Source organism: Theropithecus gelada, chromosome 3, assembly GCF_003255815.1.
Source record: "Theropithecus gelada isolate Dixy chromosome 3, Tgel_1.0, whole genome shotgun sequence".
Taxonomy (NCBI): Eukaryota; Metazoa; Chordata; class Mammalia; order Primates; family Cercopithecidae; genus Theropithecus; species Theropithecus gelada.
Window position 1 is genome coordinate 46,858,511 of NC_037670.1, and position 72,089 is coordinate 46,930,599.

The window sequence follows — 72,089 nt, forward strand, 5'->3', positions numbered from 1 at the left end:
AGAAATTGAAGCCCAAATTTAATCGGTCTTTTTAAAATCATTTTTAAGAGGCTTTAATCCCAAATTGAAATCTTACTTTGCTATCTCCTTTTGTGCTATGATCTGAACTGAAAAACTAATATTTGTATCTTGCCCAGTTTTTCTAATTCTATTTATTATGTTATTCAGCATTTTTTTCTGTAAATAATTACCCATTTGGAATGCCAATTATTAAGTTTTTCCTCTTTCATAGTGCCCATATTGGTGGTTTGTTTGTTTTACGTGTATTACTTCTTTGCCAACAAAATTAGCATCTCCTAATTGGGAAAGCAACTTTTAAACATAATGTTGAGCCACAAGATCTACAAAGGTACAAGATATGTTATAACGGCTCCATTAACTATTTCAGCCAAGACTGATGGTTATAATGTATAAAATGCTCTAATTTCCCAGAAGTAAAATTAACACTAAACACTAAGCTATTGCCTACCTTAGCTCTGCATTACTGGTAGCCAATTTATTCCACCTGTCATATGATGAGTTACAATTACTTAAGAGGCTGGCATTCCACAATGAGAATACGAAATATCCACCAATATTCAAGACAGAATAACAGGCACATAATCTTATGAATGTGCTACAGTTCTCGAAAATTCTGAAAAAAAAAACCAGTGATAAATGTAGTGAGATATGTTAGTAATGATGTAATGATATACTATAAGGTTTTTACGGTTTAAAAATTCCTAAGAATAAGAAAATAAAACATAAAATATAATTATGCTAACAAATTAAATAATAGCACAGATCTGTCAAAAACTCTAATCCCAAGGCACCATTTGGTCATTTCACACGTAGGTTTATTTCACGTTTTGCGTATGTATGTGTTCTGCTGGTGTGTGTGCCACATATTCATGGGCTGGTTGGGGAGGGTAGTGGAAGTAAAAACCTTTGTTTTATTTGAAGATTGATATTTAAGAGTCTACAGAAAGCATGGTATGTGTTTTTCAATGAAAATAACACTTTCCTTGGAAATACTACAGAACTATTTTATTGACAATACATTTTATTTGCATTTGGGAAATAAGAAAAATTGTATCATCCGCTTTGACTCATTGCTTTGGGTGTTCTACTCACCTATGGTGCAAAACTCAAATGATTCCTAAAGACCATTTACTCACCAAAAGTAAGAATCATGCCTTTTTGTGCCTACAACTGTATTTCCAACATGTAGCAGGGTTCTTAAATAGCATTCAATAAATATTTTATTTAGTCAAAAACAGAACACTGAATGTATGAAACACCTTATTTTAAATAATTTTACACAAATATTCATTGTATGTCATTGTATGTGTATAAAGCATCAATAAAAATAAATATTTTTCATATCACTCAGATTTCTGCAAATTTGTAACAGTGGAGAATGAGGACTTTGGGACTTTCGTGCCTCATAGATTTGACTTCCAATTCTTTTTCTGGAACTGAGAAAACATCAGCTCCTTAAATGTCTGGGTTTATCCTTATCTGACAAAAAGAGACTAAATCCTTTTCAAAAAGCTCGTGACAGGATTGGCGTGTATCATACAGGGTTTACGAAAGCCTGTCAAATGATAGATACCATTTTCCCATGTTATTATCGTTCATATTCATGCTGATATTTTAAATAAAAGGTCTGGCATTTCAGATTTTTGACAACAATAACTGACAAAATTAGTACAAAATTTGTTTTTCAAACAGAATTTTTTAAAAACTGGGATAGATTTTAGAACATTATTTGGTCCAAACTCATGTATGTAAATAGGCAATGGGTAAACCAGCTATAAAAATAAATCCTTTTGAAGATATGCAGATAGACAGACACTATGCTGCTTTTTCCTTGTTCAAAAATGACTCCCTACATTTCAAATCCCCTAATTGGTTATATACTGTCAGAGAGCACAAGTAAGCAGTCATTGTACTCAAAACAACAGTAGTAATAATGGTAATAATTTGAAGAGAATAATGAGTTTATTATTTTTTGTCCTACTATTGGAAAATTCCAAATTGAATTTACCCTCTGCTAACTGATAATGTTATGCTTCCCCTTTATATTATGAATTTGATGATGGAAATGGTTCAATCTCATCTCAGGTTTTCAATCACTTGATTTCCCTTAATAAGAATCAAATTATAAGGGTAATGGCTTTTGCTAATTTCAGTGTTTTTTGGCAGAGTGACACTACCTCTGTTATAATCCAAAAGTTCAGTTAGGATCCTACGAATTGCTTTTCGAGAGAACGGTTGTGCATAATGCCAAAATCCACCCCAAAATAAATGCATATCTCATTTAAAAAATACTTTTTTGGTTTGGATGTTTTTGAATGATAACGATAACACAACCTTTTCATTTATTTCCTTTTATTTAGTCCACATAGTGACTATGACATAATGAGACCTTTTCTTTAAAATTACCATTATCTGCATAAGATTATCTAAATCCTTCCAGCTCTTCTAGATCAATGAAATTACAACTTCAAATCTACATGAAAGTCATATCCTTTACTTTCCTTTCTCCCCTTATTATTATATATTCTTGAGAGTCTACTATATAGCAGAAGTGCTCCAACACACATAAGAAATCTCCCTGACACCAAAGCATTGGAACCTAATGGAGCTACCACAACTGAAGGCACCATTTCTAAGTGTTTTGTAGAACTGTAAATTCCCTAAAAAACCTTAAAGCTTCCAAATCTGATTTATGTGAACAAAAAAAGAGAGATGATCATTAATTTCTGCTTATATTCTATTACTGCCATAATATACAGACAGTTCAGGGAGCTTCACGTATTCATGTAAAAATAGTTGATAATAAGATAGAAGGAATCTGAGACAGTAGATGTCTTTATGGTGATGAGCCACATGCCTGCTCTGGTTGACCTATCTTCCTCCTCAAGACATTATGGGAAAGAGAAGTAAATTTCTATCTCGCTTGATCCACTCTATGTGAGTGTCTTGTTACCTCTGTTTCAGGCTATATGAGTGTGCTTCTAATTCTTGATACTGAAAACTTTTCAGCCAATGAAATTTTCATCTCTACTTCCACCACCCAACTGCTGGATTATAGTCTTTGTAGATCTAATGGCATTTGTCCCTTCTTCACCTGGAAAATTCCTATGTAAACTTCAAATATTACATCCTGTTAGAAATCTTGCCCAACTCAACCAGAGTTTTTCACACAATCCATTGAGTTCCCCAAGGACCAGTTATTTGAGAAACAACTGGTCCTTGGGAAGTTGCAAAACAAATTTAAGAGATATAGTTTCAGAAAGGTTGAGAAGGATACTTTTTTTTGTTTTTTGAGATGGAGTCTCACCCTGTCGCCCAGGCTGGAGTACAGTGGTGTGATCTTGGCTCACCGCAACCTCCACCTCTCGGTTCAAGCGATTCTCCTGCCCCAGCCTCCCAAGTAGCTCGTATTACAAGTGTGTGCCACCACATCAGGCTAATTTTTGTATTTTTAGTAGAGACAGGGCTTCACCATGTTAGTCAGGCTGGTCTCGAAGAGGAGGACACACTTTTTAGATTACATAATTAAGAGAGACCTTGTGCTATAAGAGAAAGGAGACTGACAATAATTAAAAAGTCAGCATATTATAAGTTGTACTAGTTTGGAAAAAGCACAACTCTCTCCCTTGTTCCTTAATTTAGCTTTGTTGTTATGACACATAATATAAACTGCAGTATTCCATGTAAATTAAGCACAACCCAATTATTTACCTGAATAAAATAATTAAAGCCAAACAAAACGGAAAACATATTTGCCATCTAATCTCTCCATGTTGGATGTTTAGATTTCATGAGGTTGTCTTATAGAAGAAAGAATCAGAATAGTAAGACAAAAATAGTTCTAAGTTAAGAAAAAATGCCATTCTGTGAAGTTTATGAATTAACTTGGATAACGATTAGTTCCTCAAAAGAGGAAAGTTATATATAAACTAATAAGTCTTATATTACAGTAAGGCAAAACCAAAAGACAAACGAGCGAACAATAATAAGCAAAAAGCAACAATTTTGAAAAAGTACACAGATATGGCCATCTTCTTAGAAATATATTTTATCCAATATTTCATTGACTATTGAAAGTTATACAAGAGTATTTGCATCAATCAGAATATGCTAAAAAAGAAAAGTCATGTCTTTAAAATAAATGATTTTCTTGGAAGAATAGAAAATAGTCAAAATTAAAAGCAGTTACCATGAGACTTTTTTTTCTGTGATAGAAAAAACATTAGGAAGGAAAGAAAATAATAAAGTCCAAAAACTGAGGATGAGATATCTAATTTCTTAACAGCTTAATTCAATTTGATCATGTTCACATTTAACAATTCATTGAACTCATGGAGTTTCAGCTTAGCGTCACGTATGTTGAAACTGCAAGAAGCCTTACAGGAAGCCCAAACATCTCCAAATTATGGAAGTGCATAGGCTGAAGAAGATGTGACTTCCTTATAAAACTCAACACTGCTTTTAAAAGATGTTACAATTAATGTAATCACTTACTTTCTATGTTCTCCTTATTAGGACCCGTGGGATATTCCTGTTCCTAATATCAAGAAACTAAGCATTCATATTCTTTGTGACTGGTTGATTTGTGGTCTGGAAGATATTCTAAACTTGTGTAATTTCACCAGAATTTCCTTTATTGCATTGGCTGCTAGAAATCTTGAAACAAAAATTATGATCTATTTATAGCAAGGGCATATAACATTATGTTATCTTTTTAGCCCCGTTGCTGGCACTTTTGTTTTGTTTTCAAGACCATTTTTCTTTCTTTTTACACTTTTATCTTTAATTACAGATCTTTCCCAATATCCTTTACCAAACAAGGGCAAGAGTGAATAAATGAATGAAAGAATACTCAATTTTAAATGGCACATCTGGGCCCAGAGTGCAAATATTCTGTCTCCAAAATAAGTGCTTGTGTCTTCTCTACATTATTTAGCATCTCTACTTAAAATTGGATACATTTCACTTTGCATCATTGAGAGTTGTAAGAATGACTTATCCTTTATCAAAAAAGAAAAAAAAAATGGTTTTGAGGAAAATTGCTTTCTAAATTCAGGCCCTTTTTAAAAATCAACAAGTGTCTACTATTGGTAATGAAGCATTCCATATATCTGTATGTCTATCTATCTATCTATCTATCTATCTATCTATCTATCTATCTATTGTTAAGATATTTTAAAGAAAACATTTAAAGGTACTAATACTATTTCAAATTTTATTTGGTAATTTTCACTCAACAAATCTTTCCAAAGACACACAATAAAAATAGAAAGAAAGAAAAAATAACTATTTCAGTCATTCTGAAATTTTTAGATAGCTAATCTCTGGCTATCTAAAAGTTTAGCACACCACGTAACAGCCCTCTAACAGAAAAGCAAGATAACATCATAGAGAAAAAAAAATAATCAACTTCTATGGCAGAATAAAAGTAAAATGTAAGGATTTTTTTTTTTTTGAAATAATTTGGGCTATGGATAGACCTGTCATAGACAACCACCTATTTTCGAAGCCCTTCTGAAGAATCCTTAATTGGTATAAGACCATAGCCAAGAACTGTGGTTAGTGTACTATACTCAAGTAATTAAACCATCCTCTAAAAGTTTTGAGGCCTCCTATTTAGAACTGAGCAAAAGAGAAGATTTTGTAATTTGATGAATGAATAACTAATGAGACTAGTTAACATTTTAGAGTGGTTTCTTTGTGTCAAGCCCTGCAGCAATTGCATTATCTCTAATCTTCTCAATCCTAAGAGGCAGTAATATAATTATTCTCACTTTTATAGATGAATAAACTGAGGTTTAGGAAGGCTTGTTTAAGGTCATAAAGCCAGTTAATTTTGGAAGTTAGTCTGCCTCCAAACACCACACTCTTAAGCCCTATCCTATATTGCCATCTGTGCTTATATATGGTAATATTCATAATGTGTGGCTAACATTTGATATTACTGGTATTAAAGTTCATTGATATTCTTAAAGACCTTCTTCAGGCTGAGCATGATGGCTCACGCCTGTAATCCCAGCACTTTGGGAGGCTGAGGCGAGCAGATCACCTGAGGTCAGGAGTTTGAGACCAGCCTAACCAACATAGTGAAATTCTATTTCTACTATAAATACAAAATTAGCTGGGTGTGGTGGCACATGCCTGTAATCCCAGCTACTTGGGAGGCTGAGGCAGTAGAATAGCTTGAACCTGGGAGGTGGAGGTTGCAGTGAGCTGAGATCGTACCATTGCACTCCAATCTGGGCAACAAGAGTGAAACTCTGCCTCAAAAACAAAAACAAACAAAAAAAAATTTAAAAACCTTGAAAGACTAGCCGTACAATGCTATATACAAGGAAACATTGATTAAAATATAAAATATTTATGCTGGAGTCCACTATTCAGTCTTTAATTTCAAATTAAGTAAATAAAAATATCCTACCAAATATAAGTTGTATAGGAAAAAGCAGTATCATTTAATTTTCTAAATAGGATGAAAATGAACAGAGGCTTCCAAGTCCACCTTTGCAAACCGTATCTAGTACATCTATATACCATATCTAGTATTACCCACACTTCACATATTTTTATATAAGCACTGCCAAGAGACTACAACATTTTTTAAAGGTGGTGGTAAAACTGCAAACTTTGGAAAGAAGAATTTTATTACCTATCCATAAAATTCAAGTTTACAAGAGAGTTGGAATATATTTATGCTATGGTAACTTGATCATGCATAAAAGGGGTGATACACTCAGTGACCCACATTACTTTAATTAAAAAACTGGTTGGGGTTACTTCAGGTTGGAGAAAAGCATAGAAATAGAAGTCACAAGGGAAGATTTATATTCTTGATAGTACCACTAACAGGAACTCTGCATAATATAAAGATTGTTTTATTTCCATGTCAGAAAGCAATCAATATAAACTAAATGTGAGATGTAAAATACTGTTATTAGAAGGAGGAAATTGTATTATTCATTCATAAAATTTCTTTCAGGGCTAACTCAGAAGTTCCTATTCAATGATTTCCACAAACTTATAAAATTTTATCTCAAATCAATGAATGCATGCAGCAATAGAAATTATTTTTCTTAAAATAGAAGTGAGGAGTCCCCCAGTGAGAACTATATTTTACAAATTATTACATGAAATATCATAGACTGAAGCCCGAGGGAAGGGAACGTTGACTAAGAGACTTGGATTGGGCACACTCTTGCAAATAATCGAAATGTTGTCTTCTAAAGCAAGAACCAAGCAAAATAAAGGAGGGAAAGAAAAGTGGAAATAGATTTAACTAGTGAAACAGAATTATTAAAATCAGAAAAATTACTCTATACCCAGATCCACTAATAGTCAAAACACCTTACACTAGGATAGTCAAAACACGTACACAAAATGTACATTTTGCACATTACATTCATTATTTGATTTTCATAACAACCTTCAGAACTGCAAAAGACAGATAATCTCACCTGCATTTTACAATTCAGAAACAGCCTCCAAAGAACTCAGATGGCCCCCTCACCTCAATGCAAATTTACTAATGGACAGAGGAGACCTTCAAACCTACAATTGCTATTTCAAGTCAAGAATGCTTCCCAAATCATACACTGTCTCATCAACACAGTCTAATGTTAAAGAGAGGAGAACTGGTTTTGGAAAATGAGATGTTAATCAACATTTTTCAGCCTGTGGTGTGTAATAATAAAGACTTATCTTCAAGAAACCTATGGCGGGTTCAAGAGAGTAAAAATATCTGATAAAAAAACAAAATGGAATATAGGTGAATATAAAATTTAATATTGTTCATAATTATAAGTTATGTCATAATAGACTATTAAAACAATTTAAGCAATTATTTTTTATTTAAGCTGTTGTGGATTAAGATCAAACCAGTTTCTTGCTTGCCTGTAATTAGAAAATAGACAATCCTGCATTGGAATTGATCCATTTCCTACACTTAAGTCAATTCCAACTTCAACAAACCCTTCTGTCCCATGTGGTAACATCCTATCACACGGCAGGAACTTTGCAAAGAACTGAGAACAAAAGGTAATACAAGAATTACCACTCTCATAAAGTACAGTCAATTGATTCTAAATTTTGTATATACCAGTTTAATAATAAATTTGTGGCGTGTTAACAAACCACAGAAAAGAACATTTTATCCAAACATTAGAGATGGCTATTTCCAAAAATATTTTTCACTTACTTCACCATTACTATTTCTAACGTGTATCTCATTCTATTCTTTCTTCCCAGATTTCACTTCAAAGTAATAATGTTGATTAGTTTTTCATTCATGAGCACTAGCTCTACCACTATTATTCTTTTTTTGTTTTCTTTTTTTTTTTTTTTTTTTTGAGATGGAGTCTCGCTCTGTCACCCAGGCTGCAGTGCAGTGGCCGGATCTCAGCTCCCTGCAAGCTCCGCCTCCCGGGTTCCCGCCATTCTCCTGCCTCAGCCTCCGGAGTAGCTGGGACTACAAGCACCCGCCACCACGCCTGGCTGATTTTTTGTATTTTTTTTAGTACAGATGGGGTTTCACCGTGTTAGCCAGGATGGTCTTGATCTCCTGACCTCATGATTCGCCCGCCTCGGCCTCCCAAAGTGCTGGGATTACAGGTGTGAGCCACCGCACCCGGCCCTCTACCACTATTATTCTACTGATTCTACTACTAATAATTCTATTATTACTGATTTTCTTTGATATTAGGCAATATTGATAACATAAAAACGGGGTGGAAACGATACCTACAATTACTTCCTTTGCGAGCACAAATACATACGGACCCTTCTGGGTGCTTTCCTTTTAAAATGAAATGGACCTACCCATTTTAGGTGTGACATCTACTTTCTAAAATTAAAAAAAAAAAAAACTATATAGATGTTTCAGAAAAGTTTGTAACTGTCACAGTTACAATGCAACTTGTTTAGTCCATCAATATAAACATACTTTTATTGGTCAAAAATCTCTGGATGGTAATATTTGTGAATTATTCTTAAAACCGTGCCTTACAACTTGGTAGAAAATTAAGCCAAAGCACAAGACAGAATGACCAAAACCACCAGATGTTTTCATAGAAGGCAGACACTGCTCTAATGAATTTCATCCCCATGGAAAATCCCACCCCATTTTATAAGGTTCATAATCTGTTCCCTGAAGGAATGGAAATATTGAGATTGCTGACCTAACAGGCAGCACATAACTCCACATTATGAAAACAATTTGTTCAATTATTGTTTCTTCGAAATACCATACTTTGTTAATAATAGGTTCTACCATGGTTTGTCTTTCTTAATTTTAAAAGTTATATTTCCTAAAATTGAAAAGATACTAAAAACGTTTAAAGAAGTAAACAAGGCACCCATATCATACATATTCTTACCATCTAGAGTTAACCATCAATAATATCTTAGCATATTTTTATTAGTATTCTTCCTTGCTTTTTCTACTAGGAGTCATGCTCACTGCAAAAAAACTCAAAAAATTATTTGCCCAGAAGTAAAAAGTACAGCAAAATATTTTTAAACACACAAAATGCTAACAAAGAAATAACTGGAATTGATATGAGGGGAAATTCATTTCAGGCATTTTTCTGTGTGTAGATATGGATGGATGGATGGATGGATGGATGGATGGATGGATGGATGGATGGTAAATGATATATTTATGAATATTTAATCATTATAAACACTGTTTTTAAAGTCTTAAATTTAATTTTTATAGATTAGAACAAAATAAAACTGAAGTAACACCAAAGACAGTGGTGAATTTCTAATATTTCTTTACCAACAAAGGTATGATTTCTTTAAATTTTCTTTTTGCTTAAGAAATTATTTAAAATATTAAGAATTTTTGTCATTTTCCATCTTAAAACTCTATATTACAGGGTATAATTCTGTAGGACCCTGTAAAATATGAAGACATTAGCAGTTTACATGTCCCTACCTCACCTCTTTGTACTTCCTAATTTTAAAATGAATATTCTTATACTTATCTTCTTTAGGTTTAAACTTCTGTACACCTCTGTTACAATATATTTTTTGTGTGTGAGACAGAGTCTCGCCCTTTGGCCCAGGCTGGAGTGCAGTGGCACAGTCTTGGCTCACTGCAAGCTCCGCCTCCTGGGTTCAGGCCATTCTCTTGCCTCAGCCTCCCGAGTAGCTGGGACTACAGGCTCCCGCCAACAGGCCCGGCTAATTTTTTTGTATTTTTGGTAGAGACGGGGTCTCACCGTGTCAGCCAGGATGGTCTCGATCTCCTGACCTCATGATCCACCCGTCTCGGCCTCCCAAAGTACTGGGATTACAGGCGTGAGCCACCGCACCCAGACCTCTGTTACAATATTACCCTTGATTGCTAAGTATTAATTTTATATTTAAATATTTGCAAAGCTTGCTATTTTTTTACTAGGCCTTTCTTTTTCTGCACTTTTTCTTTTGATTCAACTACTAATTGGCTTAATGTATTGTTACAATGATTTTAGAAACACTCTGGCACCACTACTATATATATATAGAGAGAGAGTAAATAGAATGTATTATCTATATGTGTGTGTAAATATATGTGTGTATATATATATGTGTGTGTGTATATATATTTTTATAATCATTTTAAAAGGAAACAAACTCCAAATACTAACACAAAGGAATGTGTTAAAATTGTGCTGTCAACTAATTTAAATTATGTAAATGCATTTTTACTAGCTAATTTCAAAATAATTTAACCAAAGGGAATTCTGTGTGGACAAAGAATTTCTAATTTGATTTCAAAATGTAGTTATATTAACAAACTATTTTTAAGAACAGCTTTGATAGCTATGCTGTATTGGTGTTGGAATTTTGTAATCTTCTACTCCTCTGAATTTAGAGAACACATGCAAAGTTACTATATCAAAATGATTTCTACTAATAGTACAGATTTGCTTTTTAATAGATGTGCTAACTCTCATGTTTGGAGGGTAAGAAAGGCAACACTAGAGACATGACTACTAGAATGATACACAAAAAAGCACAGATGGGTTTTTGCATTTGTCACAGTTGATTCAAGAAGTTCCTCATCTCAACAGACTGCTTTCTTCAAATCTTCAAATGCACCCCACAGTAACTTAACCCAGAACAGGTGACAGACCCTGCCCCAGCGAGAAACTATGTCCTTCAGTTGATTTAACTTACTTGCAAAGGCTGATGACGGCAACCTAATACTCATACATTAGACCCCAGGTTACCAAATAAGAAACGAATTAGCTGTGACTTAGCAAGATCCTCATTTAAATTTCACAGCTCTGATTTTAAAATTATGTATTCTGGTTCAAATGGTGTTACGGTTTTGACAAGCTATATGACACTCTCAGCTACTCGCCCAGCAACATGATAGTCACATTAAAGCTCAGGATGAAATAACATGTCTGACAAAATGGATAACCCGTGACAAAACAACTCACTGGGAAATGTCACATTGAGCTTATGAATCACCTATCATCAGACATGCTTGGTACCCAGGAGGCTAGTGGTATCACCAGAAGAACATTCGCAACCAGGAATAATTAGGTTTCTCTAGAAGCAGTTTTCAGAGTAAGCTTTCAGACTGTCACAATTAAAAGCAAGCTTATTATTAGATATGGTGGCCTCATAAAACATGCCCTACAGAGTAAAGAACTGTTTAAATATCATATAGAAGTAAAGGGTTTTGGAAGTTTTCAACATAATTAAAAAACCTGAAATTTACCTATCCTTGGAAGACAATAAATAATTGAAATCCCACATTCTGATCACTTAGAATATGGGGGTGGGGTAACACAACTGTTTACGGCTTTTTGTTCATAACTGGCATTGGCTCCCAAAGGAGAGAAGGCATTGGTTTCTGACACAAATGAAGGCAAAATCCACAAATCCAGCTTCACTTAATCCGTCCTCAAGATGTCGATAACAGAGACTGCTGCCACATGCAATCATATAATTTAGGGGTATGTGCTTAGCCACAGAGAAGCAAAGGTATGCACAAAAACTCCAAGGGCAGAGGAATGACAAAGAACTAGATCTTTGATGTGCTATAAGGAACTTGGTACAGGGAAAATTTACAAACATGTGAAGATACACACACATACAGTTTGATTTAATGTCCATTATTTCTTAACTGGCCACTATTTAGAAATCGGTCAATCTCCTAAGTATGTTGTAAATGACAGGTAGACCTGTCATTCCATACATGTTTTAATGCAGTTAGATTAAGAAAACAAGAACACATTAGTATAATCAAACTGTGAACATTAGCTTTATAATAAAGCAATCAGTAGTAAGGAAGAATCTAGGAAATTTGCTAATGATTATCTTCAAAAATGTTCCCCTACTGTCTACAGACATGGCCAGCAAAGATATTTAGAACGAAGCAAAGACAATTTCAATTAATTATTTCTAATTTTTTAAACAGACCAATGAAAGACAGTTAAGGTTAATTTAGTTAACATCCCATGAATTCAGGGCTGCAAAAAGCTAAGGTGGAATTTTTATGGAGGGTTTGCTTTCTAGTAAGAAATCCATTAAGGCTTATGAAGTTTGCCTATTTCTTTTAAATGGCATCCTAAAAGCAATTTTTTAAGAAATCATTTTTATCCAAATACAAGCACCTTCCAAAGGAGACTAGCTTGCTAAGAATTTACTTATTCATATCTGAAAATACTTTTCTGACAAAAATTCTTAAATTCAATTACCATAAATTTAATATCCTGATCACTTATGCTGGAGGATATTTGTTATAATGCTAACAGACAGTGTCCTGTGCACTTTTACTTAGCTTTCTTGCTTTTAAGGAATGTTTTCAGCTTAAATAGCAACTGTTAGCTTTAGAGATAAGTAATCATTCAAGACAGGACTGACAATTGATCCTATGGTTTATAGAAAAGGCTTTTACATGCCAAATCAGTGAATTCTTCAGTAAATTTTTTCCCCAGATTTTTACCTGTGTTGGTAAGAGACAAGGAAATGTGGCAACTGCATCAATATAAATTTGGTTTAATTTACTGACCAAGATACATTAAAAAGGTTTTCACTTACCTTGTGTAGCATTTCCATTTTGGTGTACTACCTCTTTCCCTCAAAATATCTCAGAAGATCACCTTTAGTAAATCAAAATGTATCCTTTTCTAGTCATACAATTTTACAATACAGATATTGAATGGACAAAGACAATAAAATCAACTAAATATGGCCATCTGGAGTTTGAGGCCAACCAAATAATGAAATAACTGTTAAATGTGTTAGTCTAGTCCTCTGAGTGGCATTTTCCCCCGTGTCATCATGCTAAGTACTAGGGGATGTACCCATCCCATAATTTAAGCCATCTAAGCCTGCAGGCAAAAAGTAGATAGAAAGCAAATGAAGTTTAAAATACAGAAAATTGATTAGAAATAGAATTGAATTAACACCTAGAAATTAGATTGCTTATTTAATTATTTCATTTAGTTTTCATTTTCCTTCAATTACTTTGCAATCTTTTGCAATAAATGAAGCCAAATCATAGAGAAAAAAAGTTTAAGCTTTCTCTTTAAAAAAATAAAATAACATTAGCCCATTGCATAAAGTAGAGATGTGAAAATATCTGGTAAACTATTAATTTTTTGTAGGACACCTGATTGAAGTTTGAAGAAGACCCAGTTAAATGAAAATGATTTTTTAATGACTGCATTTCTTCAATTTTCAATGTAAAGAAAATGCCAAATGAAAGAAAAAGAATGTTTTTGGGGCAAATGTATTTTAGAAAATCAATATCAACTGAGATGTAAAATGCTATTACAAATACTACTCTAATTCAGGCTATGGAAACTGATGTATTTAAATATGTCTTTGTATTGAAAATATAAACTAGAAAGTTTTAAATGTATGCAACTAGAGACAAACATATCTCATCTTGGGGAAAAGAGAAACAGTAAACAATATGGTAGAATTATCCCACAACACTGTTAAACAGTTGACAAATATTAGATCTGAAGTTACTGCCAGTGGACACTCTATTTTTATTGGTAGGCAATGCATCATTTGAGATCAGATGGAAAAAAAAATTGGGGGTATCTAATGATAAAAACTGTATAATCAAAACTTTTGTTTGCCCAGGACCAACACTTTGAGTTGAAAACATAGAGGAAAAGGTAGGCATTTGCTCTTAAGTCTACTATGTGTGTGTCTTGTCTATACATACAACTGTACATGTTAGTGTGGAGATTGGCCCAGGAGTCTCATGACTGAATATCAGGTAAACACGTACCTGATGTAGGAACTCATTGATGGCAAGGTCCTAAGTATAAAACCAGCCCCAAAATGTCTTCTGTCTTCAAGGGGGACTGAAATTCTCTTACCAGGGCATTTTATTATCTTAGAGAGGGGAATTGGATATTCAATGATTCTCTATCAAATACAAAATTCCTAGAAGAGAATTTTCCAAGCTACTGCCAGTGACCAATATTATAGTTGACTATTTGCCAATCTTTTTCCATCCTAGAATCCTGATAGACATGCCATGCCTCCATCAACAGTTTAACATCATTAATGAGTCTATCATTAACATTTCTCTATAGTAGAAATTCTCTGTACCATTACTATTATAAACTACACAACCTGTCCCCCAGATGACAATCACTGCCTTAACTGAAATGAATGCATGAGGTTTCTTTCCCATGGAAAACATTCAGAATAGGCTCCTGTGTAGCATGAAACAGGTGAGTTGGAGAAAAATAGCCCAATTTGTGGATATTACCAGTGAGTAATACAAGTATGTTGAATGAATTGGATTTGCTTTTTATGTGGTTCTGGATGATTTAATATTTTTATTTCTATGTGCATTTCTATTTATTCTCTGCACAAAAAAGGAGATATGTTTTGTATTCTATAATTTCTATAAGGTGGCATAATAAAAATCATAAACTAGCATACTTCAACAAGATACTTCGGGGAACTCAAAGGCGTTTTATTTAATATCATATTCCTAAGCAATATCCTGCAACAAAAGTTAATCGTCCTGTGTTATCCTATGTTTTCTCCCTAAATAGCTTCAGCGTGCTAAGAGAAATTACCCTAAATATTTTCAACATTTAAATATATTTCCTGAAACTTTTCCAAGTCAAATTTTATAATTTTTTTTTTTTTTTTTTTTTTCTGAGATGGGGTCTGGCACTGTCACCCAGGCTGGAGTGCAGTGGTGCGGTCTCGGCTCACTGCAAGCTCCGCCTCCCGGGTTCACGCCATTCTCTTGCCTCAGCCTCCAGAGTAGCTGGGACTACAGCTCCCGCCACCACGCCCGGCTAATTTTTTGTGTTTTTAGTAGAGACAGGATTTCACCGTATTAGCCAGGATGGTTTCGATCTCCTGACCTCATGATGCCCCCGCCTCGGCCTCCCAAAGTGCTGGGATTACAGGCGTGAGCCACCGCGCCCGGCCTATATGTTATAATTCTTAAATTTAACTATAAAAGTACAAATACCAGCAGAATATTTTAATAAATCCTTGCTAATTTAATTCAACAGAAATATTGTTTTATGACTAGAAGATTTTTGTAAACCGTGTCACTTTAAAATAAATAAATAAAATTTTTGTTTATATAAATAGAAATAAACGAGTGAGTGATTGGGTCACACACTCATTCATATGGCACCAGTTTTAAGGAAAGAAAACATCAAATCTTGAAGCCAGTTCAACTTCAAGAAGCTGTCTCCAAGGAATCTAAGAAAGTTCAATACCAGGATGAGACACAAAGAGTGAAATGTATTTCCCACAAAATCTTCAAACAAAGGGAAACAAATTCTGTTTATTCTACAGATAAACCATTACATTTGCAATGAAAGGCAATTGGCTAGTTTCCTTTTTTTCAAGCTATTTCTTTCGATGGAATTAATAAATTTGACATTTTAAGAGCAATAATTCATGACAACGTATCTATTGTATTAACACTCATGTTGGTGCCTATCATATCGGGGTAAACCTAAGTTTGAATCACAAAACTTTTCATTCTTAAGTCATTAATTGCCGTTAATAATATACCAGATAGATGTAAACTGAAGTACATATAACTTATTGCAATGGCAGTAAAAAAAATAGAAATGATTTGGTACCTAGTATGATTGGAAAAGAAATGACATTTTAAGAAATTATTTAGCATAGATGACATGCTGGACATACTTGTGAACAAGTATTCATTGGAATTTTATTGGAACTATTTATTTTGGCAAATGTCACACTCAAAATAAGTTACATGGTAGCACTAAAAAATAGAAACAGAAATACAGGAACTTTTTTCAATGAGGGATTTATTCATGTTTATAAAAATAAATGGAAGAATTAAAAAACAAATTCTCCACCACCAGTAACAAAAATAACACAGGATAAAGTCAAAAGTCTTTCTTTGCTGTTTTTTGCTGGGTTGATCTGGCTTAAATAAATTCATATTTTCTATTTTAAAGAGGGCTACCAACACAAAAATAAAGGGGAAAAAAACTTCTGTTTTTCATACCTCTCATAATTATTGTAGTTATGAGTCATTTCCCAAATTTAGCAAAAAATAGCAAAATAAAACAATACATTTCATAATATATGAATCAGTCTTCAAAATGATCTTTGATGACTTTACACAGTAGAAGGAAAAAGAAATGCTAATATAAGTGATCTATTTGATACTCTTACTGATAATTTTTAAGGTGGAGAGTAAATTGGTATCAATTTGCAGGAAAATCTTGTGATAAAGGTGGTACAGAGTATCTCCATTAGGTCTGTCAACCTGACAGTGAACCAGGGTAGCAGTGAAATACATATCCAGAGCTGTCCTAAAAGGGCTACACTATGGCAGCTGGGCAACTTGGCCTGCTTCTAAGAAAAGAGATGGGAGTGATAGAGTGATTACAAGGCAATCTACTCTCCAAGTAAACTTTAAGGGAATATGAAATGAAAATTATTTTCTTTTATTTACCCTTGAAAATACGTATTGCCCAGTGGAAGGCAGTCCATAGATTTAAATATTGGTACCTAACATATTTTTTAGCCTCCCTGATAAAAATGGGTACAAATGCAATGATAAAAAAAATTAAATGAAAGTTATGCTTCAAGGTTACATAATATCCTGTGTCTCTGAATGAGTGGTATAATCCAAATGACAAACTAGTTGACATGATTTGGCTCTGTGTCCCCACACAAATCTCACCTTGAATTGTAATCCCCACAAGTCAAGGGAGGGATCTGGTGGAAGGTAATTGGATCATGGGGGCAGTTTCCCCCATACTGTTCTCCTTATAATGAGGGAGTTCTCATGAGATCTGATGGCTTTAAAAATGGCAGTTTTCCCTGAAATCTGTTTCTCTCTCTCTCCTATCACCATGTAAGATGTGACCTGCTTCCCCTTCCACCATGATTGTAAGTTTCCTGAGGCCTCTCCAGCCATGAGGAACTGTGAGTCAATTAAACCTCTTTCCTTTATAAATTACCCAGTCTCAGGTAGTGTCTTTATGGTGACGCGAAAGCAGACCGATACGTTAGTAATTTACATTACTTCTATTATTTTGTCCTCAGAAGATCACTAAACATCTGTGAAGTTCCTGATTTCCCTACTGTCTCAATGAAGCTGATGATTATTCATTTCAAATAATCTATTAGAATGGATGCAAACTTAGAAAGCTGTAGATATCCATAGCATTGTCTAGATGACATTTCAATATCAATTTCACATTAAAGAAAAGTACATTAATCTAAGAAATAATGTAGCAGGTCTATGTTTTTAGCTGTAATTTGAATGACGTGAGGTTAGCTCCAAATATTGACATTTTTCATATTATTTTAAATTATGTAAAATGAAGGAATGTGTAATTTTGTTAGAGACTCAGAAATAATGTCATGCACTTCAGTTAATTTTTATCACAAAAGAATATACCATAATTTAATTTTAAGTGATATGACATGTTATAATAATATTAATCCCAGTGGCATGGCACAGGGGACTGAATTAACATGTTTTAAAATTGAACCAGTATATCAATTCACATTAGACCTACAAATGCACTAGAACTTCTAATAGATTTCACTGCTGACTGTGGCATGTAAAAGTCTTTGGAATTTCACAGACACAATATTTCATAAGTGTAACCATAATTTAAATCAGCTATAACAAAGTGTTGAACCTCTCTGGATGCTACCCTAAAAATGATCATTAACAACTAAACTTCTATAAAAGGTAATTTATACAGTCTATTTTCTGTTGCAGTCCTATATTACAAAAAGTTAAACACAATATTTACAGGGTTTATAAAATTTCCTATTATTTTTAATCGGTACACAATGAGAGTGGGTATGGGATATTCACAAGTATACAGAAGCATGTAGTGGGTTTTATTTCTGACGTGTACATTTTCTTTTCATTTTTTTTTTAAATTTCTTGTCTCTATTGCTTTCATATTCTGCAGCATGCTTTCCTCTTATTTTGTTTAGTACATTTCAATGTGAAATCTATTATGAATCATTTCTTTCTTTCCATATACATATACATACATTCAGACCATTCACATACATATCTATATACATGATGCAAACATTTGAATGCAATATTAGAATCAGTTTATGGCATTTGTCATGCTGAGACTTTCACTACCTTCAAACGTATTTAACTTTCCATGAGGTACGCTGGATCAAGTAGAAAGTGGATCAAGTAGAAAAGTAATTGTTTTCATAAAAATTAAGTCTAAGGGTCAAATATGCTGAACTAAAGATTCCATTTTAGGCTCAATCACTGACACAAATTTGTAAAACTTCTCATTTCTTTACTCTATCTTGCACACAAGCAATTATCAGAGTCATACACACATTATCCATATAACAGTAATGAAGTGGAAGCCAATGACCAAATTGGAATGAAATTAATAAAGATGAATAGCTCTTTTATATAAAAATGGACAAAATTATTTGTGCACTATGAACCATGTAAAATCAGTACCCAGGAAAAAATAAATGAAAATAAACAGCAAAGTAATGGTAGTGATGATAACTGTATGGCTTCATAGTTATTGATACTATATATTTTGAAACAACAAGCTTTTCAGGATGAAAACTTGTTTTATTTTTATTTTTACAGTACACAAAGAATTAGATAAAAAGTCAGATTTGCTTGAAGCTATTTTATTGCAACTGGAAGTATAGTGGAGTTTGGCAGATTTCCATACGGATGGACTGAAATTAACTTGTCCATGTCTGATCATGCTCATGCTAGAACTACCATTGGGTATTAGTGTTAATCAGGGTCTCTGTCTCACAACCACATCTCATTCCTCCTGAGGTTAGTGAAATTCTTCCTTAATGAATACAGGTTCCAAAGTTTTTTATAGTCGCTGAAAAGACCCATAGGCATTAACAACAGTATTATAATTCCATAATCCACACCATAACAGAACTTCAAAGCTCTTCGTAAACTGTGAGACTGATAGGAGTTTGACAAAACTGATGTTACAGAAATACATTAAAAGCCCAGACTTCACCACTATGCAGTATATCCATGTAACAAAACTCCATTTGTACCCCTAAATTTATATAATTTTTTAAAAATATGTTTAAAATGCTTATCACTCATCTCTGCTAAAAATACAAAATTTAGCCAGGCATGGTGATGTGCACCTGTAATCCCAGCTACTCAGGAGGCTGAGGGAGGAGAATCACTTGAACCCGGGAAGTGGAGGCTGCAGTGAGCCGAGATCACGCCAGTGCACTCCAGCCTGGGCGACAGAGCAAGACTCTGTCTCAAATTAAAAAACAAAAAACAAAAAAGACCTCACCAATTCTAGTCCAAATGGTACTTACAGAATATTTAAAACTATTATATAAAATATTGCTTTCTTTATTTTACAATAAACATATGTGTAAATACACACACATATATATCTATGTGTATATGCATATATATGATAATATAAAATAATGATAAAGAAGTTTAAGTCTTATTTTGGAAAATCTCAGCTCTCTAAAAATAACAAACCACACACTATCTGACAAACTGATAACTAAAATAAAACAAAAATCAATTAAGCAAAAAGAAATTAAAGAATGGAACAATAGTATCAATTGTTCAATTTTCTGGTGTAAATTTGTAAGGAGGAGCTAGGTTCTCTATTTCAATACAGACACAGGTCTTTTTAAACGTTCGTAGTGATCTGTTATGGTTTCTGCAGGTATAGAATTCTCTTTCCATTAAGAACTTGTATGTATGCACACATCCCAACTGTACCTTCCTGCGAACTCTTTTTCTAAAATTTTGATCTTTTCTATAAAATCATGTTAATACATATGGGAAATACAGGTATTATGTACACCAAAGTATTATTAATGTATATTTCAATGTTCAAGACCATTGTGTAATACATTTATCAAGTAATATCGACCTACGTATCACATAAAATTACTTTTACATTTTATAGTGGAAACTTTCTCTCGAGAGGTTTTCTGGTTATTCTTCCCAGAATAAATGCAGGCTCTTGATATATTATGGGGTGGATGTCTTTGTAGGATTAGGCACAAAGTACATCTTCACCTATAAAAGTAACTGAACCATGGTACAAAGTAATAACCAGGATTAATTCTGACCTGATTAATTCTGAGTAATCTGAATTCCACTCCAGCCTCTGCCCAACCCCTCCGGGCTTGCCAGAGGAAACTCTGCCAGTGAACACTGAAACCTGTCTTTCATCTTGAGGGCATCCTTGAACCCCGTATTAGCTCTGTGGCCTGATCTCAGGCTTCTTGTAGTACAAGACAAGTGAGTATGCTTCTGTTGAAGCCACTGTAGTAGAGATTTCTGTTACTTGTACATGAAATCCTAACAGGCTGACTGCTTTTAAAACTGATTCAATATACCTCTTTGGGGTACCTCTCACCCTAAACCACTATAGCAAAACTTCTATTTTTGAGGCGCCAAAAGTGACTAGAGTTGTTGAGGATTCTCTTTATTTCACTATTTTAATAATTGTCTGCTGTGGGACTACAAGAAATAAAAAATCAGGATCACTCAGAAGTGGAGCAGCTGCAACTTCAGGACTTCCTCAAAGTCAGTCATAAAGGTAAACTGATTAAAAACAGTGCAGAGCCTGGGCGTGGTGGCTCATGCCTGTAATCTCAGTACTTTGGGAGGCTGAGGGGGCGGATCACCTGAGGTCAGGAGTTCGACACCAGCTTGGCCAACATGGCAAAACCTCGTCTCTACAAAAAATACAAAAATTAGCTGGGCGTGGTGGGTGCTTGTAATCCTAGCTACTCAGGAGGCTGAGGTAGAAGAATCCCTTGAACCAGGGAGGCATAGTTTTCAGTGAGCCGAGATCACTCCTGGGTGAAAAAAGCAACACTCGATCTCAAAAAAAAAAAAAAAAAGAAAAGAAAACTGCAGAGTTAAGCTACACAGCAGTCATGTTCTTGTTGACTGCTACCATCCTGAAAGTGCCAATCATTAAAGCTTTAGCAGTTTTGCGCATTTATCATCGTCTTTCACCCACTGTTATGCTCCCAAGATTAACTCACGGTTTCCTTTTTCCCATTAGCTTAGAATGTTTTACCTAATAATTAGCGATCAACCCCCATTTTGCTGTCATGGGTGAGTGAGATGAGGATTATGAAGACTCAGCAATATTTCCCAAATAATAGTCTACCAAACAGTTAATACACATAACAGACAAATAATAAATTACATCTTTATGTCTACATTAATTGTTCTGAGTCTTTTTTACACATTTTTCTTTATAGATATACTATCTGTAGCAAAGAATTCCAGTTTCTGATACAGTATGTATCCCTACTTTTTTCCTGTCAGAACCCTGATGTAGTTTGGGACGTCAATGTACACAGGTAAAATTACTCAAATTTTTTAGCTTCTCATAAAGCCGGAGCAGATAAAGTGACACAGTTCTGGGTAATGACATGAAGTTGAAAGGGGCATCTCTTTCCAAACTGAAAAACAGAGCATTGCTTTCCACTAATTTGTTCTTTCCTTCTTTCCTAGGTAGTTATCCTGAGGATATGGGGCCTAGAAGTGTAGCAATCATCTACCGAAGAGGGAGCTAGCATGAGAGTAATAATAGCCAGTGCAACACTGAGCGGAAAAAAAAACAAAAGAAAGAGCCTGAAATCTTGAAGGCACTCTTGACTGTCTATATTAGCCCTGTGGCCTAATCTCAGGCTCCGTGTAGTATGAGACAAGTAAATATGCTTCTATTTAAGTTCCTGTACTAGGGACTTCTGTTGCTTGCACATGGATTCCTAATACACTGACTGTTTTTAGAAATGATTCAATATACCCTTTTGGGATACTCTGGAACATGATACATGCCCAGTGCTTTGCTAAAGAGTGAATTCATCCATAGGACAGGGGTGCACCAATATTCTCTGAGACATCTTTAGCCTCTAAAATATTAGCTTCTAAAATATTCTACAGTGGTTTACTTCTAGCTCTTGCAATCACGATTTATGAACCCCAAAGTGGGACAATTTGCCTAAATTTTTTTTATATGAATGGGAATCTGGGAGATATAGTCTAGATTCTGGATGTATTCAAAATTTCTGGGACATTTTACTTTTTTATGGTACAAGCAGGAAAAAAAATTGATTAAAATCAGAATCATCCCAGCGAATCTGTAATAACACATTCCAAAATATAAACCAGAAATGACCAAAAAAATAAAAAGAGAAAGAGCTGACAGAAAGTCTGGAGATCAGGTTCTTAAGAAACAAATATAGTTTTAAAGGAATTTAGGCTGGGCGTGGAGGCTCATGCCAGTAATCCCAGCACTGCGGGAGGCCGAGGTGGGTGGATCATCTGAGGTTAGGAGTTCGAGACCAACCTGGCCAACATGGCAAAACCGTGTCTCTACTAAAAATACGAAAATTAGCTGGGCGTAGTGGTTCATGCCTGTAATCCCAGCTACTCAGGAGGCTGAGGCATTCTACTCTTGAGAATCGCTTGAACCTGGGAGGTGGAGGCTGCAGTGAGCCGAGATCGCACCTCTGCACTCCAGCCTAGGTAATAGAGCAAGACTCTGTCTCAAAAAATACATACATACATACATATATAAAGAAATGTAGAGTTTCTTTACGTTTTTGTTTTGTTTTGTTTGAGACAGAGTTTCTCTCCGTTGCCCAGGATGGAGTGCAGTGGTGCGATCTCGACTCACCAGAACCTCCGTCTCCCGGGTTCAAGCAATTCTCCTGCCTCAGCCTCCTGAGTAGCTGGGATTACAGGCGCACACCACCACGGCCGGCTGATTTTTGTATTTTTAGTAGAGATAGGGTTTCACCATGCTGGCTAGGCTGGTCTCAAACTCTTGACCTCAGGTGATCCACCCGCCTCGGCCTCCCAAAGTGCTGGGATTACAAGCATGCACCACCACGCCCGGTCAGAGTTTCTTTAAAACTTTTTTTCTTTTTTTTTTTTTGCTGTCTAAAAAGTGTAACTTTGCATCTTGTTAAAAAAGAAAAGGCTAAAATGCTCTAACCAACTTTTTAAAAATTATGTTGTAACAAATATTTTTAATCTGTGGATTACCTATATTAGAATAACTAGGAGTTGCTGGTACAACATATAAATTTAAAAGACACACTCAGATTCATTTAAAAATTTAAAAATCTGAATTTCTGGGGGTGGCACTCAGGATGCTCTTTTAAATAAATCACTCTGGTGATTCTTGTGTTCACCTTGGTGTGAGAACATCTACCATACCTGACACCATAAAATTCTTAATCTCTTGATCTAAAGTTTAAAGTTGACATTTGGCAATGGCTTAGAATGTTCAGTATAAACCTTGTTTCTCACATTAAACACTCAGAATCAATTTCTTTCATATTTAATTTTAGTGTTCGTTCTCCTAGGAAACAGACGACTAACACATTATCTTATCTGAGATAGTCTCAGCCATGATATACTGATGGCATAATGAGACAAGGTCCTTCATAATATTTATCTTTTAATCCAAAGATATATTTTAAACACAGGCAATTACATCCAATGTAATTCAATTGGGTTGTACACGGGCAGGAACACTAATCAAATTGTAAAATTCGAGGTATTTGGATAATGAAAGAGAATATAGTAGTCTCAAGGAATTTTTCCATTTACTGAAATTTAACATCACTAGTAATGTAGAACTTGCTTAAGATAAAACATATTATATAGACAAAGCAAAGTTAAGAAATTTCATTCCAAGTCTTGCAGTAAATTATGCATATAAACACTGAAAAGACTGTAAGACTGTCCAACGGAATTGTATACGTTGCCTGGAAATGTATATGTTGAAATCCTAACCTCCAATGTGATGATATTAGAAGGTGGGGCCTTTGGGGGGTAATTAGGTCATGAAAGTGGAGCTCTCGTCAATGGAATTAGTGCTCTTATGAAAGATACCCCAGAGAGCCCTCCAGTCCTCTTTCTGCCATGTGAGAATACAATGAGCAGATGGCAGTCTGCAACCTGGAAGAGGACCCTCACCAGAACCCAACCGTGCTGGTACCCTGATCTTGCACTTCCCTGACTCCAGAACTCTGAGAAATAACTTTATGTTGTTTATAAGCCACCCTGTCTATGGTACTTTGTTTGATCAGGACAAACTAGACGGACTGATTAAAAAAAAGAGTAAAGCAAACAGAGAAACAAAGTTTGTGAGAGTTGTGTGTAAGGCACATAGAAACAAAAACTGGTAAATATAATAATAAATGGCAAACTGAAAATCACAGGAAAAAATGAAAAAATGTTTCATCTTAGTTGTATCAAAAAGAATAATCCATTTTTCTAAATACCAGTGTACTGAAACAGTACCTTTAGTAAAAAAATAAAAAAATAAAAAAAAAACAAGAACTCATGGCTTGAAAACTGGTTTCTATTATAACTGGTGGCATAGCCAACTGACTGAACTCTCCAAGAAATATCTTTATCTATTTAAAACATCAGTTGAAATAGCTACATTATTCATTGAGAATTATTATTAGAATGAGATATAGATCTATTCTATTCTCAGATTAGTACAACATGGCTTTCATACTAAATGTGTCATTGGAGACACTTTGTTACACAGACAATATATTGGCATTTTTGATTATATGATTTTCATCTAAATAGAGCAAGTGATATAATGAACAAAGATGAACAGGCATTCTGTGTGTTGACTTGATGTTATTAATATACATCACAAAGGTTGTTTTATAGTAAAAGATGTTATGAAAGGACATTGGAAAGGAAACAAATTCTAAAAGTGGTTGGAATAACTATTTGTATTGGAAAACATCACAGAATATAATTATAAGAGCAGAATAAGTATATTAAATTTTACCAAAGAAAATTAGTAGTGCCTAACATCTTAAAATGTCAATAAGAAAACAACTTAATATTACCTTTTGTTGATGAGTGACAAAAGGTAATAATACTAGGTATAGAACATCTGATGTGAATAAAAATGTTCATCTCATCATAAATATTTTCTTTGCCATTTATTTGATATTCATCAATATCAAATTTATTTGATGAATATGAATATCGTATTTATAAATACCAAATCATTTGAATCAAATATTCATTTGATAGTCGTGTTTGCATCCTTATACTATAGATATGAAGCCTTACCTTTTGGTAAAAAAAAAACAGTATCTTCTTGAGAGATTTTCATGGAACCTACTATTATCACGAATCCCTCAGAAAATCATGGCGTATACGATATATTATATTACTACAAATGTGTTTCTAAATTTGACAATATATATCTAAATAGCTAATAGTGTTAACCAAATTATACCTCAAGTCGTCACCACCCTGCTTTAGCATCAATAAGAAAGAACAAGAAGTTTACCAATATACATATAATTTCTCTTGAATCATTTTTGATTCACATTGCACATATTAATAATCTCGTCCTTCCTTTCTCTGACAGTTGGCACAAGATTTCATATCTTTAGGAAAGAAATGGCAATATAAAAAAAGAAATATGTTATTAATTCAAATTAATGCCTATCTTTCTGGATAAAAGAAGTTGTTTTTAATTTGATAGTGAAATTATTTTGTCTTTGAAACAGCAATAAAACTTAAACCTGTAAGATGGCTGTAAGTAAATTTAGTTGCGATCTTTTCTTCTGAAACAATGCTGATATGGTTGACAACAATTTTGTCCTAATTTAGACACAGACTTTCACAGCATTGAAACGTATACTAATGTGACAGAATTAGTAAAGATTTTTATATTTAATTTAACTTGCAACTCAAAATATCAAGCTTTATAAATTGTGAGATTAACATACTAAATTTCCCTTGTTTTAATTTTAACTATCTTCAAAACAAAAAGAATCAATGTTTTACATGTATGTTCACACCAAATTTCATTAGTAATAACATTTTCAATATCCTCTGTAATTTTAAGAAGCTAAAGACTTGATCCTGCAGCTTGTCATCGAATTATAAAATTGTACTGAGGTTTTTTTTTATCCAATCCTCTTATTTTCAGAGACAAAATCTGAGACCCTAAAAGACTAAATGACATATGTACAGCTGATGTACCTAGATAGTAGCAGCGTACATTCCTAGCAAGGCAATTTTATTTTATTTTATTTTATTATTTTATTTTATTTTATTTTTTAGACAGAGTCTCCCTTTGTCACCAGGTTGGAGTGCAGTGGCACGATCTCAGCTCACTGCAACCTCCACCTCTCGGGTTCTAGTGATTCTCCTGCCTCAGTCTCCCGAGTAGCTGGGATTACAGATGGTTGCCACCATGCCTGACTAATTTTTGTATTTTCAGTAGAGACAGGGTTTCACCATGTTGGCCAAGCTGGGCCTCGAACTCCCGACCTCAAGTGACCCACCTGCCTTGGCTTCTCAAACTGCTGAAATTACACACATGAGCCACTGTGCCCTGTCTAGTTTGTGGCTCTTCTAATTTTGTTTTATAGCTAATTTCTTTATTCTACTAAATATATGTTTTAGGCATCAATTATTTAATACAAATTTATCAGTAACAAAAAATAAGCTCATAGGTAGAAATTTTTACATATAATTGAAGAATTTAAAAGCTGAAAGTTTTCAAAAGTTTTTTTTTAAATACTGTATTTTAATTACCTTTATTTACTTTTACTCAGAACAGAAAGGATATGTTAAGAAAATTACAAATTTCCAGCAGGAAAAGTGAAAGCTAATTTTAGTTATTCAGCAATATCAAGTGTGTATAGAAGACATAATTTAGAAAGCTAAAATAGAGCCTTTCTTTTAAAAATTACATTTAAAAATTATATTTAAAATATATTGTGTGTTTTCCAAAACAGAAATAGATCTCTTAATTTACGCACACATAGAACCTAAACTTGGGGGAAGGGTTAATATTCCCTAATGAGATCTAAGCTGTCTATAAACACAGTAAATTATTCTTGTAAAAACTCAGCCTGCAAAGGACACAAACTCATCCTTTTTTATGGCTGCATAGTATTCCATGGTGTATATGTGCCACATTTTCTTAATCCAGTCTGTCACTGATGGACATTTGGGTTGATTCCAAGTCTTTGCTATTGTGAATAGTGCCGCAATAAACATACGTGTGCATGTGTCTTTATAGCAGCATGATTTATAATCCTTTGGGTATATACCCAGTAATGGGATGGCTGGGTCATATGGTACATCTAGTTCTAGATCCTTGAGGAATCGCCATACTGTTTTCCATAATGGTTGAACTAGTTTACAATCCCACCAACAGTGTAAAAGTGTTCCTATTTCTCCACATCCTCTCCAGCACCTGTTGTTTCCTGACTTTTTAATGATCGCCATTCTAACTGGTGTGAGATGGTATCTTATTGTGGTTTTGATTTGCATTTCTCTGATGGCCAGTGATGATGAGCATTTTTTCATGTGTCCTTTGTAGGGACATGGATGCAGCTGGAAACCATCATTCTTAGCAAACTATCACAAGAACAGAAAACCAAACACCGCATGTTCTCACTCATAGGTGGGAACTGAACAATGAGATCACTTGGACTCGGGAAGGGGGACATCACACACTGGGGCCTATTATGGGGAGGGGGGAGGGGGGAGGGATTGCATTGGGAGTTATACCTGATGTAAATGACGAGTTGATGTGTGCTGACGAGTTGATGGGTGCAGCACACCAACATGGCGCAAGTATACATATGTAACAAACCTGCACGTTATGCACATGTACCCTAGAACTTAAAGTATAATAATAATAATAAATAAATAAATAAATAAATAAATAAAACTCAGCCTGTCAAATGGTCAGAACCATCCCTAGCAGCAACAGAATCTTGTCACTAAAACTCAAATTACTCACCAACACTTCTGAGGTTACTGGAGTGAAACCATCTCAACAAAAACTGGTTTTTCACTAAGTTTGTGTTCTTGGATGCTTTGTCTATTACATATAGGCTTCCTATGAGATGCAAGAATTTTATAAAGCCTATCTGATAAAAACACACAGAATAACCAACTTCTTGTGGTTGGAAGTAAATTATTTTCAACGAGAAACTACATTTAAAAACACATCCAAATGTAATAATGATAATTATTTCTTTCCTTTATTGTAATATTATAAAGTGTAGATTCAAATATATTTAATTTTAATTGAAAATATGCTTGGTTTTGAGATAGGGAAAAGAAATAATCATAGGATTCTTTAATTTGTTTTTTTAAAAAAGGGTATTAAAATCCAGTACCTCACTAATATTTCAAAAGACGTTTTATTCTTTTAACAAAATGCCTCTTTTAAAGAAGTCACAGTCTATTTTTTCTGCAACCCCTTGAGGAATTGCAGACAGCAGAGAATTAAATAAAGGTTGGTTTTATAGGCATTGAATTAGAATATTAAATCAGTGTGTCTAATTCACATAGAACAATGCCTTTTGGACAAAAAGGAAACCCCAAACCACAGGACCTTATATCTGTACACAAAGTTTTCATCACATTTACTGTGCAAATATTAAATCATTTTATTTAAAAAATTAGATTTCACTAAAAAATTTGAATTTGGCAAATTTTTCTATCCATCTATTTATCTATCAATAATAGATGGATGTGAAAATATAAACATTATAAGATATACTTATAATTTTAAAGTTATAATTTGTTTAAATGAAACTGATATTTCATCTAAATATAACATTCCTCTATCAAAACATGTTTCTACCAAAATAAATATGTTAAATTCCTCACATGATTTTTTTCTTAAAAAGTCAGCTAAAACTTGTGAATAATCTACCAATTAAGTAATATCTCCTTAATAAATTCTATGTTCTTCACATAATAATTTTTTCACAACTAACCACATATAAACTTTCATTATATTCATATTCCAAAAAATTGGCAATGCAGAGTTTACATTGGAACTAGATACATTTAAGCCTATAATTTTAAAAACAGAACAGTAGAAATTCAGAATTTTTATCTTGATCTTTAAGAAAGAAACTCATTATTAAGCCAACCAAAATCTTGTTGCATTTTCATGTATTCCTCATACATTTATATATCACTAAGAAATATAAAATGTTTCGGCCGGGCGCGGTGGCTCAAGCCTGTAATCCCAGCACTTTGGGAGGCCGAGGCGGGTGGATCACAAGGTCAGGAGATCGAGACTATCCTGGCTAACATGGTGAAACCCCGTCTCTACTAAAAATACAAAAACCTAGTCGGGCGCGGTAGCGGGCGCCTGTAGTCCCAGCTACTCGGGAGGCTGAGGCGGGAGAATGGCGTGAACCCGGGGGGCGGAGCTTGCAGTGAGCCGAGATCGCGCCACTGCACTCCAGCCTGGGAGACACAGTGAGACTCCGTCTCAAAAAAAAAAAAAAAAAAAAAAAAAAAAAAAAAAAAAAAAAAAAAAAAGAAATATAAAATGTTTCATATCTGCAATGTTGACATTATAGAGCTAATAAACCTACAAGTTCCTCTAAATGACAGATATTGCAATAACTTAGTATAGAATAGGGTACTTTAGAAGCTTGAACCCTAAAATGAATATTCTCAAAATATTTATTCTGGATATTTAAAAGCACTTTTGTAATTTGTTCAGGGGATACAATTTTATTTGAAAATATTATAAAGTAAAAAATTTCAGCCGGGAGTACTAATAACACCTCACATAATTAACCATCTAACCATCTAACATGGTTAAACGTGTTCACAGGAATGAATGTAAATAAATGTAGATACTCAAAAATTCTTCTGTGCCCTGATAAATATTTATCCTTGTCTTTTGTCATAAGGTCTATTACCTGCAATCTCACTACAGAGGGAGGTGGGAAGGGGCACCTCCAAGAAGGTCCGCTAGATCAAGGTAGTGAACTAGTTGTTTCTGGACGGAAAACATTTAATTAAGATCATTTCCGATTTTGTGTCTCCCTCTGTGCAGATGAAAAGGCTCACTGTAGGGAAGAAAAAGGGCCCCCCATTGGCTGTAAACAGGATAGAACAAACATCCTGCAGCTCCAAACAAGGAAACCCAGGCCCCCCTGCTGGCTGGTAATGGGGAGGAAGTTATCTCCTACAGACTTCAGAGATAAGTCCAAGAAAGGCATGTTGGTGTGAGACTCATGGGCACACTGTGAAGAAAGAGGAAACAGAGCTAAATCATTCATTATGGCTTAGTTCCACCGTTGTCTCATGATGCAGACAGATTCCTGAACACAAAATGGTTGGGACTCTACATATCAAAAATGAAGTGTGTGTGGAGTGACAGGGGCACTAATCCTTCTGATAGCTTAGCAGCAGAGTCATATATCTATAAACTTCTTTTGTGCACCCAATGATGAATATTATGTTATTACATCACATTTATGAAAAAGATGGTGTTTTTCCATTGAATCACAAACATTAAATTATCACAATAAATTAAATTATCACAACACATCACTTTATTATATGTCCTTTAATGAAGAAAATATAATGGATTCTACATGTTCCCAAACCATCAAACATTGAGAGGCATAGTTTGGCAGCCCAATTTATAGTTTTGAGCCACACTGTTTTACGAAATTAGAATGATATTTTTATGGAAAACCTGACTCATCCTTCATTTGACAGCATCTTTGGAAAGTTATAGAAAATGAGTTTGAAAAACCTGACACATTATGAGTCTATCCAACAATGTTTGCTTCCAGGAAGATTTTCTATTTCATCTCTGAGTTTTTAAGTCCATACTCATAGGAAAAAATATAATTATAAGTAATGTTTGATTCATTAAGTCTTCTGACTTCTTCCTATTTAAAATAAGTAAATAAATAGATGCCACCATTTTGGTGTAGGAAAATTGCATTAGTAACCCTCCCCATTGAGCTGGGTCTGCTGGCACCTGCCTAGAATCCTACCTACTTGGGAGGCTGAGGCAGGAGGATCATTTGAGCCCAGGAGTTCAAGTCCAGCCTGGGCAACATAGTGAGACTCTGTCTCAAGAAACAAACAAACAACAACAACAACAACAACAAATTCTCCCCTTTGGCTGAGCTTTGCATTTGGAAAACTTCCCTTCTGTCCCTTCAGAAATTGTTCATTAGCAGATTGTTCTTGTTTTTGCTTTTTCTCTATATTGTCAGTGGAAACATGGGAATTTCTGATAAATCCTATTGAGAAACAACATCATTCTGAGTGATATAAATATGGTGTCCAGTGGCAATGATTTGCTTCATTTCTCAACTTAACAGAATATTTTTTAGTGAAAATGTAAAGGTGGACTGAAGGTAGGAATAATTTTTAACACTAAAAAATATTGTTTAAAGCAAAGTATAAAAGAAAAACTGATGGTAATAGTTATAAATTTACACATTTAAACCTAAGAATCTATGCTTGTCATAAACTGACTCTTTGTTTGATTATAAAATAAAGTAGCAATTATGTAAAAGGATCATAGAATGTAAAGTAGCAGAACACAGTACAGGTTTCATATCAATGAAATATATGGAGACAGAATTATGCTATAAAGACATAATGAACCTGATCCCTCTTCTCACTAGCTGTGGGTGTATAGTGACGCTGTCCAGGCATTCTGATTCTCAGCTTCCTATCTGAGAAGGTGCAATGATAAGATGCTACCTTCCTTACAATACAGGCTTATGTTGAGAAGAAAAAGATACACTGACATTCAGTATCTCATCCATCAGAAGGCGTCTGTGGGTCTCTCTCGGACTCATTGACAAACACTCCAATTCTCCTCTCCTCCCAGGCACATAGTAGGAATGTACTTCCTCCCCCTTTAAAATGAGAAGTACCCACGTGACCTGTGTTAACAGTGAACTACTGTTCATCAGTGTCCCTTTCTTCCCTGTAACATGAGTCAATATGGTGCCTCCCTGAGTCTGGGCTGCAAGTAACTATAACATGCAGAGCACCCCTTGCTCTACAGATGAAAAGTAAACCTGCCGAGGCTGGTGACTCACGCCTGTAAATCTAGTACCTTGTGAGGCCGAGGTGAACAGATCACTCAAGGTCAGCAGTTCGAAATCAGCCTGACCAACATGGTGAAACCCCGCCTCTATTAGAAATACAAAAAAATGGCCGGGCATGGTGGCAGGTGCCTGTAATCCCAGCTAGTCAGGAGGATGAGGCACAAGAATCACTTGAACCTGGGAGGCACAGGCTTCAGTGAGCCGAGATCATGACACTGCACTCCAGCCTGGGCAACAGAGCAAGACTCTGTCAAAAAAAAAAAGAAGGGAAAAGTAAACCTTTGTCGAGATAAACCAGTGAAATGTAGGGATGGTTTATTACTGCAGCATAGTCTATAGCAATCTGACTCACAAAATATATACATTCCAAAGGTTAATATTATAAAGGTGATGCCCAAAGAACAAAAAATAAATATAAAATCTTTCTTGCCACAGTTTCTCTTCTAGATACACAGTATGATGAGATTGTCATCTCACTTATGCCCCATTTTTGAGGCCCACAGTTCTAACTACCAATGTCAACACTCTAATGTTTTTCTGTTACCCACTCTTGTTCATAACAGGAAAATTAAATTGAATCATAAATTAACTGTGCAAATATTTTTACAAAGACAAAAATGGGAGCACTACTAAATCTTAACTTTCTTGAACCAAAACTTCAATAAAACTGAAATTTTCAATTATAAACTGATGTTTAAAGAAGTGAATTTTATATCAAAAAAAAAATCTGGGAATGTCTCCATCAAAGTCCATGTTCAAAACAAATAAATATGACTCAAATGACCACATGCTATGTACATGAAAGTGATTTGCAAACTACTATATCATATAAAATGGAAATTTCATGAAAAATAGTAACCATTAATAAGATGACAACTGTGACTTAAATTCCATACTTTAAATTGACCAACCTTTGTGAACATTTTTCAGTCTTTCCTCAAAATGCAGCAGACATACCACACAGATGTGTTTTTATGATGTGTCTTAGTAAAGATGTACGTCTATAAGGCTGTGGCATATTTATATTTGCAAAAAGCTATTTGGGAGTACTTCTTTTACTGGACTTCCTCTGACATAATTTATACACCTCAAGGCTTTTCAATGGATGTATTCAAGGCTTTATTACTTGTAACTTTTTTTTTTTCTTGAGACAGAATCTCACTCTGTTGCCCAGGCTGGAGTGCAGTGGCATGATTATGGCTCACTGCAGCCTAGATATCCCAGGCTCAAGTGATCCTCCCAGCTCAGCCTCTCAAGTATCTGGGGCTACAGGAGCGCACCACCACAGTTGGCTAATTATTTTGTATTTTTTGTAGAGATGGGGTTTTGCCATGTTGCCTAAGCTACATTACTTGTAATTAAAGAGAAAACATATTCAATTAAAATATGAGAATAGGCCAGGTATGGTGGCTCACACCTGTAACCCCAGCACTTTAGGAGACGGAGGCAGGAGGATTGCTTGAGGACAGGAGTTCAAGACCAGCCTGAGCAACGTAGGAAGACCCTGTCTATACAAAAAATAAAAATTAGCCAGATGTGATATCACACACCTGTAATCCAAGCTACTTGGGAAGCTGAAGCTGGAGGATGGCTTGGGCCCAGAAGGTTGAGGCTGGAGTGAGCCATGATCTCACTATTGCACTTCAGCCAGCCTGGGTGACAGAATAAGACCCTGTCTCTAAAAAAATATGTTCTCATATATATATATAGGCACACACACATGTATATATATACACACACACACACATATATATAAATAAGAGCATGAGAACAATTATTTTTGAGAACTTGCCATATTCAAAGCACTTACTGTATCCAAACTAGAAGCTCTCAATGCTGAATTCACATTAGGATCACCTGGGAGGTTTCTAATAAATATCAGAGGCTGAGCCCCACTTAAGACCAATTACATTAGAATACCCGCAAATGGGACCTGAGTATTTGTACCCTCCCACTTTTCCCCTTCCCACCCCCAAATAGGGGGATTAATGGGTCATATGATAAGTGTATGTTTTCCTTTTTTTTTTTTTTAAGACTGCACATATTTAAAGTGTATAATTTGAGAAGTTTTGGCATAGGTAGATACATGTAAGCTATCAGTAAAATCAAGATTTATCACCCATACATGATTATTTGTTAATCTTCTGCAGTGTTTCTAAGATGCAGCCAAAGTTGAGAAACAGGGGGCTTCAGGGAGATAAAGAGGTAAGTCGTGATCCCTCTCTCTAATCACATAACATCATTTGTGTGAGAGCAGCAATTAGATAATTCTAACTAAAATACAAGGGATACTAAAAAGGTCTAAATACAGAAACAAGCATTATGTCTTGAGATACTCAAGAAAAAAGTAATAGGATGAGAAAAAAACTTCCCATTTAGAGTTAGCCATGGCCAATTACATATAACATAATGAATGACATATTTCTATTTACATATAAAAAATCATTTATATTTTACAACATTGTTATATGACAAAACACTCATCATATTCAACATTTGAATAACTGTTACTTTGAAATAAAAATTTAAAATATTTTTGAAAACTTTCTTTTAATAAAAATAGCTATCTTTCCTTTGCATTGTATAAATACAACAGTCTTTCAAAACAACATTTAAAACATATCCCAGTGAAAGTGGATCAATGTTAATTTTGCTGTTAAATATAATTACCTCTCTATAGAGAAATACTTATTAGAGGATATTTCAGAATTTTGTTTATTTAAATATTCAAGAAAGCCTAAATCAAGCAAAATTTTATCTTACTTTTAATATTCAGACAGTTATTTTAACTCTTCCTGTACGTAATTTGATTCGACCTGGCTCTCTTGTCATAATTAAAGTTATGATGAATGACTTTGTCATGTTTATTTGTATATATTTATCGCTACAGTTGTTTCCCGTCAGTCACTGACTAACTCCATGAACTTGGTAATTCATTCAGTCTCTTTGGCACTTTATGCAATGTGGACATTGGGTCAGATGCACTCAGGAACATCACTACCCTATGTATCAATAGGGTTTTATAATTACATATTCAGAAACTTGCCCTCATACGATAGGAACCGTCCTAACATTTAGAAAAGGGATGTTTTAAGCCCCTCACTCTCACATAGTGTTTCTTAAATGTAAACAGTACAGCCCCTCTTTGGAAGAAAAGTGTTCACAGATCTTCTGTGAGGGCCGAAATTAGTTTTTATAAGTTTAAATGAAAAACTGCATTTGAATTCCTAAGGCTTTTAATCTTCTAAAACTATAAAATCTAGAGAAATGAATACAATATAAACAAAGCCATGAAACAAAATTTATAGCTCTCCCCCCTCAATTGAACTGGAAAGTTGAATATTTTATTTTTCAAGACCTGGGAGAAGAATGTCTTGATACTAAGTCAATTGAGAATAATGTTTACTTCACGTATGTTTGAAAAATCTTGCAACCGTTGTACATTTAATCTAGTTTCCTTAATGAATGGAATGGTCAACCAATCTATTCTTTAGTTCAAAAAATTTGTCACTGACAATGTTTGCGGAATACTACATATCACATTATTAAGAGTAAATAAATATACCTTGACATTTAGAAAGAAGTAACTAAGAACAAACAGTTACAATTTTAAAAAGGTAATTGTAAAGACTTAAAATTTGACTCAAAACTTTCAACTATACAAAAGTATAACAAGGAAAGTCTATCCTGGCTGCTTTTCATACGATAAAGACTAGGAGAAAGACTACAATCTCTATTTGAGCCAAGTTGTATGAAGCAGCTACTAAATTCGTTCACTCTCTCTCCATCTGAAGTCTTCCATGAAGCACTCATGACTCCATTTCTAATCTTAATTTTGGAGGTTACGAATCAAATATCCAATTACATGCTTTTTTTAAAAAACCGTGAAAATTGCATCCTCATAAATACTTCAATATAGATACCTCAGGAAAAATCATAATTATACACGCTTGGAGGTAAATTACAAGTATGCAATCAGTTTGGAATTGAGTCAGAATAATCTGCTTCTATCAATAAGAATTACAGTTCATCATATCTTTTAAATTCCTACTCAGGACACAAACCATTGTTTACCTAAGTTGCCGCAGATTCGGGAGCAGTAAATCTCATAGTATTAAACAGCTACAACTATTATTCTAAACAAGTCCCTGATACTTCAGGTCTCAACATTCAGGAAACATAGCTTAGACTAGGTCATTTCTAAGTTGTATTTATGAATTCCATTTCCATGGTATTCTAATACAAAACTTCAAGAGTGCCAATAAGTTATCAAGTAAACAATGTCTTCTCCTCAGTCTGACCCACTCAGGTAATTGATCATACGCTCCTGCTTAGTCTAGCCCTTTGTCTTTTCAAAATAATGACCAGAAAACATTGATTGAATACCCACTATGTGTCAGAACATAATCTAAGTATGAAGAAGCCGTAACGCACATTAATTAGATGTGATTAAATTCAGGGGAATGAAGATGATGTAGATGGAGAAGGGGAATAAATTGAGAAGAAATAAACTTGGTACTGGGCTGTGAAGAAAACCGAATGTATCATGAGGATTTGGGTTTTTTCCTCTAAGCAAAGCAAAATCAAATCAAAAGCAATGGGTGACTGTCATGATCATATGCAAATTTTAGGAATAACTCTGATAGGAATGTAGTTGATGGACAAAAGGGGTAGGGATGTAAAAGTAAGTAGGGTTTTATAAAAAATCAAAAAGCTTATGCTGTGGTTCTAAAACTGAGATAATAAATACAAACGTAAAGAGAAGTTTGGGATAAATGTAAAGATGCAATCAATAGGACTTTTATGAAGTTTGGTTAAAGATAGGACAGAGTAAAGATATAGCATAAAATATTAATTAAATAAAGATTACATATTGACAGCTTATTAAGTTTCTAGCATAGATTAGTATCAGCCATCACCCAGGATAGGAAATAGTAGGAGAGGTAGGTTAGGATAAAGACTGAGCTCATTAAAGTTTTGGTTGTCTTCAGGTCATTGAATCAAAACTATATCAATGTCAGTTGGAGATGCTGAACTTTGGAGAATTCAAGCAAAAGATTAAGAGCTCTTTCGTATGGAGGTTAAAGGTCCTATCTCTTGTAGGGAGATAGCTTTTTCTACCTCTTAGCATGGTGCCTAGCAGATAGTTGGTTTTCAAAAATGTTTGATGGCTGGCGGGATGAATGCTATCTCTCTAATTCTGGTAGAAATTTGTCTTGGCTTTTACAAGCTATATCAAAGTTTCTAAAAATAAAAGTGGGGGATAAAATTCATGAGACAAGAAAGTCATTATATTTTACTTTTAAGAAGTTAACGTCACAGAAGGTCACAAAAGGACTGAGAAGGAAAGCTGATGGAGGAAATGGACTGGATGACGGAAAAGTAGAAGATGGTGGGAATTGCCTTGGGAAAGAATAACAACACTAAACACTTCCTTCAAAGACTGGAAGATATTTCTAAACGTCAGATTTCCAAAAGTAGAAATGCTGAACTAAACAGATCCTTAAGTCTTATATTTGGCCTTAGTCTTACCCCACTGTAGTTGATCTTTCACACCCTCAAAGATTCATCTTCCTATGTAGGGTCTACTCATATAACTCACCAGCTTATATTCAATAGGTTTATGCCTAGTGTATAAATCCAAATGGATCACTTCGGTATTTTAAGAATTTGCGCAAACTAGCCTCATCTCTGTCCAGCAAATAGAATATAAGAACATGAAATTTGAATATTATGATAATTTGTGCTAAATTGATAGAACTATATCCAAGTAAGTCCATGACAAGGATTACGTGTTGTTTTCAAATATTTCAAAAGTATTTTAAAAATCAATCATAGTCAAACCCTGGTGTATACAACCTGGTACACTTAAAAATATTTTCATAGAAATAAATCTCAGAATTTTAAAAATGGTATGAGAAATAGACTAGCTTTTGGACAGCTGTGATGGCTCATACCTGGAAGGTTGTGGGTTTACAGGAATGAGGGCAAGGAACACCTGGCCCGTCCAGGGCGGAAAACTGCTTAAAGACATTCTTAAGCCACAAACAATTAGCATGAGCGATCTGTGTCTTTAAGGGTGTGTTCCTGCTGCAGTTAACTAGCCCAAACTATTCCTTTAATTCGGCCCATCCCTTCATTTCTCATAAGGGATACTTTTAGTTAATTTAGTATCTATAGAAACAATGCTGATGACTGGTTTGCTGTTAATAAATATGTGGGTAAATCTCTGTTTGAGGCTTTCAGCTCTGAAGGCTGTGAGACCCCTGATTTCCCACTTCACACCTCTCTATTTCTGTGTGTGTGTCTTTAATTCCTCCAGCGCCGTTGGGTTAGGGTCTCCCTGACCGAGCTGGTCTCAGCATATATATAACTCCACAGAAAATGTTGTAAAGTTCAACGTGAATATAACATCTTTAATAGTACCACATAGATATCAAGCAATAAAAAATAGTATATATTGTCAGGCCTCTGAGCCTAAGCCAAGCCATCGCATCCCCTGTGACTTGCAGGTATAAGCCCAGATGGCCTGAAGTAACTGAAGAATCACAAAAGAAGTGCAAATGCCCTGCCCTGCCTTAACTGATAACATTCCACCACAAAAGAAGTGAAAATGGCTGGTCCTTGCCTGAAGCGATGACATTATCCTGTGAAATTCCTTTTCCTGGCTCATCCTGGCTCAAAAAGCTTCCCCACTGAGCACCTTGTGACCTCCACTCCTGCCCGCCAGAGAACAAGCCCCTTTGACTGTAATTTTCCTTTACCTACCCAAATCCTATATAACGGCCCCACCCTTATCTCCCTTTACTGACTCTCTTTTCGGACTCAGCGCGCCTGCACCCAGGTGAAATAAACAGCCATGTTGCTCGCACAAAGCCTGTTTGGTGGTCTCTTCACACGGACGCGCAAGACATATATCATTCTTACTTTGGAATATTCTTTAAAATTCTCAAGTAAACAAAAAGGAATTGAGCTAAGGTACGTAATAAAAGTAAGCTTCCAGCTATGCAAGAGGAACATAATATTAGCAAATCTGCTGACCGAGAGAGGAGAACCAAATCATCTTCTCAAGAGATATTAAAACATTAATTTATATGTAATTGAGATTTATAGAACATCAACAGAAACTTCTGATAATCAAATATAGTTAAGAATAGAATTACGTCTTAAGAAAAAGAATAAAACTTACACAAATAGTCAACACAGTACTCAAATTACAATCATGAAAGTCATTCCTAATAAAATCAGAAAGAATAAAGAATTATTCAGTTCTTTCATATTACACTGAAAGACATAGCCAAGGCAATAAGTAGTGAACTCAAAATTGATAAAAGTATGATGCTAAAAAGGAAAAAAAATAAAAGTATCTAAAATTGTTATTATTTTTAGAAAATATGATTTTCTATCTGGAACCACAAAATAACTAACTGAAGAATAATTACCTTTAATAGAAAGCTAAATGAGATATAAGTATACAAAATATGCACATCTTAAAAATTCCAAAAAATAATTCAAATACAATAGATAATTTTGTAATATCTCACTTACGAGCTAGGCACTGCTCTATACACCTAACTTGTATCAACATATTTCATCCTCAAGACAACCCCATCAGCTAGGTATGTATTATTAGCTCCATTTTGCAGATGAGAAAGGAAAGCCTAGAGGGAGTAAAGGATTTGCCCAGGTTCACACAGAGAACAGGTGTTGGAGCAGGCATTTATACCCAAGCTGCAGAGGAAGTGGGGTCAGGGGAAGCGAATCTGCATTTCACATTGTCATCACACTCGTTTCTTGAATTTTTACAGTAGGTTGTGTGTTCGTATACTGAAAACATTCACCAGTTTATACAAAAGGTTAACAGGTTGCATTAGGTGGTGAGAATGTTTTTTTATTTATATTTATGTGCATCTAATTTATCTATCCATTATGAACATAATATCATTTGTAATAAGAAAAAATATAATAAATGCAATTTTGAAGCACATTGCTTGGGTTATGAGCTCAGATGGAGAACTATCTGTATTTTAGACAACTCCCTTATGTTCAACAGCATTAAAAGACTTTGCACCATCTGACTGACAGTGTGACTGTCACAAACTTAAGCATAAAGTTTTGAGGGAGATAGTTCTTGCCACATAATTATAAAGAAGAAGAATGACTTCAAGTATCCTACCTCAAAACTCGAGAAAACAAACTCTTAATGAAGATGATCCCCAAAGTGAAGACAGACTAGCTTATCAAAGTTTCAAATGTATGAAGGTACTGAATTGGATATCATTTCAAAACACAGTTAATTATGTATCTATGGAAGGCTATAGGTTTTATTTTTATAATTTCACTATAAGAAAATAAATGATACATAATTATCTGAAAAGATAGTTTTATGTGTATATTCTGATATACAATTCTCCCTCTATATTGTTTACAAAATGTTCTCCAGTAGTCTATTTTCAGAAATTTTGCCTTTTACCAGATTTTCGAGTAAAGTGATTAAATAATTCCCAGGCTTACATGCCATATATTTACATCTCAGAATTATAATTTTTAAATAAAATAAAAAGAAATTATTTAGTGATTCGAGTTTTTCTTATAAAATTTAAAACATGAGTGAAGAAGAGTAAATCAAGTTTCTCATTTCAGTACTCAGAAAGTTATACTAATTATGGATAAACAAATATGGTTACATAATAAGACGTTCTGCTTACCATTTGGATAGAATGCTTGCAATTTATTTGGACAATTATCCCAGTAAAATTCCTGAAGATCTGAAAAATAAGAATGATTGAGGAAGATTAATTAAACCTATTTTGTATACCATTTTATAATATATTAATTCCATGTGATCTTTGACTCATATTCATTCCAGGCTCCCACAAGGACACATTCAGGCTCATAATTTTCATTTAATGTGAATATTAAGTAAACTTAGGAAATAGTACATGTCTTTTATTTATTCACACACTCTTTTTAGTGCTAGGAGCTACCTTTCCAGCCTGACTGCACTGAACCTCAACTCTGACCTTCACGAATCACACTGTGCAGTTAAAAGAAATAATTCATTCTAAACTCTGACTTGATACTTCCCTTAAACAAAATAGATAAGACTGTACCATTAAGCTCATAATTTTTTAAAATTATATTTTAAGTTCTGGGATACATGTGCAGAATGTGCAGGTTTCTTACATAGGTATACATGTGCCATAGTGGTTTCCTGCACCTATCAACCTGTCATCTACACTTGGTATTTCTCCTAATGCTATCCCTCCCCTAGCCCCCCATGCCCCGACAGGTCCCGGTGTGTGATGTTCCCCTCCCTGTGTCCATGTGTTCTCATTGTTCAACTCCCAGTTATGAGTGAGAATGTGTGGTGTTTGATTTTCTGTTCCTGTTAGTCTACTGAGAATGATCTTTCTAGATTCATCCATGTCCCTGCAAAGGACATGAACTCATCCTTTTTCATGGCTGCATAGTGTTCCATGGTGTATATGTGTGACATTTTCTTTATCCAGTCTGTCATTGATGGCCATTTGGGTTGGTTCCAAGTCTTTGCTATTGTGAACAGTGCTGTAATAAACATAGGTGTGTATGTACAGAATTATAGTAGAATGATTTATAATCCTTTGGGTATATACCCAGTAATGGGATTGCTGGGTCAAATGGTATTTCTGGTTCTAGATCCTGAAGGAATCGCCACACAGTCTTCCACAATGGTTGACCTAATTTATACTCCCACCAACAGTGTAAAAGCGTTCCTATTTCTCCACATCCTCTCCAGCATCTACTGTTTCCTGACTTTTTAATGATCGCCATTCTAACTGGCATGAGTTGGTACCTCATCATGGTTTTGATTTGCATTTCTCTAATGACCAGTGATGATGAGCTTTTCTTCATACGTTTGTTGGATGCATAAATGTCTTCTTTTGAGAAGTGTCTGTTCATATTCTTCACCCACTTTTTAATGGGGTTATTTTTTTTTCTTGTAAATTTGTTTAAATTCTTTGTAGATTCTGGATATTAGCCCTTTGTCAGGTGGATAGATTGCAAAATTTTTCTCCCCATTTTGTAGGTTGCCTGTTCACTCTGAAGACAGTTTCTTTTGCTATGCAGAAGCTCTTTAGTTTTATGAGATCCCAATTGTCAATTTAGGCTTTTATTGCCATTGCTTTTGGTGCTTTAGTCATGAAGTCTTTGCCCATGCCTATGTCCTGAATGATACTGCCTAGGTTTTCTTCTAAGGTTTTTATGGTTTTAGGTCTTATGTCTAAGTCCTTAATTCATCTTGAGTTAATTTTTGTATAAGGTGTAAGGAAGGGGTCCAGTTTCAGTTTTCTGCGTATGGCTAGTCAGTTTTTCTAACACCATTTATTAAATAGGGAATGCTTCCCCCATTGCTAGTTTTTGTCAGGTTTGTCAAAGATCAGATGGTTGTAGATGGGTGGCGTTATTTCTGAGGCCTCTGTCCTGTTCCATTGGTCTATTTGGTACCAGTACCATGCTATTTTGGTTCCTGTAGCCATGTAGTATATTTTAAAGTTAGGTAGCGTGATGCCTCCAGCTTTGTTCTTTTTGCTTAGAATTGGCTGGGCTATGCGTGCTCCTTTTGGGTTCCATATGAAATTTAAAGTAGTTTTTTCTGATTCTGTGAAGAAAGTCAGTGGTAGCTTGATGGAAATAGCACTGAATCTATAAATTACTTTGGGTGTATGGCCATTTTCATGATATCGATTCTTCCTATCCATGAGCATGGAATGTTTTTCCATTTGTTTGTGTCCTGTCTTATATCCTTGAGCAGTGGTTTGTAGTTCTCCTTGAAGAGGTCCTTCACATCCCTTGTAAATAGGATTCCTAGGTATTTTATTCTCTTTGTAGCAGTTATGAATGGGAGTTCACTTATGATTTGTCTCTCTGTTTGTCTATTATTGGTGTCTAGGAAAGATTGTGATTTCTGCACATTGATTTTGTATCCTGAGACTTTGCTGAAGTTGTTTATTTGCTTATGGAAACTTTGGACTGAGAAGATGGGTTATTCTAAATATACAATCATGTCAGCTGCAAACAGAGACAATCTGACTTCCTCTCTTCCTGTTTGAATACCTTTATTTCTTTCTCTGGCCTGATTGCTCTAACCAGAACTTCCAATATTATTTTGAGTAGGAGTGATGAGAGAGGGCATCCTTGTCTTGTGCCAGTTTTTAAAGGGAATGCTTCCAGCTTTGACCCATTCAGTATATTAGCTGTGGGTTTGTACAAATAGCTCTTATTTTTTTGAGATATGTTCCATCAATACCTAGTTTATTGAGAGTTTTTAGCGTGAAGGGCTGTTGAATTTTATCAAAGGCCTTTTCTGCAACTATTGAGATAATCGTGTGTTTTTTGTCATTGGTTCTGTTTATGTGATGGATTACGTTTATTGATTTGCATATGTTGAACCAGCCTTCTATCTCAGGGATGTAGCCAACTTGATTGTGGATGAACTTTTTGATGTGCTGCTGGATTCGGTTTGGCAGTATTTTATTAAGGATTTTTGCATCAATGTTCATCAGGGATATTGGCCTGAAATTTTCTTGTCTTTTTGTTGTGTCTCTGCCAGATTTTGTTATGAGGATGGTGCTGACCTCATAAAATGAGTTCAGGAAGAGTCCCTCTTTTTCTATTGTTTGAAATAGTTTCAGAAGGAATGGTATCAGCTCCTCATTGTACCTCTGGTAGAATTTGGCTGTGACTGCTTCTGGTCCTGGGCTCTTTTGGTTGGTAGGGTATTAATTACTGCCTCACTTTCAGAGCTTGTTATTGTTCTATTCAGTGATTCGATTTATTCCTGGTTTAGTCTTGAGAGGGCATATGTGTCCAGGAATTTATCCATTTTTTCTAGATTTTCTAGTTTATTTACATAAAGGTGTTTATAGTATTCTCTGATGGTAGTTTGTATTCCTATGGGATCAGTGATGATATCTCCTTTGTCATTTTTTATTGTGTCTATTTGATTCTTCTCTCTTTTCTTCATTACTCTGGCTAGGGATCTATCTATTTTGTTAATCTTTTCAAAAAACCAGCTACTGTGTTCATTAATTTTTTTAAGGCCTTTTCGTGTCTCTATCTTCTTCAGTTCTGTTCTGATATTAGTTATTTCTTGTCTTCTTCTAGCTTTTGAATTTGTTTGCTCTTGTTTCTCTAGTTCTTTTAATTGTGATGATAGGGTGTTGATTTTAGATCTTTCCCGCTTTCCTCTGTGGGCATTTAGTGCTACAAATTTCCCTGCAAACAGTGCTTCAGCTGTGTCCCAGAGATTCTGGTACATTGTGTCTTTGTTCTCATTGGTTTCAAAAAAATTATGTATTTCTGCCTTAATTTCATTATTTACACTGTAGTCATTCAGGAGCAGATTGTTCAGTTTCCATGTAGTTGTGCAGTTTTGGGTGAGTTTCTTAATCCTGAGTTCTAATTTAATTGCGCTGTGGTCTGAGAGACTATTTGTTATGATTTTCATTCTTTTGCATTTGCTGAGGAGTGTTTTACTTACAATTATGTAGTCAATTTTAGAATAAGCACAATGTGGTGCTGAGAAAATGTATATTCTGTTGATTTGGGGTAGAGACTTCTGTAGATGTCTATTAGGTCTGTTTAGTCCAGAACTGAGATCAAGGTTTCAATGTCCTTGTTAATTTTCTGTCTCGTTGATCTGTCTAATACTGACAGTGGGGTGTTAAAGTCTCCCACTGTTATTGTGTTGGAGTAAAAGTCTCTTTGTAGGTCTCTAAAAACTTCCTTTATGAATCTGGGTACTCCTATATTGGGTGCTTATATATTTAGGATACTTAGCTTGTTTTGTTGCATTGATCCCTTTACCATGTCATGTCCTTTGTCTTTTTTTATCTTTGTTGGTTTAAAGTCTGTTTTATCAGAGACTAGCATTGCAACCCCTGCTTCTTTTTATTTTTTATTTTATTTTATTTTTTGCTTTCCATTTGCTTGGTAAATATTCTTCCATCCATTTTTTTTGAGCCTATGCCTGTGTTTGCATGTGAGGTGGGTCTCCTCAATACAGCACACCAAAGGGTCTTTACTCTTTATCCAATTTGCCAGTCTGTGGCTTTTAATTGGGGCATTTAGCCTGTTTACATTTAAGGTTAATACTGTTATGTGTGATTTTGATCCTGTTGTTATGATGCTAGCTGGTTTTTATGGTCATTAGTTCTTCATATTGTCAATTGTCTTTACAATTTTGTGTGTTTTTGCAGTGGCTGGTACTAGTTTTTCCTTTCCATATTTAGTACTTCCTACAGGAGTTCTTCTAAGGCAGGCTTGGTGGTGACAAAATCTCTCAGCATTTGCTTGTCTACAAAGAATTTTATTTCTCCTTCGCTTATGAAGCTTAGTTTGGCTGAATATGAAATTCTGGGTTGAAAATTATTTTCTTTAAGAATGTCGAATATTAGTCCCCACTCTCTTCTGGCTTGTAGGGTTTCTGCAGAGAGACCCACTTTTAGTCTGATGTGCTTCCCTTTGTGGGTAATCTAACCTTTTTCTCCAGCTTCCCTTAACAATTTTTCCTTCATTTCCTTCATTGGTGAATCTTGGTGATGATTATGTGTCTTGTGGTTGCTCTTTTCAAGGAGTATCTTAGTGGTCTTTTCTGTATTTCCTCAATTTGAATATTGGTCTGTCTTGCTAGGTTGGGAAAGTTCTCCTGGATAATATCCTGAAGAGTGTTTTCCAACTTTGTTCCATTTTCCCTGTCACTTTCAGGTACACCAATCAAACCTAGGTTTGGACTTTTCACGTGTTTCCATATTTCTTGGAGGCTTTGTTCATTCCTTTTCATTCTTTTTACTCTAATCTTGTCTTACTGCCTTATTTCATTAAGTTGATCTTCAATCTCCAATATTCTTTTTTCCGCTCAATCGATTCAGCTATTGATACTTATGTATGCTTTGTGAAATTTTTGTGCTGTGTTTTTCAGCTCCATGAGGTCATTTATGTTCTCCTCTAAACTGGTTATTCTAGTTAACAATTCATTTAACCTTTTTTCAAGGTTCTTAGCTTCCCTCAATTGGGTTAGAACATGCTCCTTTAGTTTGGAGCAGTTTGTTATCAACCACCTTCTGAAGCCTACTTCTGTCAATTTGTCAAACTCATCCAGTCTTGTCCAGTTTTGTTCCCTTGCTAATGAGGAGTTATGATCCTTAGGAGGAAAAGAAGCATTCTGGTTTTTAGAATTTTCAGGCTTTTTGTGGTGGTTTTTCCTCACTTTCGTGGATTTATCTGCCTTTGGTCTTTGATGTTGGTGACCTTCAAATGGTGTTTTGGTGTGGACGTCCTTTTCTTTGATGTTAATGCTATTGCTTTCTGTTTGTTAGTTTTCCTTCTAACAGTCAAGCCCCTCGCTGCAGGTCTGCTGGAGTTTGCTAGAGGTCCACCCCAGACCCTATTTGCCTTGGTATCACTAGCAGAGGCTGTAGAACAGCAAAGATTACTGCCTGTTCTTTCCTCTGGAAGTTTCGTACCAGAGGGTCACCTGCTAGATGCCAGCTGGAGCTCTCCTGTATGAGGTATCTGTCGACCCCTGCTGGGAGGTGTCTCCCAGTCAGGAGGCATGGAGGTCAGGGACCCACTTGAGGAGGCAGTCTGTCCCTTAGCAGAGCTAGAGTGCTGTGCTAGGAGATCCTCTGCTCTCTTCAGAGCCAGCAGGAAGGAAGGTTTAAGTCTGCTGAAGCTGCTTTGACAGCTGCCCCTTCCCCCAGGTGCTCTGTCCCAGGGAGTGGGAATTGTATCTATAAGTCCGTGACTATGGCTGCTGCCTTTCTTTCAAAAATGTCCCGCCCAGAGAGTAGGAATGGAGAGAGGCAGTCTGGCTACAGTGGCTTTGCCCAACTGCAGTGGGATCTGCCCAGTTCAAGCTTCCCTGCAGCTTTATTTACACTGTGAGGAGAAAACTACCTACTCAAGCCTCAGTAGGGGCAGATGCCCCTCCTTCTACCAAGCTCGAGTGTCCCAGGTTGACTTCAGACTGCTGTGCTGGCAGCGAGAATTTCAAGCCAGTGGATCTTAGCTTGCTGGGCTTTGTGAGGTGGGATCTGCTGAGCAAGATCACTTGATTGCCTGGCTTCAGCCCCCTTTCCAGGGGAGTGAACAGTTCTGTTTGCTAGCATTCCAGACACCACTGGGGCATGAAAAAAAATTCCTGCAGCTAGCTCGGTGTCTGCCCAAACAAACAGCCGCCCACAGGACCCTGGTGGTATAGGCACCTGAGGGAATCTCCTGGTCTGTGGGTATCTGGGCCAGAACGCATTGTTCCTCAAGGCACAGTCCCTCACGGCTTCCCTTGGCTAGGGGAGGGAGTTCCCTGACCTTTTGAGCTTCCTTGGTGAGGCAACACCCCACCCTGCTTTGGCTTGCCCTACGTAGGCTGCACCCACTGTCTAATCAGTCCCAATGAGATGAGCCAGGTACATCAGTTGGAAATGCAGACATCACCCGCTTTCTGCGTTGATCTCTCTGGGAGCTGCAAACCGGAGGTGTTTCTATTTGCAACCTACGCTCATAATTTGTATTGGTACTTCACAAACTTTCTGTGGGAGAAAACGGCACTATAATCTTCAAGTGTGATCAGAGGAAATCTGTATCCTGAACTGTTTGAGTCTATATACTAGATGAGCTAATTAATTACCTATAGGTTTGGTAATTATATCGCCTCTGGAAATATATTTATTTTAAGATTGTGATTACCACTTTATTTCAGACAAGGTATAATAATTGTCAAGTACTTTTATAAGGCCAGAGAACTCTCATCAATTAAAAAAAATCCTTAATTTTAGAAGATGAGGAAAATGAAACTCAAGGAAAGAGAAATGGCTTGGCTAAGATCTTAGCTTAGAAGCAGTCCTATGGCCATGCTAAGTCTCAAAGCTTTATTTTATGCCTCTTTCCGTGGCATTATTTTGAAACATATTTATTAAAACTATAATATATTCCAGGCATCCAACTGAGCACTGGGGAATCAGTAATGAACATGATAGATAAATAACCTGATTTCATGAAGCTTAATTCTAATAATCTTGGTTCATTAAAGTATTGAATAAACTCTTCCATCCATATAATTATATAGAATGAAAGTTTAACCAAGATACCAAGAGTTCAGAATGCAGTGGTATGCAGTTTCCAACGAATATTCTTTCTTTAAACCTCTGAAATATATTTGACCTACAAAGTGCTTAGCTGAACATCTGAATATCTTTGACATGCAGACAGACATTTTGTGCAAAGATAAAACTTTCAGAAAACAAGTATTTTTCCATTTAATGTTTTCAACAGTATGTTTTATTTGCTTACTGATCTGATTCTGTGTTAACTTCCAGGCTCAGTGTGAATCTTAAAAACATGCTATAGATATTAAAATTTCCACACGTGCAAATGAGCAAATAGATTCCACACGCAAGAGCCAAATGAAGACCTTGAGATCCATTCTGCAAATCATTTCTTAACCACTGTTTCATATTTGGCAGTGAGTTTAGTTGTTCTGATTATAGTACGCATTTGCAAACTAGAATGGCACAGTTTAAAAATAACAGATTGGATCTCTAGATCTAAAACACCTTTCTCGTGCCTACATTTTTATACTCCCTGCCAATAAGATGTAAGAAACCACATTCCCGTTGAGTTGCATTATCTTAATGACTTTGGATATTAATTATTTTAGAATGACTTTCACATAAGGCAAATTGGGATGGTTTTGGCATTATAAAAACATCAGCTGAAATCTGGAAAACAAAGAGCCCAAAATAATTTACTAAACATAAGGCCAAGTTGCCAAGTTTTGTCTAAAATTACAGTTGTTCCTAAAATTATAACAACAGAAAGATATGTAGAATGGTTGCTAAGTGTGAAGTGATTATTACTTAGGCTTCCCTGTGACCGAGTCCAAAGCCTCTGAATGTGACTACTGACTTGATACATTTAGAAATACGTCTGCTTTAGCATAGTTAACTTTCAGATTCTCTCTAAACCTCCTTAATATGACATTCAGGATACTGAATTAGTGAGAGATTTCACCAAAAAAAGAATCAGCTCATAGAATGGATCCATCAGAGAATGCCAGAGGAGAATCATTCTCTTCATTTTAAAGAAGAGACAAACCTAGTCACATAGTCGGTGATTGATAGAATGGAATCTGGTTAATGCTTCTTAGTTACCAGTTCTGTGTCTTTTCGTCAGTGTCATAGCTATGATACAAAGTGTTTTATTCTTTAAGTGTCACATACTTGGGACATAAGGAACATTTTATGGTATATAGTATAAAAATAAAACTCCTTATATATATTACAGAACCTTATATTACTTATTATTACATACATATGTAATTCACCACATACATGACATTAATTAGAAATTTCTGAACTTGAAAACTGTGTCTTCTGCTTCTAGGGACTAACTCCACCATAAAAAGACGCCGTGTGTGTCATCTTTTCAGAATTATAACCTTAAACGATCATAATCAATTGTACCATGAAGGCTTGTAACTATTGTCTTTTACAACTTTCATCCTATTTTCTTGGAGTAAACTTTCTCCAGCAGATGAGGCTTTAACAGGCTCTTCTCAAGTATCTTCTCGTCCTAGAATCAAATTTAGTGTACTTCTAAGAAAAAATTTCAGGGCTTATTGTCTTACATTATGCTTTTTTTTCTAATCATTGCCATTATAAAAATCAGGGCTGTGAGATTCGAGATTTTCAAAAATGTCAAATATCAGTGTGTCCCACTTTTATTCGATTTTTTTAGCTAAAAATTTTCACTCTGATTTATATCCTTGAAACACATGATGCATGCATTGAGATTGCTTGTCACCTAATTAGAAAAAATGTCAAAGGTTGTTTAAAATATCATCTTACTTATTACTGGGAATTGAGGGGTCAAATAAAACACAAGTGATAGAAACACTGTTTTACTTATTTGTCATTTAAGGCAACAGCAAGGAGTCAAATATTTATGACAGAAACAAGTCACATCAGTGCTGAATATATTTTCTATAAATCTACCAGTAATCATATGTTTGGAATAGGCTGACCTATTTTTAAATAATGTCTTTGCTATTATAGAGTTAAATGAAGGTAAAGAGAAAACTAAAAGAGAAAGGAAAATTCCAATTATGATGACAATAGTCATAATCTACCACATGCCCACTATGCATTGTTGAAGAGTTTGAACCAGAGAGTGACATGACTTGATTTATTTTTTTATGATATTATTATGGCTGCTAAGTGGAGAACAGATGGAGGAGTGGGACTGGGGTGGCTCTAGATAAGCAGAGAGAAAAGTTAGGCTACTCTTGTAGTCTGGGGATAACGTAACTATACTTCCAATTAGAATTCAGTAGTAGAAATTGACAGGAGCATAGGAAGTTGAGATGTCTGGAGAATAAACTGTAGAAAAGAGAATCAAGGACAACTCAGGTTTTCAGCTGGAGCAACAAGGTAGACTGTGGTGCTGTTTATTATAAGGGTGTGTCTAGCGTATGGTGGAGAGAAGCAGATTTGGAGGAAAGACTACTATTTCAGGCATTTTGCCTTTGTAGGTTTAAAACATTGCTATATAAGTGGTTAATAGGCTCTCCTTTCATATGCCATAATTTCTATTTTATCATCCACAATTTTCTTAATAATAAGATTAGCCATTTCTCCCTTTTTCTGCTGCATTGTGTTGAGAGTTGCTGTATCTGTGCCTCATGAGTAATTCCTATCTCTTCTACATTTTCAGTCTCTCATTCTACCAGTTATTTTCCCATAGACTATTAGTAATGCCTTTGTGTCTCTTGTCTAATTAATTAATGCATCCCTCAACCCTGTGAATTTCTCAAGTTAATGTCCTCCCCTTCCCTACATAGCTAAGCTCCTCAAAAAAGAACATGAACTTACTCATTTTAACTCTTTCATTTATATTTTATTCTACTATGCACTGAGAAGTAGCTCCACTTCTACTTCCACTATGTTACTGAGACTGGTCTCACCAAGTTCCCTAATAAGCTCCTAATTGTAACACCCTATGGATTATGTTGCTCTTCCTAATGTTATTCTTCCTCCTCTAAACATTTTCCTTTGTGCAATATTAACATTACATTTATGAAATGCCACTGACCAACAAATCTACACCTCTAATTCGTCCCTGTGTTCTAACCTTTGGGCCCACGGATTAAACTGCATACTTGGAATCTCCACCTGGCTGCCACATATACACTCCAAACAAAACATAGCTAAACACTGCACACTAACCATGCCTCACTCTTTGCTCCCAAATCTTCTTTCCTATTCCTATTGGTGAACAGCATCACCATCCACCCATTAACTCAAGACAGATGTTTGGGAATCTACTGCCTCTTCCACATCATCCAAATTTTATCATTGACTTTGACTTGTTAATACTACTTCTGGCCAGTTGTGGTGGCTCATGCTGTAATCCCAGCACATTGGGAGGCTTAGATGGGTGGATCACCTGAGGTCGGGACATGGTGAAACCCCGTCTCTACTGAAAATACAAAAATTAGCCAGGGGTGGTGGTGCGTACCTGTAATCCCAGCTACTCTGGAGGCTGAGGCAGGAGAATTGTTTGAATCCAGGAGGTGGAGGTTGTAGTGAGCTGGGATTGTGCCATTGCACTCCAGCCTGGGCAACAGAGCGAAACTTCGTAAAAAAACAAAAACAAAAACTACTGCTTCCTTAACATATCCTGCATCACATCAAATCCTTTCCTCTCTTTCCCCACCATTCAGGCTTTATTTCATGTCCCAATATTACCAGAAGGAATCACTGAACGCCTCTTCTTGTGTACTTTCCCCATTCATCCTCTGCATTTTTGCCACAGGTCTCTTTCCAAAATGTACAGCTCTGTTGCTCTCCTGCTGAAAACCCTTTAAAAGACCTTCACTGCCTAAAGGAAAATGTTCATGAACTTTGGTGTGGTCTTTAATGGTTTCCAAAATCTTACCCCTGCTTTACCACCTTACCTTCGTTCTCATCTCTCACCATGCCTTATTTACATGCCCTGGCAGTCACATGTACCAGACATGTAGTTTCACGCTTCTTTTATCCTCTCAAATGTTCCATGTCTGAAACATATCTCCATCCCTGACTGTGAAAAAAAATCCCATTTCTGTCTATCCAGATTCTGTTGGAGCTTCCCCATATAAATGGACACTTTCTTGATGGCACTGGTAAAAGAGGTTCTTCTTCAATGAGATCACTTGGACACGGGAAGGGGAACATCACACACCGGGGCCTATTGTGAGGAGGGGGGAAGGGAGAGGGATGGCACTGGGAGTTATACCTGATGTAAATGACGAGTTGATGGGGCTGACGAGTTGATGGGTGCAGCACAGCAACAAGGCACAGGTATACATATGTAACAAACCTGCACATTGTGCACATGTACCCTAGAACTTGAAGTATAATAATAATTTTAAAAAGAGGTTCTTCTTGATGATTTTACTGCTGTTGATACACAGTTCTCACATAGCAACTCAAATATTTTATAGAAATCACTGATGTTATGCCTCTAATGTCACTATACTGGTCTTGCCTTGTTATCCCCATAACATGATTGGGAGTTCAATACATTACTGATGATATTCTAGAATAAATACAGAATGATAAATGAATTAATGAATAAATGATGTATCCCAAAACCCTACCAAAAAACACTAACACATCAAAACGTTTTTAAAAAATTCTCCATGACTTTCTAATCCCATTTTAAAGCCCAGCACACTGAAAATAACATACCTATATGACACACACAGTCTAGTATGAAAAGAACAAAGTGTCAACACAGGACAAATCTATTAGGTCAACTATTGACAGACACAAGCCATTTCATGGACTTCGGCTAGAGCTAAACTTGAGAAAACAATTGCAAGTTAAACTTTGAACTTTAGAATTTAGGAAGGGGGAAAGCAACCAAAATAAGCTGCATAATCAGCTTAAATTCAATCAGCACTATTTCTAGATACAGCTTAAAGATCTGTGCGCTGTCTTGCATCTTATTACCAAAATTAACCATAGACAAAGCATGTGAATTGCTTATAATCTTCAGCAAATAGTGATTTTCAAAAACATGTGTAATCTTATTCAAGTGGTTGAATCAGAACTACATTTACCCAGCGGCACAGATGGATATGATTTGCTCTGGAAACCAAGATTGTTTTATTACCTTACTGTTTTTACCTATAAAAATAAATTCACATGCTAGTGCATATGGTAAGTCTCAGACCTTAAAATATGCCTAGAAATAGCTGAATAAAAGTGCCATCACACTGCAGCTATGAAATTCAGGTTGGATGCTTTCACACTGTTTACTTTGATATCGTTATAGTAATATCTTTGTGTCTCTATTTTAATTTTATTTTTAAAAATACATAGCAGTATATAAACTCATCTTTACTGTAAAAAATCTAAACAATACACATATATTTGAAGTAAAGTTTCCTTCCCCACGTTTTCTTAATTTTATTTTCCTCCCCAGAGGTGTTTAGTGTATATCATTTAAGTTATATGACACATTCACATAATAGATCATTTTTAATATGCATGTGATTTATAAAATGTATTGTTCTAAGTCTTGCATTTTCTCTTAATAGTAAGACTTAGAGACTTTGTTGATAGAGGTATAAACTGTCAAGAACAATTTTGAAATTCAACTTTTAACTAGGAATTCCACTTCTGCAAAAAATGGCATATACAGTGGTGATTATTATAGGGATATTCAAAACAATGAATCAGAGGAAACGAAATAACCATCCAACAATAGAAGAATGTTTTAATATACGGTATGATGATAAGTCCATGCTATGAATTATCATGCTGCTGGTTTAAAAGTATGAGGCAGATCTAAATATCGTGAATGGATGTACCTATAAGTTATTTCACAATGTTTCTCTGGAATCATTAACTCAGCCTTATTTCCAAGCAATATTCCTTACCGTTTGACTCTCACACTCTCGTCAACCACCATCTTAGAGATATATTTTTCGTAGAGACACAGGAAGGGATTAGTGGAAGATGGAAGATGGAGGATCCTGAAAGTTTGGTAAGTGGCAGGGTCGTATTCTGCCTTATATTAAATAACACAGAAGGAAAGAAAGACCTAGTAATAGAAAGACCTAGTAATAGGAATACCTGGGCCCTGTTAATCACATGCATACCTAAGCCAGTTTTTATTTGCAGAAACTAAGAGCAAGGAACTGATTGAAAACTAAACTATGCATAGTACCTAAGACTGCTGTATATAGCTGCAAAACAGGTCCGGGTGCCAAGTTATTAAAGAAATGATTAATGAAATGAAAGCAGAAATATGAGAATATAAGGGAAAGAAATTATAAATATTCAAAAAAGAGCTTAAGAAAAAAATAACCGAGAAATACTTTTACACACGTGATATAAGTATTTTTAAAATATTCATCTCCCCTCAGAGTAATAAAGAGAGGGCTAAATATTACGCTTAAGGAGATCAAAGGAAGAGGAAACAATTATTCTATAACTAAAGACAAATTCACAATTTTGTAAATAAAAGAGAGTTTCAAATGTGGAACTTTTTTCAAAAATGTCACTTAATCTACTTCATATTCTCTCCTGTGAGATGAAAGGGAGAAAACTTACTCTGACACATTTTTTGCGAATTATTTTTCAAGGTCAGATTCAATAAACATATTCTAAGAAGATTGTTCACGTAAATTATCTCATTTAATACTCTCAGCAGCCCACTGGGGTAGAAATTCATAGAGCTGCATTTTACTACTGGATAAATGGAGTCTCAGAAAGTGTAAGAAACTCAGCCAGCCGGAACACTTCAGAGCTGGAATTTGAATTCCCATTTGTTCACTACAGCTTTTAGCACTCTTTCTACCTCATCACAGTTGCTTTAAAATCCTTATATAAGAATGCTACCAGAATGGAAATGAGTACCTTGCATTCAGTATTAGTTAGCTTTTGCTGATTAACAGATATATTCACATTACATATTTTAGGGTAGTGTTTATAAAATGCTTAATGACTACCACTTAATAAATCTGATTATATATAGTTATCAGATATATTACACTCTTTTTATGTGGTAGGGTGGATTACAACTCATTCTGAAATGAGTTCTTTACTGTTTTGTTGTTTTGGGTGCTGTCTAAAGAGAAACCTTTTGTAATTAAATAGCAACCAGACATTTAAAAGACAAGCTGATCTCAGTACTGTATTTACGTAAGGCAGACAAAGATTGCATTTTCTATTTTGTGGTCTGGACACCTGGGGCACAAACTCAGTAAGAGGGTCAACATCACTGAAATCATCCCTCATGTATCCATCATATACACAAGGCTTTAAATTCTGAAAACTCTATATAACAAAAAGAGGTAAGTATTTTTTCACATTACTATTATGAAGTGCCAATGTTTTTGTCCTTAGTTGATTTGTTCTTGTAGCCACTTGTATAACTTTTTAAAAATCATTTTCCACTTAATAAAATGCTTTGCACTGGCAAAACGTAATTATGTTATGCACAAGCCACAGAGATAATTATAGTTCATCCAGACATTCTTAATCTGTATTAGTGGAAACAAGTTACAGGGTGATGAGAACCTCACATATCATTATCCAATCTCAACAGCTGCGTAGCTAATCTTGCCATAATCAAATCTAAGTTATCATCCTATCATTTCTAACCTGCCATGTTCTTCTGAATTTCTGCTGATTTAAAGACATATCTATGCACTGTTGTAAGTCATCAGATCTATTTAAGACTGCACTAAATTAATGTGTCTCACTAAGCCAAATGTCCCTTTTCTAACATAATTTAAGACTGCACTGTGTCTGTATTTAGAATTCAACCTAACAAATAAGTGTTTGCTGAACTTCTACATCCTTTGTATTAAAGGAAAGAGGGAGCCTTATGAGTATTAGAGAATCTGCTGCATGTTCACAAGCAACCAAATCCTGTTATGGAGAAAATATATTCATTTAGTCTACGATATGTCCAATTTCCCATACCTCTTAATTTGCCTTACACTTAAAAGTAGCAATCAAATGTCAAGTTTTCAGCTCAGTAATCTACTCATCAACTAATTATCAGCAATATAGGAAGCATTCCTTTTTAGGGCAGTATTAGATCCTTACTGATTACAGTTTAGTACTTTGTCCTGTTTGGTTTTGCTTATTCCAAGTGCCAGGATTTCCACCATTTCCGATGGAACCTTCCTCTGTAATTGAACAAATTTCACTACTACGTTGTATTTCCCGTGATTGAGTTTATCCTCTTCCTGATGATTATTAAGCTGTGGACAATTACCTTAAATCTTCAGGACAAAAAAGTAATTCTTCCTTGTTTTTAGCAACCAGGAGAGTCAATAATCATTTGTGAGTTTCCCAAGATTAATAAGCTTGTTCTTATCTGTGAAGTGTTGCCATCATTGTAACCATTTCTCAATGATGGCAACATTATTGTTTTTGACAAGCAAGGAAAAAGTTACAAAGGACTGGCTAAAATATTTAAGCCTTTCTATGCAGATCAAGAGACTCCAGGACTCCCTCTTTGGGGAACAAAAAGTGCAGGTGAATGAAAATCCTCCTTTTGTAAAAGAGCTAGAAAATACATCCTACAGGTCAGGTGCAGTGGCTCAGCCTGTAATTCCAGCACTTTGGGAGGCTGAGGCAGGTGGATCACCTGAGGTTGGGAGTTTGAGACTAGCCTGATCAACATGGAGAAACCCTGTCTTTACTAAAAAAATACAACATCAGCTGAGTGTAATGCTGCATGGCTGTAATTCCAGCTACTCAGGAGGCTGAGGCAGGAGAATCACCTGAACCTGGGAGACGCAGGTTGCGGTGAGTTGAAATGGTGCCATTGCACTCCAGCCTGGGCAACAAGAGCAAAACTCCATCTCAAAAAAAAAAAAAAAAAGTAAAAAGAAAATACATCCTACTACGTAAGAGTGAAAAGAGGATAGGAAAATAAACCCAAGAGGTACTCATACATATACTCGTTCTTATTAATATGTCTCACTGATGACTCACCAAATCCTTCAGGATCTTCAAGACACCTGAAAAATTTATTTATTCTTATTTTAATGTGTGCTTATAATTCTTAATCTGTAAATGTTTTATATTAATCACAAGTATGTTAGCCCATTCAAATCATGGGCTATATGAAATTTGCTCTGTTTTACACATCAAACCCCTGTTACTACCCAATAAACTCACCAAAAGACTTACCCAGTTATTATATATGCAAACTTAGATTCAGAGGTTGTTTTACTCCCCATATTCTACTTTTTACACTGTCTTATTTAAATAAGTCAAGTGTCCTAAATACTTAGTCCTTCTGTAGTGCTGCCCTGCAGAGCAAAAGAAATGGTGATGAGGAATACCAAAACAAAATAAAACTTTTCCCTCCACGTGCCTATTATTTAAAAATCAGTGGGAGTTTATCTTTATTTTTAAAAAACTCAAAAGTATTTTATTGTGGTTTTATTTGAATTCAACAAAATTTAACAAGAGCACCTAATTCTTACACATTTTCAGCCTAAATTCTCAAATCACAGATTCTAGTATGTGAGATAGATTTGAAGAAATGCCAAAATCCAAAACCAAGAGACTTGAAAAACATAGACAGATAATTTTAAGTAGAGTGGTGTGATGTAATAAGAATTGCAATATAGAAAAATAATCCTTTGGCAGCAACCTATTATTGGGTAAGTTATATTCTATCTTTTTTTTTTTTTTATCTTGGTCACTGCCCTAATATTTCACCTTACTGAAATGCTGGAATTGTATCATTCTCCCAGGTGGTAAAAGCAGAGACCAGTAGGCTGAGCACCAAGACTCCTTTACAGACTCATGAGTGATCAGAAAGTCACAACAATAGGCCATGGCATTTATGTCAGTGGAGTTAAGCCATGATGGTATAAGAATACTGGAGTGACCTCAGAAGGGAAATGATTTTATACACTGTTTGTGTATGTAAAACATGCAATAATTTGGTCCTCAAAATAACTCTGTGAAGTGGATAGAATGGTTGTTATGGATAAAAACTAAAAACTTAAGACAAGTTTCATGGCCAACAAGGAGGGAAACTAAGCTAAAACCCATGTCTTCTGGTAACTTATCAGTCCCTTTGCCTCTTGCTTAGTCAAAATTTTCTTCACTCTCTCAGTACCATCAATGAGTAAAAGTAAATTTCAAACATGTTTACTAGGTCTTATTCTTCTCTTTTAATTATTTTTGTAATTTATCCATTATTGAAAGGAAACCTACACCTGAGATCAAAGTGTTTAAAGAGCACATAAATACTACTACCCATTATAACTTGAAACCATATGATTATTAGACTTAATTATTAGACTTTTGTATTACAATTAATCACTTTCACTTGAATTCTGCTACTCCACTATATTTCCAATTGCCATTCTAAGATTAACAATTATACATAACATACAATACGTTTGATGGGAGTAAGACAATTTTTCTGAAAGTTGGAATAATTTAAATTATCGACCTAAAACTTACATGTTAATTATAACTCCATGGTTGTCATCTAAACTTTGTGACCCCTTCTCTGAGGGAGTTGAGGAGGATCTTTCATTCTGACCTTGACAAGAGTTAGGCTATCTTCTTGAAGGACTAACAGTCTCGGCTGCCAGTGAAAAACATTCTCAGGTCAAACACCTGAAAACAAGACTTCACATATTCTACAATCAACACTATTTGATGTTTTACATTGTGGTAAGTTGTTGCTAGGTCTAATGGGAATATAAGAGGCTATTTCACTCCTCAAACGTTTAAATACTTCTCCTGCATCACAAAAATGATAAAAGAATGGCCCTCGAAACCCTATTTCAAGAGTGCTCTTTATGTAGTGAATATAGTATTCTTGATTATGCAGATGAGACTTACACGTGCCACTGAAGAAGAACTCCAACATTACCTTTTCCTTCACTGAAATCTAGCAGAATCAAAAGGACTCATAATTCCTTCAAACTCTCTGAAATGTTATCTTTCAGTATAATTTCAAAAATATCTATACCCTGACCATAAGTCTAGAAGAGAATGTAGAATGAAGATTAGAGCCATATAATTTTGGTTAAGGAAAAACAAAAATTGAAAAAAGATTTTTCAGTGAGTTTTTAAACAGGTGCAGACATGATCCATCCTGTATAATTTCTTATTCAGTGTTGTTTTTCAAAATGTGGTAACTTGTGGCTATAACAGAAGATATTTTTACTGTGCTTCTCTTCAAGTTCAAGACTTTCAGAGATGTCATTGTCAAACCCAGAAAAAATTCTTGCCTTGGCAGGTTTCAACAGACCCTTAGTTAATGAGATCAACTGTTAGCTGTTAGTGCTCTTTGGAACTTATCAAATAATTCCCAAGGATTAACAATTGAGAACACTCTGTCAGTGAAATACAAAATCTCTGGATTACTCACCAACACAAACAATCTGCCTTTTCAAATCGACTTTCTCAAATGTTTTGCCTGTTCTCTCGTTTCCATTCCCACTGCATTAGTTCAAGCTCCTCTGCACTACTCCCATTCCTAATTTCTTTCCATTCTACTTGTTCTGAACACTGCTTTCTTTCTCAAGCATATGCTGCAGATTTTGAAACGACTCCTGAACTATAAATAGGGTGCTTAAGGCCTGTCATGTGATAGTCCACAAATATCTTTCAGACATCTTTATCTCTGCCCCTATCATAGAATCTCTTCTCTGGCCATTTTATAGTTTCCTGTTGTCATGTCACTTTTCATGCTGCAACCTTTATCTGTGCTGCTGATGAGTCCCTGCCTATGCTTCAAGCTCTGCTCCAATACTGCCCCTTGCAAAAAGATTTTCCTGGTGAGACAGTCTTTATCCCTCCACTATAAACGCTAATAAATCTGGCCTTGCATTAACATTGACTTATGAAGAGTTCTGTTCCATAACTACTAAGAATTTAGAGGGTAGAAAATGTGTACTGGCTGTAGATGTGCTCTCCACAGTGCCTGGCTCAGAGTTTGTACAAACAACAAAAGTTATCCTCTGTGTGTTATCTGAATAAGTGGTGGTGGCTCTTAGGAGGGACACAGAGAGATGACATTGCCCAGATTCACCTGAGCAAGGTATGGCCATGTGGCTGAGCTCTGAAGAGTAGAGTATGTATGGATTTGCTCCAGTTCCAGACCGTAAAATTTTCCCACGTGTGAACTAATACTTCAATAGCAACTGTGGAAGTTGCTACTGGTGGAGCTACAAGATGGAAAGAACTTAAGCCTTTGAATCAGGGAGTAAAAAACTGTTCAAGGCATACTGCATGGATTGTAATCTGAACAAGCTCTGAACCTCTACGAAGCTGGGGTTTTATCTATTACATCAGCTCATACAGCCTTATAACACAGCAAGTCTGCTGATTGGTCAGCCAATTATTATAATGGAGACTATAATAAATAATGTTATTAATGTAGACATATGTATATATGTATATATTTCTATGGTTAAAGTTTTCTTTACCTGTGTGTCCATCAAGCATAATTTTACTGCTGTTGCTTTTTGTGTATAAACTGTCCCATCAATAACTTTTGAATTTAATATATTTTTAAATGAATGGAGAATTTAGTCATTAGAGAAAAGAATTTCAGTACAGACATCCGAATTGTCATAATTTGTGTAGTCTTTTACATTTATATGGCCCATACTTTATTCAATGGAAATATTTCTTAGAAACTTACTTTTATCAAGACTTGCCAAAGCAAAAGTTCAGTTTTCAAAGAAATGACAGATTTCTTTCTTTATATATTCATTTTTAAAAATCATTTAACCTAATTTTTAATTATTCACATAAACAACTGCCATAAATAAGGTTTGAGAACAAGCATAATCGAAGCTATTATATGTTTGTGATATTGAAATTCTTTATATTTAGTTTAAGCCTTGTACTTATTAACGCATTTCTCTTCTGCCCTGTTTCTATGCTCAGGATCTCCAGGCACGTACAATCCTACCACACTGTTGCATTTGAGATAAACGAACACATTAAGAGATGGAGCTCGTACACCACCTATCTAATTGAAGTGTGAAAGGTAGCTTACCAGAAGATATTAGCATGTTTTACTTGTGTTGTGACGGCTGTGTGAGTTACTGGTCCAGAGAGAATATTATACAACCTTATTGCATTTTAAAGAACACATGTTTTTTTAACTTTTTTAAAATCACATATGAAAACCAGTGCGATCTGCACATTTTAGATATGCTAATTAAAATATACATCTCCAGGTTTGACTTCTCTCCTTCATTGCTGCAACTGCTGAAAGGACTTGCCTCTCGGCTTTCTTACCACCTCTCACAAACTTATTATTTCCCAAACTAAGCTCCTCTAGTCTTTATCGTTAGCTCCTTTCCTGAATTTCCTGTTTCTCAAAGTTTATATGTCCTTTCTAGCCATTTTCAGCAGAAGACCAATATATTTGATATTTGGAAATTTTCTTTTCATATCTTTCCCTTTTCATGCCCCAAACAATCTCAGTTCTAAGTCAAACTCCACCACAAGTTGCCCTGCATCAGAGGAACACACCCTCTGCACCTGTGCTACAACTAGGGATGCTGCCCATCAGTTTCTGTATCTATAGCAGGCCCTCCTCACTGTTCCAAGCTAACCCATCCTCCAGACTGTCTTGCTTCTCCCCTGAAAACAGGAAGTCAATGAGTCACTGGCCCAGTAGCCTTTGCCCTGGAACTAGGTGAGACTGAAACTGTCAGCTGAAGCTTTTAGCAGGGGATTCAGAAGCAGGAACAGTCAAACATCTCTGCCAAGTTATCACTTTCCTTTCCCTCAGTATGCACTTTTAAAAGAGAAGACTCCCTATTCTATCCATCTGTTTTGGGTTCCCAGATTTTTATTTTATTTATTTTATTTTATTTATTATTTTATTTTATTTTATTTTTTGAGACAGAGTCTTAGTCTGTCTCCCTGGCTGGAGTGCAGTGGCGTGATCTCGGCTCAATGCAACCTCTGCCTCCTGGGTTCAAGTTATTCTCCTGCCTCAGCCTCTCGAGAGTTGGGATTACAGGCATTCACCACCACACCTGGCTAATTTTTGTATTTTTAGTAGAGATGGGGTTTCACCGTGTTGGCCAGGCTGGTCTCAAGCTCCTGACCTCAAGTGATCCGCCCGCCTCGACCTCCCAAAGTGCTGGGATTACAGGCATGAGCCACCCTCCTGGCCTTGACTTCCCAGAATTTCTACGTCCATCCTCTCACAGCACAGAAGAATTTACCCTTATGTGTTTGAGAATTATATTTTCCTAGAGTTAACGTTTTTATAAGAGAACTTTTACCAATTTGGCAAAAATGTCTGCGAACTCGAAGGTCCCCAGTCCATACTTTGTATATAACAGGGGCCATAACTGTTCCCTACAATCCTGTCCCTTACAAGTAAATCTTACTTCTGTTTGGTCCTGGTTTTCTTCTGGGATGACTTGGCTGGAACGACTCCACCTCGGCTGGCACAGCCGTCTCGTCTCTCCCCCAGCGCTAAACCCAGCCTCACGCTGCGGCTTAGACTTCACAATCTCTCCACTTGGACACGGTTACTCTTCTGGGATTCGCGACCTCTGTATGGAATTGGTTCTTCAGAACTTCTCACTGACCACTAAATGCATTTGGCTAAACTTTTAAACTCCTAGACATATATTCCAATCTTTCCCATCACTCACAGTCACGCAGGTGTTTTGCTCTTACATTATTTGCTCTCACATACATTATTATCAGTCAGTCCAGAATGTTCTTGCCTTGGCTTTGTACATCTCTCACATTCATTTGGTAATCTTTTATCCTCTGAATAAACCTATTTATATTCTGCCTTTTTCTATAAAAGGTTAAGGAAGCTCTCTTAGTTAACCCTCCTACTGCCACTCAGCTACCTGTGAATAGGAGTTATAGCTCAGATACTCGGCTCTAGATCCCAAAGCACCTTCCACAGTGGCTGTAAAGTGATTGGACATGTAAAAAGTTCTCGACTGCCGATAGGCGACATGTAGCATTGCCCTCTTGAAACAAATTTAAACACAGACTAATCCCAAAGAAGTTCATCTAGATTGTCATTATTTGAAAAAATTAAAAATAAATGAGACATAGTGTCATGAAAAGCAATAGTCACACATTCTTCAAAATGAAGTGGACTAAAAAGACACAACCATCTTAGTTATCTCTGAGCCCCTATAACTAGCAAGTACCAGGGAAAGAGTAGAAGCTCCAAAATTTATGATGAATACAAAATTTCCCCTATGTTAAAAACTGAATTCCCTGGCTTCAAAGATATTAAAGAAAGTCGGCCCACTCAAATTTTCCTAAAAAAGATTAATATTACTTTGCAATCACATGATTCATTAATAATTAATCTTTAAAATAAGAATTCCAATGAACACACACTCTGATTCCTCCCTTTTAATGGTGCATTCTGGAGTTTTCAAAGCATACAATTCATTTTGTCATGATTTAACTTAAAGTATATCAGTGACTTATGCAGATGAAATATGGAATATAGCATTCCATAAAGTATGATATGTGTATATCTCTATATACATATATCTGTCACTATTAGCCTTTGCATGTGTGTATGTATATATAGTATCAATGTTCTTTTTCTACATATTTGTTTATAACTAGTCATTTCTAATCACCCAATACATAATTAAATTTATTTGCTAAAGACATAACAGTGATTAAAAAGCTAATAACATTTAGCAAACATCGATAATTTCTTCTATCCACAGAAGTAAATAATTCTAAATGTTGATTAAAGGGCTCTAAATCTAGATAATTTGGGCCATATTCCTGTTACATTTGTTCCTATGTAATCTCTAGTGTGTGAATATATAAATAAATATTGATTGCAAACAGCTTGCTAAATTGTTTTGTGATATCCTGCCTTCAAGAATATATGAAATCTAATCTTGCTAATTTAAATCTGACTGACAAGAAAATATTGATTGAGAAGATGAGAATAAGAAAGTCAATTAAATGTTGCTATAAGATATCAAAAGTTAACATAGAAGAGACTGATGTCAAAGAATACCATATTGAGCTTCAAGATTTAAAATGTTTACCTCTTCTTTGTTGAGAGAGATATTTTACAGAGAATGGAGTGAAATTTCTGCTGAGGAGAGGAACTGTGTCAGCAATGGGGAACAGTGTAAGAGAACTTTAAAGCACTAAGAAGTGGTAATACAAATAGAGTAACGAAAGACAGATTTTGCAAAGAGCTGAAGACAAACAGGACTTTCACTCCAAAGTAACAAATTATGAGACGTGAATGCAGAAATGAGCTACATTGTGCAGAAAGAAAGGCAAGAGAAGTCAAATGAGACAAGTTAATGAAACTGAAAAAAGACCAGGAGAAAATCTTAAAGACATGCTCATGTACTTGGAGGAAAGACAAACTAATAAATAATAAATAAAAGTTTTATTAGTTATTTGATAACTAATAAAAAATAAATACTAGAGAAAGTGGGCTTGCTTAGAAACAAGTAAACAACAATAGCAACGCCTCAAAAACGTCTATATTAGGTATTTTTGGAGTAATCCAAGAATCAGCAACTAAACAGAATGATTAATACTTTATACATAGTGATTAAAAACTAAAAAGCTTCAAATCATATAAAAAGTCATGATATCAAGGTATTACCTTCAAAAGGCAGAAATCCTTATAGCTCTGTCCATAGTTTCTTTACATCTGAAGTAATTTCTAATACAAAGATGAAAGTAGAAATGGGAATATGCAAATATCCAGACACAAAGGATGAAAAAAAAATTGAAACCAAGTTATCAAGAAAAATATACTATGCCAAGAAGGCTGGTTGCTCTGTGATGTAGTATCTGTGGAGGAATGGAGTATAAAAGATCGTGCATATGATGCTAAATGAACTATATTAATAACTAGCTTTTAAACATGATTTAATTTTTTTCAAGAATACACTTCCCTAGTAATTGCATGAAATAAAAGCAACAAATCCACTAGGAACCTGTTGATGTTAAGAAAAAAAAATGCAGAATATAACAGAGACTCACTGAGGATTTTAATTTGTTAGTATTTTTTATGACTTACCCTCCTAACTTTATAACTGTGACCATGAATTTACAACTCTACACAACAATCCCCACGCAACAACAGCAAGTCAACTAAATTAAAATTTAGAATTTTAAGTATTAAATTAAAAAGAAAAAAACAGCCTGTCATGAAAAATATAATCTGGAACACATTTTTAGTCACTTTACAAACTCAGGCATCATCTAGAACTGGAGCATGTGGTTCCAGTCAGTTCTCTTCTGCCACATTGTTTGTTTGTTTGTTTGTTTCTGAGACAGAGTCTTTCTCTGTTGCCCAGGCTGGAGTGCAGTGGTGCATTCTCAGCTCAGTGCAACAGCACCAACTCCGCTCACTGCAACAGCACCACCTCCGCTCACTGCAACCTCCACCTTGGGGGTTCAGGCAATTCTCCTGTCTCAACCTCTCCAGTAGCTGGGATTACAGGCATGTACTACCAGGCCTGGCTAATTTTTGTATTTTTAGTAGACACGGGGTTTCACCATGTTTGCCAGGCTGGTCTCAAACTCTTGAGCTCAAGTGATATGCCCACCTTGGCTTCCCAAAGTGCTGGGATTACAGTCGTGAGCCACATGCCCGCCTCCCAGTCAGTTTTCTTCTGAAAGACTATTTCTTTTGCTATGTAGAACAGACATAACATTCCTCACTTAAACCTCTGTCATTGCCATCTCCTCTTTACCTAGTATAGATACCCTTCCAGTGCACACAGCTAGAGAAGCCCTAGCACAGGTTCAATCTCATGACACACCTCCCCTACTAGACTTGGACTTCTCAATTTCCTGGAGGTCTTCCATAACAACTCCATGCCTTTATGAGTCACACACAACCCTCACTCTCGTGTAGCTTTTCTAACTTCTGATTTACCCATCATTCCCTCCTTCCTGTCAGCACAAGTATCTCAACAATCTTATTTCTCTATGCATTTGTTCTTTAAGCTGTAATGATGGCCCCCAAACTCATTAAAAAGATATCACTCCTCTGACTTTGACTCTGAATCTCCTTCCAATTAGCGACACTCCCTGCCCTATTTCAACTACTATTCCAAGCTTACAAGTCAACTGCAAAATCTTGCCCAAGGAGGGAGATCTCAATTTTGTATCCTTTAAAGAACTCTTTGCAGTTTTTAACCTAACAGCCCTCTCTAACTATTCTATCTGCAAATAGAACCTCTATTGTTTAACTTTATTTTTTTCATAATACTTATTATTTCTTAATATATCACATATTTATTTGGCAATTTGGTTAACACCTATCTCTCCTTTCTGAAATAGGTACCACTTGGTAGTAGATTTTCTTCAAAAATAAAAGTCTATATTCCTATCACATAGAATAATCAACGCAGTATAGCACTCACTGGATGAATACTTGTTTGCTGGGTATATAAACTTATTTAATCACTCAACAGTTTTTGAAACTTAAAAGGTTGGCGTGACAACTGCTTGTTATTCACCTAAAATTCATTCTCCCTCTTCTTAAAGACATGACTTTCCAGCTAGAAACCACATTTCCCAACTTTCCTCATATGCAGTTATGACTGTGTAACTATAATTAGATGAGTAGAATAGAAACACTGTGTATAATTTCTAGGCTGTCTTCAGCTTAAAGACAGGCTGTGGTCTCTGAAACTTGGCTCTTTTTCTCTTCATGTGTGAACTCAAGGATGTCTGCAACCTAAAAGGCAACATATTATGGGATGAGAGGGCAACAAGGTGAAAGAAACCTGGGCTCCTGAATTACCTTGAGGAGCAGAATGGCCCCGTTAGCACAGAAAGGCTGGCTTGTACCATGAGGGAATTTAACTGTTTTATGTAAAGGACTTGATTTTGGAATCTTTTTCTTCTTTCACACACTTGGCGTCCATGATTCTCTCTGCTATTTCTTTGAACTTAAATATTTTCTTAAAGGTTCTTTTCTTCAGGGTACTTTTCTGGTCAACTACTGTTCTTAATTTAATCTAGTGATTTTTCAGTGTTTCTATCAATTAAATGTTTCAGAATGTAATAAAGAATATGTACATATATTCTTCTTTATACTAGTGCTTATACAGCATACAAGCGCTGGTGGTTTTTAACAACCCTGAAGCCTATCTTCGAATCCTCTAAGTAACTACGGTAACAGGATTTAAACAATTCTTGAGAAAGGGCACATATTATCATGGTTTAACTACCACTCATGTTCCACGATATTTTCCTATCTAAACAAAGAAAATATACAACCATTTGTCAACCTTATTAAACCCTTTAGATTTGTCTCTAGTGCCCTTAGGATAGTCCAAACTAGACCTCTCAGGAGGGAGCCAGCATTTATCTCCAAATCTTCTTCTCAGCCATTTGCCACTCCCAGTTCTTGCTGCTCTGTACAATTGAAACGTTTTGCAGTTTCTCAAGCTCACCACACTGTCAATTTTATAATATTTCATCTCTCTTTCTTCTGCCTGGAACATTGCTTACTCTCACTCGGGTATCTCTCTACACTTCCAACAAGCCTCCGTCTGAAACCCAGGCACCCTCTCCACATGCTACACCTCCACTGCCTTTTCATTAACACACTTTATCCGCCGTATCTTCATTGCTGTTTAACTCTCAGCCTTTACCTCCCACAAAATCAAGGACTATCTGCCTTGTTCACTTTTACATCCCTCATAGCTCTCAGAGTGTTTGATATGTAGTAGGTTCTTAATTCATATTTTCTTCAATTATAAATTTGCCACACTTTTCTCAGCTATAGAAAACAATGTTTAAGATGGTGGAGACCAGACACTGTGGCTCATGCCTGTAATCCCAGCACTTTAGGAGGCCTAGGCGGGCAAATCGCCTGAAGTCAGGAGTTCAAGACCAGCCTGACCAACATGGTGAAACCCTGTCTCTACTAAAAATACAAAAAAATTAGCCAGGCATAGTGGTGCATGCCTGTAATCCCAGCTACTCAGGAGGTTGAGGCAGGAGAATTGCTTGAACCTGGGAGGCGGAGGTTGCAGTGAGTCGAGACTGTGCCATTGTACTCCAGTTTGGGTGACACAGAGAGACTCTATCTCAAGAGAAAAAAAAAAGGAAAGATGTTGGATTAAAACAATTTCTGGTGGTGAAGTAAACTGTATCTCCTTGATGCATGATTCTCAACTGTTCTGAAGAATATTCTTTCAGTTGGAAAGAAGTATCTCCCCTCTGAATTCCCATAGTGTTTTATGACTCTCTCAACATGGCATGATAGACTAATCCTTCAGTGGACAGGATATGTATTGTGTTCGTATTCTCATCCCTCATAGAATGAAGCGCAGTTCCTTACAGATCTTGAAATATCTCCACAGTACACTGCATGACAAAAGCAGGGTTTAAAACACTGTGTGTAATTGAAGGAGGGGTAAATTTTATGCTTTTATTTGATTTATAGTCAAAAAGAACTCTCACAAGGTGCCAGTGGGAGTGGGGTGGATGGGAAACAAGGATGGTAGGGAGATTTTTCACTCTATATATTTGTATACTTTTGTGATTTCAACATGAATATATTTATGTTAAAAATAATTAAAATTTCTAACACCTTCTTTATAAAGAAAACATAACAAAAGTTTAAAATCAAGGGATAGCCTGGGAGACATTATTTGAAACATATAAGACAAAGTATCAGCACTCAGAATGTATATAGCAAATGCCAAAAAGTCAATAAAAAAAGATAAACAACCTAATAAAAATTGTCAAAGTTATAAGGAAGCAATTCACTGAAGAGTGCACTTGAATTAATAAATAAAGATATATTTATAATAAAAATGATGAGGGTATTGCATTCTGTATATAAGGTCTCCACTGCTCACTTCATTTCAGAGATTTTCTAGATATCTTTCTGTTTTCATTTAGAATCAGAAATATGAAAATTTTAAAAACCTTAAAATATCGTTTACCCAACAAATAAAAGTTAAAACATTGGACAATATTAAGAATTGGAAAGGACTGAGGCAAACGGGTATGCCAGCAACTGCTGATGGAAGTAGAAATTTATCCAGTACCCTTGGAGAGTATTTCAGTATTTTAGAGAGTGATTGGAAAGGTAGTAAAATTGAGACCACACATATCTCACAACATATAAATTCCACTTTTGGATATTATCCTAAGAAAAATTTGACACATGTTCACAAGGGTCCATATACAATTGTGTTCTCTGCAATGTTGTTTGAAATAGCAAACACATAGAAACAACTTAAATGCCTCTGAAATGTGCAATGCAGATGTTCTTGTTGTTCTCACATACCCTCGGCACTTACATTTTCCTTACACATTGAGGATGTTTTACTGCAAGCACCTGCCACTCTCTGCCTGAGGGTGTTCTCTAGCCAAGAACATGCTAGGGCTGCCTCGAGATGGGCTGGGATACTAGAATTCATGGTTACAGGAGTAAACTTCAACCAACGACAGAAAGGAGTTTCAGATACACACCCCAGATTCCTTGTCCTCAAGTGATACAACTCTGAAGTGGTCCACCATTAATCATGTAGTAAGAAATGTGTAGCTGTGATTTAAAAAATAATTAAAAATAGAAATGGTTAGAAATCAATATATCAAAGTCTTAAATGTGTAGAGACAGAAAGAGAGAAGACAAAGTTCGTATCTTGTTTCTGTTTTGTGCAACCAGGTGGATGATGGATTGAAATGGTAGGATACTCTGGCAAAAAGATGATTATTTGAATTCAGACATCTTGACGATGAAGTGCCTGTGGCTAAATGAATATACTGGTTTAAAGTTTGAGAGCAAGAAACAGGCTAGAGATGGGCTTATAATGGTTTCTGGAATCATGGTGATAGATGAGATGAACAAAGGAGAAAGAAAAGTAAGAGAGGGCAACCCAGGAAAAAGCAGTGAAGCTCATGAATATTTAAAGAATGAGCAGAAGACGTGCCTTCAAATAGAAATGAAACAAATAAGCTAATCTGGTGGAAGGAAACCCAGTGGTAAGAAAGGAAAATAAAATGCTTATTTCATAAATGTCCTACCTGAGGACATATTGACAATAGCTTCTGTTATGGTTTAAATACGTCCCTCAAAGTTTATATGTTGGAAACTAAATTGCCATTGAAACAGTATTAAGAGGTGGGCCTTAATAAGAAGTGATTGGGTCATGAGGGTGGAGTCCCCATAAACGGATTGTTATTGCTGGGCTGGGTTAGTTATTGTAAGAATGGGTTGTTATAAAAGGGAATCTTGGGCAAAAAGGCCATACTTTGGGGCAGTATGGCAAAACCACTGGCTCTCCTTCCACCAGGTTAGCTTCTTCCTTTCATTTCCATTTGCAGGAGCATCTTCTGCTTATTCTTTAAATAGTCTCTATTGGTTGGAATGTAAATTGATTCAACCACCATGGGAGACAGTGTGGTGAATCCTCAAAGATCTAGAAACAGAAATACCATTTGACCCAGCAATCCCAGTACTGGGTATATGCCCAAAGGATTATAAATCATTCTATTGCAAAGACACATGCACGCATGTGTACATCGCAGCACTATTCACAATAGCAAAGACATGGAATCAACCCAAATGCCCATCAGTGATAGACAGGATAAAGAAAACAGAGTACATATACACTCTGCAGTCATAAAAAGGAACGAGATCATGTCCTTTGCAGAGGCTAGAAGTCATTACCCTCAGCAAACTAAGGCAGGAAGAGAAAACCAAACACCGCATGTTCTCACTTACATAATGAGAACACATGGACACAGGGAGGGGAACATCACACACTGGGGTCTGTTAGGGGATGGGGTGCGGGCAGAGAGAGCATTAGGAAAAATAGCTAATGCATGTTAAGATTAATACCTAGGTTATGGGTCGATAGGTGCAGCAAACCACCATGGTACACGTTTATCTATGTAAAAAACCTACACTTCCTGCATATGTATCCCAGAACTTAAAAGAGAAAAAAGTTTTTCTAAAGAGGGACTCTACCCTCGGGCTCTCTGCTCTCATCTATCTCACATTCTTGCTTCCACCAATGCGATTCCCTTGGAATTCCCAGACTCCAGAACCATGAGCCATATAAATATCTATTGTTTATAATTTATCCCAGCCTGTGGTATCATGTTATAGCAACAGAAAATGGACTAAGACTGATTCTTACAAACTTGTTTCTATTTTCAAATTCTAAGACAAATTCCGAGTTGCTACTACTGCTTCTTTACCTTCGTCCCCATCTTTCTTACTTTTAAAACTTCTTGTTTTCAGAATTTCATTTCCCACTCAACTAAACCTACCCTTTGCTGATGCTGTAAATTTGAATACTAGACCATCAACATATATGTTTTTAAAAGAGGCAATATTACAAAGTAGCTACAAAGCAACAAAACAAGACTATCTGAAACACTTACAAAAGATCGCCAACTCCCCCCACACCTATTTTCACTGTTACAGAAACCCAGCCTGGGTGATATATATTACCATTCGTCAAGCCACAAGCATGTTCCCATGCCACTTTTCTCTTCTTTTCCACTTGTCTTAAGTGACATGGATTTAGAGAACCATGCCTAAACGGTCATTTTGAAGAATGCTTTTCCTTTTATTAAGATTCTCTGAATTAGGTGAATAGTGTA